This window comes from Schistocerca americana, chromosome 7, assembly GCF_021461395.2.
Source record: "Schistocerca americana isolate TAMUIC-IGC-003095 chromosome 7, iqSchAmer2.1, whole genome shotgun sequence".
In the NCBI taxonomy this organism is placed as follows: Eukaryota; Metazoa; Arthropoda; class Insecta; order Orthoptera; family Acrididae; genus Schistocerca; species Schistocerca americana.
In genome coordinates this window covers 209,468,465-209,540,553 of record NC_060125.1, presented here as the reverse complement: position 1 = coordinate 209,540,553, position 72,089 = coordinate 209,468,465, and the positions used below count along the sequence as shown (strand labels likewise).

At 41.5% G+C, this 72,089-nt stretch overlaps 1 protein-coding gene across 1 annotated transcript; it reads left to right on the top strand.

Annotated features, from left to right (window-relative positions):
• The first annotated feature begins 37,024 nt into the window (after nt 1–37,024).
• LOC124622842 (lipase 3-like) lies at nt 37,025–62,087 on the top strand. Its single transcript, XM_047148634.1, has 8 exons — nt 37,025–37,111; nt 45,067–45,271; nt 48,435–48,549; nt 50,173–50,419; nt 52,212–52,370; nt 59,147–59,231; nt 59,916–60,058; nt 61,923–62,087. Exons 1-8 carry the CDS (start codon nt 37,025–37,027, stop codon nt 62,085–62,087), a joined length of 1,206 nt encoding a protein of 401 aa, XP_047004590.1.
• Nucleotides 62,088–72,089: the final 10,002 nt, after the last annotated feature.

Here is a 72,089-nt window from a genome sequence, read left to right as displayed (position 1 = left end):
CACACGCTTCCAAGACTTGCAGCTGGGACCTACTAGTTTAAATTTGGAATAAACCTGGTAAAATCATTGTACATCACACATTCTCTTTTCCCACTACTGATGATTAAAGTCTTTTTCTAATAGTATAACAACGGGGGATGAGTTGTGCGTTACTAGCACATAATTTAGGTGGTAACAAATATAAATACCACTACAGTCACACAGGATTACTGTCCCTCTTCCATAATTAAACTTATATCTGCATCTATCTCTTACCTTCCAGACTTCACAGAAAGTTTGCCGGGAAGTATCACAGAAACGCACACTCCGCTGTACACTGGATGATTTATTCTGGGAACAAGTCACTCCCATAGCTAAGGCAATTTTCTGCAGTAACGTTACTTAGAGGAATACTAGTTCAGCAAGATACTCAAGACTGCTTTTGTAATTTTCGGAACGCTAGGGAAACTCGTCAGAAGATACGATCTGTTGAAACGTATCGCGCAACATGCCTTTATAACTTCTTCGAAAAGAGTATTGTCTGCAAAGACAACAATCAGAGTCTGATTCCTGATGCACGCCACAGAAACAAAATTTAAAAATGTCGAGTTTTGCGCTTCCGATTAAGGTTTTTGTTGCAAGACAAATGCCGAAACTGGATATATCCTCCGAACTCTTTGGAATTGTGTTGAAGATCACCTAGCCGTAGAATGGACTAAATATCAAACAGCCCTTCATACGCAACGTAAACGAATGATAAGGAAAATTATATTGGGTAGCTTTAATGTTTAAAAATGAACGTAAAAATGACCCTTACTTTCTTCTATAGCCACACAGAATCATTGACGGTCTGTATAACATGTCTATGCATGACATGTGTGAGGACAGACGAGAGTAAAGAATGGATATAGGTTGAAAGACACAGCCTCCATAAAGAGTGGAAATCTGTTACTTTCTGTTAACGATTATTTTCTTAAATTTTCGCCAAAACGTAATACACTTCGAGATAGTTCCTCTGGGATTAATCATTCTTTATTTCAAGTACGTTTTTAATTACACTTGTCAAATATAGATCAGCCAGATAGTAACGATTAAATTAATCTCGTGATTTTATCTCGAGCATGAAATCTTTCAACAAATGTGTTATATTAACATTAGAATTCACAGTCTGTTTGTTACTGAACTGGCGTAGTTTAGGTGCCACGTGGAAAATATTTTCTCTGTTTCACAGTTGCAGCGCATTACTGTTATAGTTTAAGTAAGCACTCGTACAGAAAGTGTATACGGCTCTCAAACGAAGTTACCATTATGGTACAGGCTGAAGTTCCTACATTGTTTCGGTACGAAGTGTAATACGGGAAGATATTCAATATATGAAACAGCAAAGACTTCAAATTTGTTAGTAATTACTTACGTAATGGTCTTGCAATGAATAAACAATTTTGATTTAGATACTGCACCAATATGGCGTTTTTTTCTCTTTTACATCACCTGTATAGAGCTTTACACGTGATCGACATACCGCATTATGAGTACGAATGGCACAGGTGATTGACAAGGAAAAAATTCGGAGTATTACTTAAGTGACACCAGTACCGTGTACGAAGAAATTTGTAATTTCGACTGTATATTGAATAAAATACTTTGACAATTGCTTTCAAAGCTCACCACTGATTTCCTAGTCTGAAAACGGAGAAGAGACGTAACGAGATGCATTCGGAGTACATCATTTCAAAAATCGGTTCAAATGGCTCTAAGCACTATGGAACTTAACATCTGAGGTCATCAGTCCCCTAGACTTAGAACTGCTTAAACCTAACTAATCTAAGGGTATCACACACATCCATGTCCGAGGCAGGATTCGAACCTGCGACCGAACCAGCAGCGCGGTTCCAGACTGAAGCGCCAGGAAGCACTCGGCCACTGCGGCCGGCGTGCATCATTTCCTCCAACAGTCAAATAATGGACAAATGTAGGCTCACACAAACTTGAAAGATATGAGGCAACAGATCTGTAGAGTAAGGTGAATCAGAAAGAACCCCAGACATCGTTGACGAATGACCAACTGACCGATGGTACGGCGAAGGTGCAAGTAGCCTTACGAATCGTCCCTACGCGGTCGCAACTTTGTGCAACTGCATGAGAGAAAGTACGTCTATTAGACCCTTATTCATGTACATGTACACACACACACACACACACACACAGACAGAGAGAGAGAGAGAGAGATCTCAGACAAAAAGGGAAGCATTTATGCAAATAATTCACAAGGGGGATATATATTCTAATTACATGTCCTCACATACCCTTAATAGGGTGTTGGTCACAATGGAGGCTCAGTTAGTGAATAATACTCGGTTTAGAAAGGGGATTATTAAACTGTCGATAAATAGTGGAGTTGAAATCGTCTTAATATTTACTCATATTAACAAGGTGCCATTACTCTTACAATAGAGAAGCTCGGCGGAAACTGGACGTTACGTGTCAAGGCAAACGACTGGAGCATTGTTCAGCACCAGTATATCTGGGTGCTATACTTGACCGAACTCTGTCCTTCAAGAAACATTGCCATAACACCAGGATGAAAGTTAGTTCACGGAATAACATCTTGAGAAAGCTCACATCCACCGCCTGGAGAGCAAGTCCTCCCATCCTGGGAATTTCGTCTCTTGCTTTGTGTGTGTCCGCTGCAGAGCATACTTCACCTTTGTGGAGTGCATCCACTCACACCAAACGGGTTGATATTGCAATCAATGAGACCCTCTGAATCTTGTCGGGATGTATGAAGCCAACTCCAGTCGATAAAATCTACCCGATTGTTAATAGCTCCCCCCGCCATTAGAAGGGCTGTTGCTGCTGATGTAGAGAGGGCTAAGCAAACTTATGACCCTCCGACATCCACTGCATGATCATCAGGCTCTAGTCCGGCGACTGAAGTCGAGAAAGGGCTTCATCGCCAGAAGTCAACCACTAGAGATGTGAGTAGGCTGTTTATGTGTTTGTATTTTGGTGGCGCTATGTAACGCTCTGAATTAAATCTCTGACTGCGCTGTGCGCACTCTGTAAGATACTCTCTGTGGCTCGTCGTACTAGCAGTTGGAAGTTAACAGTCAGCGGTGAAGGAAGTTGGAGGTGAACAGTCAGCAGTGATGGAAGTTTAGAGTGAGTAGTCGGCAGTGATGGAGGTTAGAGGTTAATAATTAGTAGTGTTGGAGGTTTGCAGTATTAGCACGAGCGGACGATCTGGACGTGTCCGACTTGGAGATTGAATATTATTCATGATTATATAATTTTTGGAAGTGGATGTCATGCACGATTATATAGTTTTTGAACTGGTTATCACATTATTAAGGTAAAAAATACATTGTTTGCTTTGCAAGAAAATCTTTCCTTTGCTAACCATATGCCGATTAGTAGTTAGAACCTACAGTAGTTAGAATCTTTTATTTAGCTGGCTGTATTGACGCTTGCTGTATTGCAGTAGTTCCGGTAATGAAGATTTTTGTGAGGTAAGTGACTCACGTAATGTACAGGTTATTGTTAGGATTTCTTCTTTTTCAGGGCCATTCTTTCGTATTAATTATTTGAAGTCATGCTATAATTTTTGAGCACTCGGATAGCGTTGTGCTAGAATTCTGTAGGTCAGTGTTGAAATGATAAGAAGAAGTAAAGAGAGAGTGGGCTCAGTACGTTGAGTTTCACTCAGCAGTTTCAGAGTTAAATAACATAGAAGTTTCACCTTACCAGTTATTCCAGTCCAAGTAAAAAATTAAGTAAAGAAGTTTCAACCCAACTTCCTACACTGATGACTGTTAACTTCCAACTGCTAGTCCGACCAGCCACAGAGCGTTTCTTACAGAGTGCGCACAGCGTAATCTGAGATTTAATACACAGCGCTACAAAGCGCCACCAACATTCAAACACATAAACAGCCTACTCACAGAGGGAACACCAGAGTCTAACCGCTACCACCTGATATCCTTGTAAAGGAAGAGCTAGCTCCAGGAAATGACTTGCCCTACCCTATTTGGAGATCGCTCAATCTTCTTAGGGCGGGCGTTCCTCTTTGCAAGACCAACATGCGAAAATGGGGCATTCTTCCAGCTGATGGAGATACATCCTGACGCGCGGATCCCCCCGTCAAAGGTTCGAGTCCTCCCTGGGACATGGGTGTGTGTGTTGTCGCTAGTGTAAGTTAGTTTAAGTTAGATTAAGTAGTGTATAACCCTAGGGACCGATGACCTTAGCAGTTTGGTCCCATAGGGAAAAAAATTATACACCCTGCGAGTGCGGAGCACCTGCTAATTTGTCCTCAACTTGAACAACCCTGCACAACACAGGACCTGATCGAAGGAAACAACAAGGCCATCGGAGTTGTTGCCTTCTGGAAATGCTGACCGCACACGGAAATGAATGACTCTTACTCAAGGATTTATAGTTCAAAAATGGTTCAAATGGCTCTGAGCACTATGGGACTTAACTTCTGAGGTCATCAGTCGCCTAGAACTTAGAACTACTTAAACATAACTAATCTAAGGACATCACACACATCCATGCCCGAGGCAGGATTCGAACCTGCGACCGTAGCGGTCGCGCGGTTCCAGTCTGTAGCGCCTTGAACCGCTCGGCCACATCGGCCGGCAGTTGTAGTTCTCAGTCGACATACTCATAGAGAACAACGAACATTATACTCTTACAATAAAGCAAAATAATCATCCCTATGTTGGGCGATAGGAAACGGATAATGAATGGACCATTGCTTACACAACTATCAGTTGTAGTTTAATTTGCCGAAAACTCGATTTCAGCAAATTGAACTAAGAAAAGGCAACGTACTAACAGACCTTGACCTAACTGGCCACTCGTCGTACAGCAGAAACACACTTCACTGGTCTTGTACCGATCAGTCCCACAACAGAATGCATGTTTTTCTCCCCTGGCGCCTCACTGTCACACAAGTCCAGACAAAAGACAATGGTTTTCGCAAATACTTGATCTACTGCCAACCTCTGTAAAAAAGCTGCTTTAACTCTCTGGTCAGCGATCATGGTGTTTATTCACGTAGCCAAAGACATCGAGCTTAAGTCCTCCGCTAACTGGTGGGATTATAAAGATTGCTAGCCGAGTGCAATAACTATTGTTACAGTTAACAGAGGAGAGAGAGATGGAAAACAGGCTTGTAACCCTTAATGTCAGTGATTTCTCTGCTGATCTCTCATATTTTACCGTTTTAAGCCAAAGGAGGTTTGTATCTCTCGACTGATGTAACAGGTTGGCCTGGTATTCGGTCGACACATTTCAAAGAGTAAAACCATTGAATGCTGAAAGTGCAAAGGTTTGAAATAGTAGACGCAGAAGAATCGTACTGTTTTGATAGTGTAGTAAATGCTGTTTTATTTTACCAAATTCGTATAGCACATTATTATGTGACACATGAAGTTTCTTTTATTGTTTTGTATTGTACTCATATTTTGCAAAATTACAAACAGAATGTTGTGAAGTGACCCGGCTGTGCAATAATTAACTAATATGGTTTCGCATGTAAGTAACAGTAATAGTACTCTTCACTCCCTAATTTAATGCGTTTCCCAGGTCCTGTTACTCTCCACGTCTGATATATGAATTTCCTCTAATCTCAGAGTCCTCCAGAAAGGTACCAACAGAAATAAACACATAGTAGCTGGGATTCTGTGGAAACATAGGAGACCACGAGACAATAATTACCCTTCAACATAGTTTAGACAAAAGGCTGCCTTCTTACGTTATAACATTTATAGATTGAGGTAAAGCTTTTGACAATATTTCTTGGAATACACTTTGTAAAATTCGGAAAGCAGCAGACAAAAAAAAGCGCCTAGCAAAACCTTATTTAAAACTTGCAGAGAAACCATACTGCAATCAAATGTGTCGGACGACATGTAACGAAATAATTAGTTGAAAAGGGAGTGAGACACGGCTGTAGCCTATCCGCGATGCTAGTAAACTGGCACATTGAGCAAGCACTATAGGCAACCAAGGTGAAGTTTGGATAGATAATAAAAAATTTCAGGGTGATGACGTAGAAACTGTCAGGTTTGCCGATGATTCCCAGCGACAACGGCGATGCATCAGGTGGTTATAAATAACTGCAGCTGCTCACGGAGGTTCACTGTGGGCTGTAATTAATTATTGTATGGCGGCGGAACTTGGTAGACGTTCTAATGCGTTAAACGGAACTGATTTACTCTGGAAGGACATTAGTTCCAATTTTGTCCACCAGATGCAAATCTGGCGCTATACAACATCTCGTCGGTGTTTCCGATGTTCGTATTGAACAAATTGGGTAAGCGTCGGTAAATAATAGGATCAAGATTACACACTATATGATCAATAGTATCCGGACACCGCCTAAAAACATATGTTTTTCATATTAGGTGCGTTGTGCTGCAACCTACTACCAGGTACTCCATATCAGCGACCTCAGTAGTCATTAGACATCGTGAGAGACCAGAATGTGGCTCTCGGTGGAACTTACGGCCTTAGAACGTGGTCAGGTCATTGGTTGTAACTTGGATCATACGTCTGTGCGTGAGGTTTCCACACTCCTAAACATCCATAGGTCCACTGTCCCGGACGTGATGCTGAAGTGGAAACATGAAGGGACACGTAGAGCACAAAAGCGTACAGGCCGTCCGCGTCTCTTGCCTGACAGAGGCAGCCGAGAGTTGAAGAGGGTCGTAATGTGTAATAGGCGGACATTTGTCCAGACCTTCACATAGGAATTCCAAACTGGACCAGAATCCACTGCAAGTATTATGACAGTTAGGCGGGAGGACAGAAAACTTGGATTTCATGGTCGAGCGGCTGCCCATAAGCCACACATCACGCCGGTAAATGCCAAACGACGCTTCGCTTGGTGTAAGGAGCGTAAACATTGGACGATTGAACAGTGGAAAAACGTTGTGTGGAGTGACGAATCATAATGCGTAATGTGGCGATCCGATGGCAGGGTGTGGGTATGGCGAATTGGCAGTGAACGTCGTCTGTCAGCGTGTGTAGTGCCAACGGTAAACTTCGGAGGCGGTGGTGTTATAGTGTGGTCGTGTTTTTCACGGAGGGGGCTTACACCACTTGTTGTTTTGCGTGGCACTATCACAGCACAGGCCTACATTGATGTTTTAAGCACCTTCTTGATTCCAACTGTTGAAGAACAATACGCAGATTGCAATATCTTTCAACATGATCGAGCACCTGTTCATAATGCACGGCCTTTGGTGGAGTGGTTACGACAATTATACGACAATAGACTGGCCTGCACAGAGTCCTGACCTGAATCCTACAGGAACCTTTGGGATGTTTTGGAACGTCGACTTCGCGCCAGGCCTCACCGACCGACATTGATACCTCTCCCCAGTGCAGCACTCTGTGAAGAATGGGCAGCCATTCCCCAAGAAACCTTCCACCACCTGAATGAACGTGTGCTTGCGAGAATTGAAACTGTCATCAAGGCTAAGGGTGGGCCAACATCATACAGAATTCCAGTATTACCGATGGAGGGTGCCACGAAGTTGTAAGTCATTTTCAGCCAGGTATTCGAAAACTTTTGATCACATAGTGTAGCTTTCTACCTTGTTTGACCTTTTCTGCTTAGGCTCCGTTCCTAACCCATTACAGATGGTAACATTTCTATACGTCTTCCTTGCATCCACAACGCCACATATGAACCGGATAATCAAAATCGGAGCTAACTTTTTTCAAGCGTAAGTCGTTCCACATTGACTTATTACAATATCTACAAAGTTTCTCTGCCAAACGATAATTACAGCCGACACTGGAACTCTGTGACTAGCTGCACTTGAATTGTAGGCACACAGTACTTGGAAGAGCAGGCGAACAGGATGGATGGCGTCTTAAAAAGAAGTTATAAAATGTTCAGCAGAAGTGAAATAATGGTACAGGACTGGAGATGAATTAGCCGTTGCGAAGAGTATCGTAGTGTAAAACGAGACATTAGAAGTAGAAATGTAGTGGATGAATGTTGCTGTTGTGACAGAAAACTGACTGATGTTCAAAGTAGGGAAGAAACAAAGTACAATAGTAAGAAAAGCATTTCTAAAACTGAGGAATTTGTTAACTTCGAGTGTTAGGAAACACTCTTCTGAAGGTATTTGCTTTGAGTGCAGCCTTGTACAAAAGTAAAAGGTTTGATGATAAACATTTCAGGTAAGAGAACGACTTTTGATAAGTGTTCCTACCAAAGAATGCTGTACATTATATGGGTAGATCGAATAAGTAATGAGTATATATTGAACGTAGTTGGTGAAAAGAAATTGGTGTCACCACTTGACTAACAGAAAGTATCGATTGATAGAAAACATCGTGAGGCATCAAGAAACCATCAGTGTGGTTAGATTTTTGTCCCGTGTGCCACGACGACAGATGTACAATGGAAGTGCTATTCAGCCGGCCGAGGGGGCCTAGCGGTTGTAGGCGCTACAATCTGGAGCCGCGCGGCCGCTACGGTCGCAGGTTCTAATCCTGCCTCCGTCATGGATGTGTGTGATGTCCTTAGGTTAGTTAGGTTTAAGTAGTTCTATGTTATAGGGGACTGATGACCTCAGAAGTTAAGTCCCATATCGCTCAGAGCCATTGAACCATTTTTTTGAAGTGTTATTTAGTCAATGTGGTAGTCGAGAGGAATGAGTGGGTAAAAATGTACTGGAATACCAAGCCGAAAATGGAGGTATGTTGCAACAGTTACGCAGAGATTAGAGGCTTGTGAACTTCATCAAACCGGACTGAAGACAAAAGTAAAATGAACAACAACTACTATGAGTACATCAAGTAGAACCTGAAATCTGCTGTTATTGTTTCTTCACTGTCGTCATCGATCTTGAGATCCAGCCACTTGGCTTTGAGAAAAGATAGAGTGATGAGGTGATGTTCGGAAGGTTGTAGTCAGGAGGTGTAGCCTTACCATAACGTTTGATATTTTCTAAAATGCGATAATCATACTGCCTAAAATGACCTGTAAGACAGAACGTTATGTATGCAAGTATTTGCTTATAGTTCGACTAATTAGTATAGTGACAGACGATTATAAAGACAGAAATCACGTTTTCTGTACGGTATGAAAACATTCCACTAAAGGCAGAATTCTGAGTTTACAACATCCGTGATTCAGTTAACCACAGTACATGAAATTGATTGTGCTCCATTACGAGCAACAGTATTATACAAATGTTTCTACAACTATAAGTAGCCGAAGACTGACAAAGAATAACATCAAAGCGAGCATTAACTCTTCAACATTTCCGAACAAGTTTTACATCATCACTGAGACCAAGCCGTTGTTTGAGATATTACAACGCACAGCAGCCGACACTGGCGGTAGCAATAGTTCTTTATTTTCGTTTTAAATATGAAGACGACAGTTACACAAAACGTGCTCTACACTGCTTTTTTTTAAAAAATTAAAGTTGGTATGGGTGTTCTAGCACTGATAATGGTATTCCTGTCACGCAGTTGGGTAGGAATCAATATCTATAGAAGTTTGGCTTGCTGTGTCTTCAGCCGCTAATAGAAAACGAGTATCTGTATCAAATAATGAAGGTATGACAACAGATTTGTTGTATAAAATGTTTTCTGTGTGCCTCTCGTGTTAATTAACTGTTAAAATCCAAGCTTTCGACATCAACCAGTATTTCCTTTGTCAAGAAAGCAACTGACTCTTGAAGAAGTAAGTGGTCACGATAATGCATCAGACGTGGTAGTGGTCATTGCTGCTAGGGATCACACTACTTCAAAGATGCTGCGACTGTCATTATGTCGTTGGCGTCAAAGTAATCTGTGGTGACAGCGGGTGCTATTCCATCCGTTACATCTGTGTGTCTCCATTACATCTTCGACATTCGTTTTCTCTGTTGATGAAAACAATGAAAGTTAATATCTAAACCTCGAATTTTCATAGCGAATTAACGCAAAAATTGCACCAAGAACAGTTTATACAAATAGTAAAGATATTCACAGTGATTCTCTTTCTAAGCCGAATTTTGTAAATTTAATATTTTTCTGGCAAAATGGAAGAATAGCGGAGACCAGGCAAGCACGAGACTGGAAGATGTAAAAGACATTTATCTGACGAGTAAGCATTAACCTCCTAAATCGGTCGTTAAAGACATTACATTGAAAAATGGCAAGTTTATTTTCTAATGTATTTGTACGAAGAGTTCTAACAAATTCATATTTATCGCCGATTTACCTCTGTCTACTCCTTGTGGATACCATATGAACTCCTTCATAGAAATCCAGCAGAATATGTGCTGAAATTTCCTGTAGAAGGATAAAAAAGCAAGTTAGAGAATTTTGTTAAATGTTACTTATGCGATTACTGATATTTCTACAAGAGTTATAAAATTAAATAAAACTTCATCTTTGGTTGGCGCAGGTTATACTGGTGGAAAAGATTCTAGTAAAAGTACTACAGAGTAAGATTCCTCTAACACTTACAGGGACAAAGGACTAGAACATGGAGGATGAATAATATGCAGAATTTTCACAAAGGTAATAGGTTTTTCTGGTGAATGTCTACAGTATCAAGCTGTACTGTCTGTAAATTTTTGGTTGATCACCAAGTAACCAATTCTGAATTGATAGGAGTCGGACGACTTCAGACAGCAAATGTTTTAACTCTGGCCACTTTAAACTTTGGGTTGCATAGTCGTAGCCGCTGGTGAATGTTTCTGAGAGCCAACAGATATTTTGTAAAACGAAAACAATCTTTGTTATGATCTATTCCTAACAAGTGCAACACTAAAAACTGTGAAGTGAGAGTGTATGTGTGGAAATACGTATGTGAAAAACAGTGTATTGGTCAAAGAGATTTATGAGAATGTACATTTGTGGCCAAGTATTGTTTGGTGGTGAATCATGAACTATGGGAGAACCGCAGAAAAAGGGAGTCGAAGGGCTTATGATGTGGTTCTGTAGAAGGATGTTGAAAAATTTTGTAGACTGGTTCAGTGAGGAATGAGGATGTTCTCTACAGAATTGGCGAGGAAAGGAATGTGTGGAAAACACTGATAAGAAGACGGGACAGGATGTTAGAACATGATGTGTTAAGTGATCAGGTAATAGCGTCATTGTATTAGACGAAGCTGAAAAGGGTAAAAGCCATAGGATAAGACACGAACTGGAACACTTTCGACTCATAATTCTGAACGTTGGATGCAAGCGCTACTCTGTGACGAAGAGTTTGGCACAGCTGGGATAATTGTGGTCTATCGCATCGAACCATTCAGGAGACTGACGACGACAACTTTCCGATCCTCCACTCCAAAGCAAAATGCTGTAAAAATAGTGGTAACTGTAAATTACGTGAGGTGACTATGTGTTTGTTAAATAAATGCCAGACGCATACGTATTACAAAAATAGATATACGGATGTACGTGTGTATGTTCCAATTCTCCTCCTAAACCAACGGATCAATTTCAGCCAAGTTTCCTACACATACCACTTACAGTAAGGGAATAACGTTATAAATATTAGTTATACATGCTAGTGAGAACGTTCTACATATACTCGAAAAGTAGTGTAACTAGTATTTGAGAATGAGAGCACTTATCGAGTTCCAAAAAACCTCACACATAATTTCATGCCCATACGAAGCTTTTTATCGCTGACAGCCCGCATTAAATGACGAAAGGCCAAAAGTTTATTGCTTACTACATTTTCGCTGTTGATAGAGTAGAACTGCCACATCAAGCGTGACGTTTAAATTTATTACTTCTGCGCTACTAACTCCATACGCAACAAATCTCGCAGTCAGTATCCAAATATGTTGCTGAATATTATATCTTTGTACAATTATATCATTGTACGACACGTAGTTCAGAAAATATGATGTCATACACACTGAGATGCGTGAAAAACTGTCGCATTATGCCCGTCGTTTTAATTTATTACTTCTTTCCTTCTCACTCTATTTGCAACGTATTTCACAGGCAGTATCCACACACACACCATTGGATATACCTGCAAAATTATATCATTGTACACCCATAATTCAGGAGATATGACGTCATAGAGATTGAGCTGCGCTAAAATGAAACTCCAGATCCAGATTAGTTACAGATACAGATGAGATATGTGTATAAATATGTGTGACGCTTGTTAGAATTATTTGAAATATATGTGACATTAGAGTACGCTGGCAAAGACCGGCGAAAAAGCTCCTCCAAAATTCCTGGACAGATTTCAACCAGACTTGGTACACATGTTACTTACTATCTGGAAAGAAGTACTGCGGTGACAAGAACTAGTATGCTCATATTGGGGTGGGAGTGATAAAGTGGAGAGAGAAGTAGGAGGAAGAGATGGACAGACAGAGAAGGGAATGAAAGACATGTACACAGATAGGGAGCGGAGGAGATGAACAGAGTGATGGACAGAAATGGGAAGATAATGGGAGGGACAGAGAGAAGGGACAAGAGGAGATGAACAGAGGAAGGGAAGAGAAGGAGATTACAGAGAGAGGGGGAATGAGAGGATAAAGGGACTGGGGAGGAGATAGAGGGGCAGGAGGGATGGACACAGAGGGTGTAGGAGCAGATGGCCAGAGATGGGGGCTAGAGGAGTAGGCAGAATGAGGGGGGAGAAGGAGATGGGCAGAGAGGAGTGCGGAAGAGATGAAAAAAGAAAGGGAGAAGGGGGAGATGGGCTAATAGAACTGGGATAAATACATACCAAGGCAATGCCTCGTGTTCAGCTAGTAAAGAAATAAAATAGCACTAAGTACCATAGAAGTGATGAATACGACGACTGAACGTATTTGTTTACTTGGTGTGACATTTCTAATTTCGTATATGGATGGGGAGGGGGGGGGGGGCGAGGGAGCACAAAGTACGGGTTAAATCGCGTGGTGATGGTAGCAGGGCGGCCACGCCAGTCTTTGTACTGAGAGGAGTAAATTGTCTCCACAATTCTTAATCGCCTCCAGCAGAGCTACGGGGAAAGTGGACACGGCCACATCAAAGTGCTTCGTGGTGCCCTCAAGAATACTATTCAAATCATCTGGCTGGTCCGACGTGATCTGAGCGTATACCATAGAGTGGCATTTCGTTGCTGATTTCTACACGTGGTGCGTAGGGTACGTGCTGAACGCAGCGGATCAAAGGCCGCACAGTGGCTGCAGCAGACTCGTGCTGACAATAGCGAAGCCGGACGGCCGGGCTGCTTACCTTGCCGCCACCGGCCGCCGGCCAGTGCGTGCGTAAAGCACACACTCTGTCTGCTAAAGAAAATAACAATAACGAGTATACCAACCACAATAATCTATACTGAGTATCTCAGGAACATGGTCGATAATTCAGAGTGGGCTTCGTCAAGGGCATCAAACTACGAGTAGTGAAATAATGGCAGGCTTCGAGCGGAAAGAGTATATCAATACGGCACTAAAACGTGTTCGTTACGAGGGTCAAGTGATGAGCTACCAGCCTGGCTGTCAAACACCGTAAATATTTTTGTCAAAAAGCATTCACTTCTATACGTAATTCTCTTTCACAACAGAGTACTTTGTCCAGTTTTTTTCTCCGGTGAGTGGATTCTTCCCTTGAAATGCATTCTGAAGAATGGCAAAATATCGATTTACTGATACGATTAGTGCTTATTTCGACACTAATTTAGGATCACAACTTCCCTTTGACGTCTGAATATTTGGAAACCACAGGTTTCAGTCGTTGGTAAATACGGTGTACAGTTGCCTTCTTGTTGTGTAGCTATCGACAGTTATTGTTTTTCACTTAATTACGTTCATCATAACAGACGTATTTTCGAAAGCCAGAAGTTGTGTGCACAATGACTAAAACAATAAAATTATGTTACTAGTTACGTTTTTCCATGTGTAATTTATTCCCCTTGGTTTCGCCACGTGCTGAATACACTCACCACAGAACTCTTCGAACATCGGACAAATCGTGCAGTTTCCGAAATGCTCGTGCTTCGGGCCATCACTATCTGCCCTCTGTCAAACTCAGATACATCACGCGTCTTACCAAACCTACACAGGGACATCTTGTTCATTGGTACTGCATGCACCGTGCGTGTGTCTGACTGGCAATCATTCCTCGCCAGGTGATGCTGCTGTTGCCTGGACAAGTTTATATCGACAGCAGGTGGTCATAATGTTCTGGTTGATCAGTGTAAGCAAATACACAAAAATATACGTAAACACGTCACATCCAAACATTATGTAAAATTCTATAGTACTGAAACACGTAATAAATTATCTAAATGCGTTATGCTACGCATGTAAGAACGTAACTGGTGCAGTAACTTCATTATTTTAAATCATTATTCGTCCACGTTTTCCAAGGCACTCACTAAACATGAGTAAAGGTAAAACGAGAGTAACGGAGCGTTGTGAATTACATCAGATGATGCAGAGGGCATTTAGTTAGGAAAGAGTCGCTAAAATTAGTAAATGAAGTTTTCTATTCAGGATGTAAAATAACTGACAATGGCAGAAGTGAAGAGAGTATAAAATACAGTCTTGCAATAACAAAGAAACCTTTTATGAAAAACAAAAATGTTTTCACATCTAACGTACATTTGTGTGTGAGGAGTTATTTCCAGAAAATATTTGTCTGAGAGAAGCAAAAATTGTATACAAAGAGAAAAGTGTTGCTATTGTAAACTGTTTCAAAACGAAGTAAGTTGCAATACCTACGCGACTTGAACAGTTTAGAGTACTGAGCTAAACTGCGGCAACTTTCGGATTGCAGACCACAACTACAACATCAATATGAAGTATTCGTTCTGCATTCAAGATAACAATGCCCACAAACTTTCTTGAAGATGAAATCTAGTTCGCCAACTGTGATACTGGATTACAGGTTTCCACTATCTACTTTACTTGTTATACACTATGTGATCAAAAGTATCCGGACACCAGGCTGGAAATGACTTACAAGTTCGTGGCACCCTCCATGGGTAATGCTGGGATTCAATATGGTGTTGACCCGCCCTTCGCCTTGATGACAGCTTCCACTCTCGCAGACATACGTTCATTCAGGAGCTGGAAGGTTTCTTGGGGAATGGCAGCCCATTCTGCACGGAGTGCTGCACTGAGTAGAGGTATCGATGTCGGTCGGTAAGGCGTGGCACGAAGTCGGCGTTCCAACACATCCAAAACGTGTTCTATAGGATTCAGGTGAGGACTCCGTGCAGGCCAGTCCATTGAAGGAATTCCGTTACAGCCCCTGCATTATGAATAGGTGCTCGACCGTGTTGAAAGACGCAATCACATCCCTGAATTGCTCTTCAAAAGTGGGAAGTAAGAAGGTGCTTAAAACATCTGTGCTGTGATAGGGCCACGCAAAACAACAAGGGGTGCAAGCCCCCTCCTTGAAAAACACGACCACACCATAGCACCACCGCCTCCGAAGTTTACCGTTGGCACTACACACGCTGGCAGATGACGTTCACTGCCAATTCGCCATACCCACACCCTGTCATCGGATCACCACATTGTGTATCATGATTCGTCACTCCACACAACGTTTTTCCACTGTTCAATCGTCCAATGTTACGCTCCTTACACCAAGAGAAGCGTCGTTTGGCATTTAACGATATGATATGTGACTTATGAGCAGCCGCTCGACCACCAAACCCAAGTTTTCTGACCTCCCGCCTATCTGTCATAGTACTTGAAGTGGATCCTGATGCAGTTTAGAATTCCTGTGTGATAGTCTGGATAGATGTCTGCCTATTACACGTTACGACCCTCTACAACTGTCGGCGGTCTCTGTCAGTCAACAGACGAGGTCGGCCTGTACGCTTATGTGCGGTACGTGTCCCTTTACGTTTCCATGTCACTATCACATCGGAAACAGTGGACCTAGGGATGTTTAGGAGTGTGGAAATCTCACGTACAGACGTGTGGCACAAGTGACATCTAATTACCTGGGCACGTTCTAAGTCCGTGAGATCCACCAAGCTCCCCATTATGGTATCTCACGAGGTCTAATGAATACTGAGGTCGCTGATATGGAGTACGTGGCAGTAGGTGGCAGCATAATGCATCTAATACGGAAAATGTATTTGGGGGTGTCTGGATTCTTTTGATCACATAGTGTATGTATCTAGCGTGAGTCACAGGCCCACGCTTCAGTTGCAATAACCAATCGAGACAAAAAATATTTTATTTGCTAAACAATGAATATATTGCTAAGAAATTAGCACATTACTGTTGTCAGTATGAAGTTACACTGCCCAGGGCCTGTAATGATAAAGGGCCCGTTTAGGTCAGGCACATTGTATACAGAAGTGGAAGAGAGAGCACCACTAAATTCTAATCCGTATGCATTGCATACACACGGAAATTACTGTTACAGTGTACTTATGGAGCCCAATGAGTGAATTGCGTATTTTCCGATGAGAAAGAGCACTGGCAAACAGTCTTCGCTACATTAGGTTACTTAATCTGGTGTCACTCTGAGCCAGAATTTATGGTCAGCGGCTAAGTGTAAGGTCAATGTGTCGGATGCGAGTTTTGCAACTGTGGAATACTTTCCTACATTATAGAAGCGAATATTAAATTTGAACTAATATTGCGAAAATTTTGTACTTGGATAGCTTAGAATGATAATATTTCTGTTTATGGCAAAGGAAAACAATTGATTTTCTAATACATAGTTTGTCATACACAACTTGAACAGATCATGTCGACCAAATCATATGGAAGAACTGACAGCGACGTATATTGGAAGGCAGCAAGATCTGTTGCCTTTTGGTTTGGCAGTACACGATAGCCATTTCTAGGCGCAAATAAATGAAGAAAGGCAGCGCGTTTTTGTTATCTAGTAACAGGGACGAAAAGGTCTTGATGGAAGTCCCGGTTTATTACAAAAACTGTCGTCTTATATTTTCAAGTTCAGATTTGGTTACTGGTATTACCAAAAATTTCGGTAATTCATGGCTCATCATGGCTAGTCATCAATATGATATGATTAGATTAGATTACATTAGATTAATTCTTGTTAAATACGATATTTCGTTACGATGTGGAATGTGTCATTTTAATGAATGATTTCTTTACATACCATGATTCAATTTCTTTAAAGTTTTTACTCCCTCTCTCTCTCTCTCTGTCACACACACACACACACACACACACACACACACACACACACACACACACATTCTTTTTTTTTTTTATTTGTTTGTTGTGCTCGACTATCGGCGAGGCACGAAAACGTCTGTGAATGAGTTTCTTAGTTTTGAATACACATACGAAAGAAATATAAAAACAACTGTGAGAGTTACTGATTTATGATGCTTAGTTTGCAGTCAGTTCTGAGTATTATTAGTAATTACGCTCCAGTCCCTAAACCTAGTTACAGAAATGCGAATCAGACGCATTACGTATTCCAGGCCGTAGCAGCCCCGACTTGGAGACACCAGCTATGGTCACTTCTCAGCCCGCTATAAGATCACATCGGTTCGTCTTCTACCTGCTGGTACTGTAACTGCGATTTGGCAACAAGTCGATGTATGTTTGGCAACTGTGTGATCGGCGAGTTACTTCCTGGTGTGCACGGAATTAAGCCTCAAAGTTCACTTGATTTTACCTGTCATTTCCATTGAATAATCTGAGTTATTATCGCTTGAGGTTAACAAAAGATTGTAAATTTACGGTTTTCAGGCCAGGAAAGTCGTCGTTGCACGTGGAAATCGCAACTAATCTCGTCCTTCAAATAGCGGTTTACGAGTTCTAGCTTCTATTGGTCTTGTAAGAGGAAGCTAAGACACATACTTCTCCGCCAGCTCTGTCAGTCGGCTTTTGGCGGCCGTGGTGTGCGGACCTCCGGCGTGTGCTGTGCGCTGCGGTCTGCTGCGCTCCGCTCGTTAAGTCAAGAGCCTGTTGCAGTAGTTAGCTGCGTTATTTGAGACTCTTGATGGATTCATATTAGAAGGAGGGATGGATCAGCCTAATTTGTCAGTAAGCTTTTTGCCTTACAACTAGTGAAATGCGGCAGAGTACGGTGGGTAAATGATTCACAAAGCATGATTTAGTGCCGTTAAGACGATTTATTTAAACGTCACAAGACTGCACATAGGTGCAATCGATTTCGAGGTGCAAAGTGTTTGTTATTTTACTTTTGTGACAGGTGGGCATAACTGATTTCCAAAGACTTTTTATTATACTGAAATAACCTTTTGTCACAAAATAACAAGGTAAGTGTTTCATTCGTATATATTTTGTAGGAAACTGTAATCATGATGGAAGATTATACACCTGAATGGTTGACACATCTGGTAGGAGAAAACGCTCCATATTAACCAAACCCTGCGCCTCCTCTCCATATCCTCCTATGACACGAGCACGGGATTCTCCTCGCATACAGGTACAGAGTTTTTCCTAGCACAGCTGCGAATTGGCAACATCGTCAGAAACATTAGGCAACACTGTCACAGTGCAATCACTTCCGCGTATGGTACTGAATTGACGCGCTAAATTCACTTGATATTCCCTTTCCATTTGAATGACTCGTGCTATATAATCCTCATGTAAACTGAGACACTGAGACAGAAAATTCAATTTTTTGCCTAAAGAATGCTATTCTTCACATAAGTGACAACTTCTATTACCTTTCACGATGCGTTATGAGGCTGAGCGATAATTACCATGATGAGAGTGGCATACAGGCAGCAGTGTGTCCGTAGCCCGGTGGTACAGCCCGTGTCTCGGGTCAGAACGGCTCAATCAGTCGTCGGTTCTAACCGTGGGAGGGGCCAGCGTATGCGAGCTTTCTTTTCTGGTATATTTTATGGAGCTGCGAATTTCCAGGAAAAATTCTATATCGAAATTGGAAGAAAACCTTTACACATCAAATCCTCTCGGTAGCTCGACTCAGTAAGTTGTGTTCATGGTCATAGATCTTGGCTTTCTGATTGCAAAGCTGCTTCGCAATACCAACGTCTCTGAAGAAATTCGCATCGACCATGAGCGATACCAATTTCAATATTGTTCTTCACTTAAGACTCACATGCCAGGGTGATAAGTATGAAGGAAATGGGCCTCTTCATTACTATAGGGCCTATGCTAAATTTCCACAGTATCAATTAGGAACTCCCTGCAAACATTTGCTAACAGCGGCTGGGTAGCTTCAAATATGGGTAATTTTGTCTCCTTAAATCCAATTGAATATTTTAAATATCACTTGTGAACAGCGTTCACTTCTCCATTAATTAAGGTATAGACCTCAAAACAAGCAATTTGCCTGAGTAGCTATAGAGCAGGTTCTGATAGGTATTGACACAATCTTTTGCATCCATTTACCATAGAGAATCAAAGAAAGAAATCATACACATTACATTGCATTTACTCTCTGTGCCTTGACTAACACATACGAATCCATGACAATAATAAATTATTTGAGGAACCTCCCGTGAAAGGAAAAAGAACGGAATGTGACGCTTTAGTTGTAGTGCACTGGATCAGAAACAATGAAATTAATTCTGGGCCACATTGATGTATTGCATTCTTGTGTTAAAATAATCATCAAATAAAAACGGTTTTGTGCCTCATTTGCTATCAAGAATGAAACACAAATCGTAGACAGATTTTATGGGTCACCACTCAACAACATTACAGCATTTTACATTGTCGAAAGTGCGGAGTGGAGCAGACGATGTCGGCAGAATGCGAGATAATGTAGTGCCTCAGCCCCCGCTAGTAGGCAGTAAACGGGTCCCAGAGAACTCAGACGCATGCGGTGATCAGAGGCAGATGGTCGGCAAAGAAATCTTTCGCTAAAACATTGTTGGACCAAACTGCTATTACCAGTGTGACAGAACGCGAAATCTATTGTAGATTAGCTTGAATTACACTCATAGCTTCAGCACCGAGAGGAAAGGGGTGATAAAAACTATGTCGACGTGTGCTTTTAGTTACCTGACGTCGTATTAGCTAGTCTACATCTACATCTACATCCATACTCCGCAAGCCACCTGACGGTGTGTGGCGGAGGGTACTCTGACTACCTCTATCGATTCTCCCTTCTATTCCAGTCTCGTATTGTTCATGGAAAGAAGGATTGTCGGTATGCTTCTGTGTGGGCTCTAATCTCTCTGATTTTATCCTCATGGACTCTTCGCGAGATATACGTAGGAGGGAGCAATATACTGCTTGACTCTTCGGTGAAGGTATGTTCTCGAAACTTTAACAAAAGCCCGTAGCGAGCTACTGAGCGTCTCTCCTGCAGAGTCTTCCACTGGAGTTTATCTATCATCTCCGTAACGCTTTCGCGATTACTATATGATCCTGTAACGAAGCGCGCTGCTCTCCGTTGGATCTTCTCTATCTCTTCTATCAATCCTATCTGGTACAGATCCCACACTGCTGAACAGTATTCAAGCAGTGGACGAACAAGCGTACTGTAACCTACTTCCTTTGTTTTCGGATTGCATTTCTTTAGGATTCTTCCAATGAATCTCAGTCTGGCATCTGCTTTATCGACGATCAACTTTATATGAGCATTCCATTTTAAATCAATCCTAATGCGTACTCCCAGGTAATTTATCGGATTAAGTGCTTCCAGTTGCTGTACTGCTATTTCGTAGCTAAATGATAAGGGAACTATCTTTCTATGTATTCGGATCACATTACACTTGTCTACATTGAGATTCAATTGCCATTCCCTGCACCATGCGTCAATTCGCTGCAGATCCTCCTGCATTTCAGTACAATTTTCCATTGTTACAATCACTCGATAGACCACAGCATCATCTGCAAAAAGCCTCAGTGAACTTCCGATCTCATCCACAAGGTCATTTATGTATATTGTAAATATCAACAGTCCTATGACACTTCCCTGCGGCACACCTGAAATCACTCTTACTTCGGAAGACTTCTCTCCATTGAGAATGACATGCTGCGTTCTGTTATCTAGGAACTCTTCAATCCAATCGCACAATTGGTCTGATAGTCCATATGCTCTTACTTTGTTCATTAAACGACTGTGGGGAACTGCATCGAACGCCTTGCGGAAGTCAAGAAACACGGCGTCTACCTGTGAACCCGTGTCTATGGCTCTCTGAGTCTCGTGGACGAATAGCACGAGCTGGGTTTCACACAAGCGTCTTTTTCGAAACCCATCCTGATTCCTACAGAGTAGATTTCTAGTCTCCAGAAAAGTCATTATGCACAAACATAATACGTGTTCCAAAATTCTACAACTGATAGACGTTAGAGATATAGGTCTATAGTCTCGCGTTTTACCTAAAGACTACGGTCGCAGTCAAGAATGAAGTACTAAGACTGAAGTCAGGACTTCCTCTGGGAAGTCTACAATGTTACCAGATCGAGCATACTGCCGGACATAGGATTCTGAGAGGAGTACGACTGTATTGCCCACCTTACGTGAACGACTAAGCGGTCAATTTTTTGCTCTAAGACTGTATCTACAACACATCTTGCACGCTGAAGATCAAGAAGAATTAAAAAACAAAAGTAGTTTATGAGAGCAACGTTAACTATAGCGATCGAAGTATTCATAGTATTGTATACGTGTGAGTCAACGCCTTCCAATGCCCAAACAAGAAAGACAAAGATACACAATCTAGCTACAATATTATAAATTCTCCTCAGTTTGAGGATGAACTCAGGTTGATAATCATTTTGAATATTTAGCAGTACTGTACCCATTGGTGTTAAACTCGTTTTCAACCAATGATTCCCACAGCTATAGGAACACTACTTGTGATACCTCATAGACAAAATACTTACGCAGTGCTATCAGACGAAAAGATCAACCTGACACAAACTGTGGGAAGTTTGTTTTACAACCTTCGTACCTGGATAATGAGCTTTTCTCTATTTGAGATGTCTGTGAACATTGCTGCTTGAGACGGTTTAAGACGAAACTAAATTCCTTCAGCTACGACAATGTTTAAAGAAATCGTCTTAACAGTACTAAATCGTGGTTTGTGAATCGTTTACCGGCCGTACTCTGCCGCATTTCGCTGGCAGGAAGGCAAAACGCTTACTGACGAATTGCACAGAAGGAAAAGAGGGACAAAATGTCTCACACTGGAAGGTCATGTTGTTTTATTTAAATGATTACAAAATCAGGTAATACGAAAAGTCAGGTTGACAGTATAAGCACATTACTGTTGTCAGTATGAAGTTACACTGCCCAGGGCCTGTAATGATAAAGGGCCCGTTTAGGTCAGGCACATTGTATACAGAAGTGGAAGAGAGAGCACCACTAAATTCTAATCCGTATGCATTGCATACACACAGAAATTACTGTTACAGTGTACTTATAGAGCCCAATGAGTGAATTGCGTATTTTCCGATGAGAAAGAGCACTGGCAAACAGTTTTCGCTACGTTAGGTTACTTAATCTGGTGTCACTCAATTACTTTAGTTTTAACGTAATCTACGAGTAATTACTAAAGTTTGATATTAACATGACAAGGATTCCGTAGACAGGGAAAGAACCGTGTTGGGTTCGTAACTCTGCAACAGAACTTCACACCATGCACTTCATCTTTAAATGCATGCACACTTTGTTACTTCAGAATAGAGGTATATCATACATCTTTCGTGGTTAATTAACAGGGACGAAAGGGTCTTCATAGAAGTCCCAGTTTATTACAAAAACTGTCGTCTTTTATTTTCAAGTTTAGATTTGGTTACTGGTATTGGCAAAAACTTTGGTAATTCATGACTCATCATAGCTAGTCATCAACATGATATGATTAGATTAGATTACATTAGATAAATTCTTGTTTCATAGATCATAAATACGATATTTCCTTATGATGTTGAACGTGTCATTTTAATGAAAGATTTCTTTACATAACATGATTCAATTTCAATTATAATGCTTAGTTTACAGTCAGTTCTGAGTATTATTAGTAATTACGCTCCAGTCCCTAAACCTAGTTACAGAAATGCGAATCAGACGCGTAACGTATTCCAGGCCGTAGCAGCCGCGACTTGGAGACACCAGCTATGGTCACTTCCCAGCCCTCTGCAAGATCACGCCGGTTCGCCGTCTTCCTGCTGGTATTGTAACTGAGATTTGGCAACTATGCAATGTATGTTTGGCAACTCTGTGATCGACGAGTTACTTCCTGGTGTGCACGGAATTAAGCCTCAAAGTTCACTTGATTTTTCCTGTCATTTCCATTGAATAATCTCAGTTATTATCGCTTGACATTAACAAAAGATTGTAAATTTGCGGTTTTCTGGCCAGGAAAGTCGTTGCACGTGGAAATCGCAACTAATCTCGTCCTTCAAATAGCGGTTTACGATTTCTAACTTTTGTTGGTCTTGTAAGAGGAAGCTAAGACACATACTACTCTGCCACCTCTGTGGTAACGTGCTGACCTGTGAAAAAGCGGCTGTTATGGTTCGCACTTCCAGTCTCACTGAGTGTAGCGTTTTTATCCCTTCTGTGAAAGAGCTACAAGCAGTCAGATCAAACATCGCTAAGGGAAACTCAAGAAAATACTTTCGACTCATGGTGAAAAATTTACAATGCTACACAACAGCTAACGCCTCTTTCCGCTGCTGACAAGCAAATTTTGGGTTTCTAGGAATACATAACTTTATTTATGAAATGCCACATTTGCATACCTCTTGAGTATGACACAGCATACCAATTAAACACAGACCCAATCAAAATCTAAGTGAGTAGTATTTTACCAATTCGTGTCGATAGAGGCACGCTTGTGTACAGATACTCAGTTTTATTAAAACAGACTTTCGTCGTTAGGTTATTGGGGTAATTTTATTACATTACTTATAATACAGCTCACAATATTCGTAAGGTTTCCTTTAGTGTTGTTAAAACAATAGTAAACATGAGAGAGAAATTATTCATCAACGATATATGCGAATTCTATGATGTTATCTATAACAGTCTGAAAATGCACATGCGGTTTATTGATTACATGCATGTACAAAACTTGTTCTGAGTTAAAGCTCTCAAACAAGGTATGAGGAAGAATAAAATGCCACTACCAGACGACAGCTATTGTAGAAAATACTTTTCCGACGTTTTCCGACGTTGAGAAGTGAAGGGAATTATGTTACAAGTTCCATTAGATTGATAACTTTAGCAGACAGCAGAATTGCGTTGTAAAAAATATATCAGTGAATGTACTCGAACTCGAGACATCTCATCTACCGCGCGCGATACTTAGAATTACGCTACCAGCTGACACGTAGCTATAACAGCTCCAGAAGTCAACAACAATTCCTCCTGAACTGCTGCATTCCACAGTGCTGTGGGGTAATGCATATGGCCAGGTCAATACTTATGAGAGACAAACAGTTATACCTTTTTTTTGCACTGCACGACGTTTTCAACAAACAGATAGCGCAATAGAGTAGCTCAAGTGGAAAGGAACACTTCCTATTTAAATATCTGCATCCTACACTGTTGGCAGTTCTGTGTATGTGGCAGTTACGTGATTTTATTTCGGTGATTAAAAAATAAAGTTGAATGTATGCACTGGGTAGCCGAGGCAGCTGGATTGGTGGTCTGTGGGGCTGAAGATAGGTTCATATATCTATGGTCTGGGTTCGATTCCAACTTCGGTCAGTGATTTTAGTTAGGGAGAGGCAGATTCCATTCACTTCTGACTACACCAACTGAAGAAGATATAATGGCATTCTGGTCTGAAATTCACTTTAACAATGATATTTCTTCTCTACCAAGTAGACGTTAGGTTGAGCCACAATAAAGTCTGGAGTGGCGACATGTAGAAACTCTGTCACCAGTAACCTTTCTTATACTAGTTATTTATTTCTAGTGATGAAACAAACGCTATGTAGGATCACAGGTCACTTATTCCATCTTTTATCTGAGCTTCTGTATGTCGATAAAATTGGTTCTGAACTGGGAATGGAACTCACACCGCCCTTAACGCGGAATTTGATCCCTTCGTGACAATACAGCTCGGCTACAATTTGTTGTTTGTTCATAACTGCAGATACCTCACTTCTCCACATATTACGCGTGAATGATTTTGAATCCTGCCCGGCACTAAAGATTTCATTATGTATTATCAAGCTCTACTACGACAACACCTATCTGCTGGTGGATTATAATTTCGATGTTTAATGTATTTTCATTCGTTGTCAACGCTAACGATATTTGACGTTTTTGACTCCCAATGAGACACAGAACTATTTGCGAGAGCACTGTAAGTTCAAGATGTTATTCCGAGCTGCTGGTGGAGAAAAATTCGGTAGCTGACGTCTCTTTGTGTGTAGTCAACAACGATATGTGTGGAGCTCTATTCCCAGTCAGCACTGAACTCTTCGTCATATTATTTCTAGTTGAAACACGCTCACATGTCGCTGCTGGTGCAACAAACCCACATTTAACGTTCGTTTTCTCTAGAATATAACAGCGATTGGTGCCGGGTTGGAGTCCTGGAAAGGAAAAAATTAGTGTTTCGTCTCGTCACATTCAGTTAAAACATCTAGCTACTGCCGAGAAGATGCGATATGTCACGGTTAATTGTGCTTCGATATCTATCTTATTAGGTTCTGGGTTCGAATCCCTGTCCAAAACAAAGGTTTACCTCACGGCATTTCAAATAAGTTACGTGTTAAGAAACAATATTTAACATCTCTCGTAGTTCGTTAACTGGGACAATAGGTGCTGGGTAGGAAATCGCGTCCGTTAATAATGTTTGCGTTATGTAATGTAAAGTTGGTATTTGCTAACTGATCCTGTCTAAAATCGAGGTATATCATTCTCTGTACGCCTAATCAGGAATGACTGTTAGTTTCCGTCAGTCACGAAATCTTTGCTTAGACTGCTTCACCTGGGTTTCAATCCATATGCAGAACGAGTCGGTTAGTCGTGTCATTTGAAGTTCATACGTACTCTCAACTAGCTACTCGTGAATAACTTAAAATTTTAATGTCATTTTGTGTTAAATAATAAGTACTGTATATTGCTTTGAAGAGGAAATCATGAATACGACGAACTTACTACGTTCATTACCTATCAGATGTAATAATGAGAGTGGTAACATTTCAGGTATGTCATTTATAGTAATAAACGTGAGCTTACAAGCCTTAAGGACAGTCTTACCTGTGATAAGGTGTTCCCTGATATTTGCAATATCGTAGTATTACTTTACATCTTCAGTTATTGCGATACAGAGCAGTGCTTTCTAGTGGTGACTTGTTGGAACCATTTTCAATAGTCAAACGACTGTACCAAGGAGCGATTAGAGGACCTGCTAGACAGCTGCGTTATGTGGGTTGCATGCGAATCAGGCGAAATGCAATTCAGGTCGTTCGGATACTTTTGAGCATGACTGTACATACCATCTACTGATTCGGGTAATTCTTCCGTGGTGCGTCACTTTTTAAGTGTTTTGCCCATTGTAACTTCGAAATGTGAGTAAATTTTAAACAGCACTATTTAATGTTAGGTGACTGTATCTAAAGTTGTGAGTAGTTCTGCTCGCTTTATTCGCGCTCAATAATGTACTTATTTAATCAAAAGTTAATCCTTTGGCAGGAAGATAAAAGGTTAATTTAAACACTAGTCATCCTGCTTATAGATGCGTGCCACAATATTCGCCCCTTAAACGCAGTCGCATTTTGTTGCAAAAACGTCTTCCTAACTTTCCAGCGTGTGCAGCGTACAGGGTGAAGCATACCCTCCCGCTTACCTCCTCGGTATAACGCAGCGGTGGGAGAAGCTGGAGTTCTGAGCAGACTCTGCTGCGAACGCAGACCGCTAGAGCGCTTCGTCAGCGCAAATCTTGGGCAGGCCTGTTCTGCCGGAGTACAAGCAACGTCTTTAGAACTGAGGTCGTCAGACTGCTGCCCGCGGGCTGCATGCAGCTCGAATCAAATATGCGCACGCCCCGCTGTTCTCAGTCGTGTTTTATGAAAACGTGCATCTGCAACTAACAGCCGAATCCAAAAACATCACCTAATGTCAAGAGCTTCTTAAGAGCGTAGATGTAAAGTAACAAGCAAAAATACCTGCGGAGACAATAATATTTTAAGAGCGCTTACTTTAAATGAAGACGGTGAATTTGGCTGTGAGCTAAGTAAATGTGGCCGCTTTCTTCAGGCGCAGAGGGGTAAACAGGGCGACTACTGCCGGCGGTAGAGGAAGTGAGAGGTGGAACAGTGGGCGGTACCAATATGTTCCAAAAAGCCGTGCTAGAAAACAGGATTTTCCAAGGGGTCATGATTCGGGTCTATTGATCACAGCGATAAGGGGTGAAGTATTTGTCATAGCCCTTGGCCGAACGATCATTTGTATGCCTATGGGAAGAAAGGGCATACTGTAGTTATCCTACGGTATAAGATCAAAGTTTAAACACTACGGACTTCCTCCAGGCCGGTCAAATTGAGCAAATCGGCTGGTTCTTTTGCATTAGATGTGGTCTACGGTGGTCCTTAGGCAGCTTATAAAAATGCCGTTTACTCATGGTGATTCCCGCGAAAACACAGAAAAAAACACGGTTATGGGGTACGAAGTGCCAATTGTGGGGATGGTGGCATCTACAGTATCTATTCATAGCAGATAGTCGAAGTTTCTACCATATGTTCTTGAGGTCATATTCTGCGGGAACTTCGAAACTTCTTTCGACATCATTAACCGTAATCGAAAACCGGAGATTCAAAGTTACCGTAATTGCGCATGTAAAATATGCATGTAATATCCTGTCTGGGGCGTAAACGTGGTTGTAACTCACATTTTGAAAAAGTGACAAGGGTTCTAGGCACATCGCAAGGATTCTGAGTTCATCAAACTATGTCTTAGTATTTTTTTCACCAATAATAGTTTATGACGCGCTGTCTCAGTACAATGAGCATTACACTCCTATACAAATACCCCCAAAGTGATACATCAGTGACAAGAAATGGCTTAAAAAGCGATGTAACACGTCTGAATAAGTTGCGAAACTGCTAAGACTGAAAACTCAGTAAAATAATTCTAATAACTTTTCTACGCTTTTAAGACACAACGAACAGCGATCGACAAGCAAAGTATCCAGAACAATAAATGAAAAGCACCAGTTTGCTTTTGTTCTACAATATTACTTTTATTATTAATCGGTTTTCGGCTTACAGGGCCATCATCAGACATTTACTGAGTATTATCAGCAAAGAAGTTACAATGTTTGCAAACAACATTGGAAGAGAAGTAACACGTCTAGACCGGAGTAGAAACATACAGTAAGTAACATCTTTGACAGTGTGGTGGTAATGCAAAGAAAAAGTAAAAATTGAACAATACATAAGTAGCGATGGAATAGACAGGAAAACCTTTAACACAAAGTAGGAATAGCATGCCTACATTACAGTTACTGTTAATAAACAAAAGTAATAAAGTAAAATAAAATTAGTACTACACAAGGCTACATCAGGAGGTCTGAAACATGGGAGTGATAACACAACAAACTAAAAGAAGAGACAATTATTAATTTAATTACAGAATACACAAGGAACTTAAGCAATATCACTAAGATAAACATAAATAAATAAATGCAGGAAAATGGAGGCGTTTGGGGGAACCTACAGTAAATGCAGTCTTTGAAAGTGTGGGGTACTCCATTTTGACACTAACATTATAATCAGAACAGTGGCTGTGTAACAGTTTGCATTAAATAAATGCAGGCTGGGGTGGCCGAGTGGTTCTAGGCGCAACAGTCTGGGTCCGCGCGACCGCTACGGTGGCAGGTTCGAATCCCGCCTCGGGCATGGATGTGTGTGATGTCCTTAGGTTAGTTATGTTTAAGTAGTTCTAAGTTATAGGGGACTGATGACCTTAGAAGTTAAGTCCCATAGTGCTCAGTGCCATTTGAACCATTAAATAAATGAACAAAGTAAAATATGAACAATATTTCATGAGGCAACTACAAGGGGTGTTGAACATGGAAAGTAATACAAGCACCAGTTAAAAGAAAGCCTTAACTATTGAAACTACAGTCTATATGGAACACAAAGACATCTTCAACAAAACAAAAGAACTTAATGAATACAGGAAAATGGGAATATGTAGAAAGAGACAGAACAAATGTACAGCAGATTGTTTTGTGTTCAGCCTATACTATGCGTTCTTATTTGTTGTTTATATTTGTCAAAGCATCTAAATTTCTCGAAGTATAGAAATAATTTATCAAAACTTTCCCAACCTGTAGAATTCGTTTTATACGAGGAGCGCACCCTGCTGTAGCTCCTGTTGGAGCACAAGGGAGGTTAATATGTTGCTCTGTAATAGACTCTGGCTGAAAAATTGAAGTCCTCAGTCCATCTTCCTCACCAAATTTTTGGCTTGTGAACATATTCGCGTGCTTTTTTGTGCTGAGAGAGGATAGCAGAGAGACAGTGACGGTGAAATAGAGAGGAGACAGTGTCAGTTGAGGTGAAAGAGACAGAACTGATGGTAAAGTGGGAGCGAAAGAGAAAGAGAGATGGGTGAGGACAACAGCAGTGGGAGCCAAAGAGTTTGGAGATATTGATGGTCAGTGACAGACATAGGCATTAAAAAAGAAAGAGAGATGGATGGATACAGAAGCAGCGAAAGCAAATGAGAGCCTGTGGAAAAGAAAAAGAGAGATGAGTAGAACCATACATAGCCATAGAGGAGAGAGTCTGGACCCTCTCACACCGGCGAGCTGTAAGATATAGGTATAGGGAAGGATGTATTTTGGGCCAAAATTTTAAACACGTGGGGTAAAAATATGTTGGACTTCCCTGAATTTTTGTGCTGTCCAGTGCAGACAGTGACAGTAGGAAAGAAAGACAGAAGAAGACAGCGTAAGCGAGAAAGGAGAAAGCTGCAGTGAGATTATTATAAATCAACGGAAGAAAAAGAAAACAGAGGGAGAACGCCATGTACAAACATTGGCAGTGAGACGAAAATGCTGGGTATGAAGGTTTAACTACAAAGAGAGACTGCAGAAATATTTCCAATATTTTGTGTTAAAAGAGGGCGAATATGTTCTCACGCCAAAATTGTCCGCCCCCGGTAGCTGAGTGGTCAGCGTGACACAATGTCAATCCTGAGGGCCCCCGTTCGATTCCCGGCTGGGTCGGAGATTTTCTCCGCTGAGGGACTGGGTGTTGTGTTGTCCTAATCATCATCATTTCATCCCTATCGACACGCAAGTGGTGTCAAATCAAAAGACTTGCATCCGGCGAACGATCTACCCGACGGGAGGCCCTAGTCACGCGACATTTACAATTACGCCAAAATTTTTAGTGAGGAAGGCGGAATGAGGATTAAGGCAACTGGTTGCCCACTTTTCCGTTAGAGTCTTTCTCTTTCTGTCAATCTTTTAAAGAGGACCATATTTGCCTTTTTATGTTCCGATGTTCCGCTAGTGTTGTATTGTTTGTCTTCCAGTACTGACAACTCAAACTGTGAGCGACTCCTACCGATTAGCCGCTGCAGCATAAATTTTGACTGAGAAGTAACATAGATTCGTGATTGTGCCTTATAGGGATGGTAATCTTCAAATATGTTACTTATTTGTGGCAATGAAGATTATTGTAATACAAAATAATTAATAGTAGAAACGTGACATTCGACACATTTAGTAAAGATTTGCGATTGTGTTTGATGTTGCATAAAGCATTGAAATATAACTACAATTACTGTTATAAATTAATTAATCACTTACAGAGACAAGATAAAAACAATTCCTCAGGCTGTTGCAGTGTCACAACTTGGGGGTCGCTGACGGTGGCAGTCATCTGAAACACAGAACAGCCATCACACAGTGTTCCGAACGGTGTCGATACTTGGGGCAGAGGTCAACTTATTGCTCCGTTTCTATAGCTAATCTATCTGGGGCTCATACTTACTAATTTAATAGTAAGGTCAGTACGTATGCGGCCAGAGGTGCCGCCCATAAAGTCGGTATTGGCTCATGACTAAAAAAGTTTGATGGCCGCTGCTTTAGAAGAAAGGCGACGTAGTTACGGAGGAACATTTAGAGAACGTGTATTACAGTGTGGCTGTATGAAGATTCTGGTGCCACCACTGTGAATCACAAGCAGGACTTATGACAATAAGGTAAGAGAAATCAGGGCTGCGGCAGAGGTGTACAGGTATTCGTTTATTACTCGTTCAACCGGGAACAAAATAGGACAGAACGTTAACGATATGGGTTGAAAGTACCTCCTGCAGTGCACTGTACAGTGACTTACGGAGTATTTATGTACACGCAAATTTAGAATTTTCTACTTGTATGAAACTTGAGCTATGTGTTGCAATGGTAAGACGTAGGTAGGGTTCCAGTCCCAGTCAGGCCGTTAAGATTTAGTTTTACCGTGATTTCCCTTAATCGCTTAAGACAGATAACTGAAGAATTCTGTCATAATGAGACAGTCGAATTCCTTCCTCACGTTACCCAAATCCGAGTTAGTGTTCCATTCCCAACGGCCCCAATGCCAGTGAGCTGATACATGCAGGGTGTATCTTGAGAGTTGTCTTGGTTAGGACAAATGTTTTTGAGATGTAAACTATCCAAAAAGGCTAATGGACCATTTTTACAAGAAATGCAGTGCTGCTGCAGCACGTTACATGTTACGACTTGCTGCACACATGTATTGTGTTGTCCTCAAATTCGGATACAATCTTTCAGACGTCTTTGCAGGGAGTTAAAAGTTCTTTCGAACGCCCTAGCACCACCTCGAAAATCTTAACAAGACAGTATACTTCGCTGTTCGAATTCTTCAGCCGTAATTCAGAGGATAGAAGTCAGGAGCGTATCTGTCGTAATTCACATTCGTGGTCATCTTATGTCTGCAGCAAAATGTGCTGGTCCTCAATCATGAATTCATCAGAATCCGTAACCTCTGACCATGGGTGAAATTTAAGTCGAACTGAAAAGTTTACGATCAAAGTACAGTTGTACGCATTCGCAACTAACTCGCAAATGGATTTTTTCTGAGCCATGTTTCGTGGAACGTTTTTGCTTCTCTTACCGTTAACTTTCACCTGTAGTAAGCTTTAGTTAAAGACAGGTGTCTGTTACGGGATTCATCAGAGATGGCTCGCAGTTGAGTACGACCCTTAATGCACCAATTACATTCCGCGCCTTATTAGCCTTAAGTTGTTCCGACCAAGAGTTCACAGAACGGCCAGTGGAAACTTTTCTTTGTTATTCTTCACTACTTCCTGTATTAAGTTCGTGTAGAGTAAAAAAAAAGTTTCTTTTCACGTTTCCATTTGCTGATGTGCAGTTTTCAAATGTTCTGAATAAAGTCAGTCGATATCTTTGATGGACTATACTAACTCTAGGACAGAAACATGTAACACTTCAGTGGTCAGTACTTTTTTGGCAGTAACTTTACAACGGAGATAAGCCCCCAGTAAAATAAAAAAAAGAGATATCTGAAATGTACACCATCTAATATCTTCCAAGCAAAGCAGATGAACGAACTTGACATTTTCTGGATGTGTAACTGTTTGATATAGAACGTTCACGAATTCTTTCGTTTATTCAACGTCCCGTGTATTCCACCACGAAGAAGTTTCAGGGAAGTAGATTACGTCAACGTGTAAAACGAGCTATTAAACTAATATCGTACATTCCATTAACCATGAATTATCACTGAACGGTCTATTCTATTCATACTTTGATAAAAGTGTAAATTAACAGATTGAAATGTGCAGGGAAGGAGTGACTTCGGAAAACAGCTTACACTTTCATAATTATATTAATGAACTACTATTACATTCTACTTCCTTTCTAGTATTCACAAGACTACACTAGTCATTAAAAAATAATTGCTGGAAAGGTAGCGACGTATTTAAATCCAGCACTATGATTCTGTTATGCTCGTAATCGTAAATACCATCCGAAGCTAGGTAATAGCACAATTTTTGGAGATAGTCGGAAAGTAAAAGGTAAAAGCGGTAAATCTCATCGAAGGCAGAAGAAACATTATCTATCAGTCACTAATTCTCTCAACTTATTTCTTACAGCCAAATGTGTTATTCACAGCAACACGTTCAACTTTGCTAGTTCTAGGCTCACGAACTTCGCCTACACTGATGAATATTTGCTCCTGCACAATTATATAGTAAACTAGTTGGATCTCTTTGCAGAATTTTAAGGTAAAGAACATTTTAGATTCCCTTACATACCGTCTAAAGGTATCCCAACGCATCAGAATTTTCACAAGACATCCTCCTTCCCGCCCACCGTTCATGAGTACAAACTAATGGCATGATATAACGATACGTTATGGAGTATACCCTACAGATCATATATTACTCGGGAATTGCTAGTGTGTTAACAACAAGCTTGTTACAAATTGATCACGTTCATAACACGCCGCTCTTATAAATTTCGAAGTCAAGTCACAAATTGTACTTTTTTCCTATTGGTGCAGCACAATGGAGGACACATATTTTAATTTAAGAGTGCCGCTGAACAAAGAAGTAATAGTTAAAGGGCACTGACCACGTGCGGTGCGCTACTAAAATTACTTATGCGGGTGCGTAATGAAAATGAAATTCACCACACGTGTCGGCAGTACGTGTTGGGGAACGCGCGGCCCAGCCGCTCTCTCCTGCGGTGCTGATGTCTGCGTCCTCAGCGTAGAGCACATCAGCTGTTTTCCGCCTCTGGTCTTTATAAGGCCAGGGGCCGCTACGGCCCCCATACTGATACAGACGCCAGCAACCGGGTGAGTCTCTGCTTGTCCTAATGTGGAAAGTCTCTTGATTTGGCTCTCATTTTCATTACCTTGTATATATTTCCGCTAGCACTATCTTGATTTTATTCTCTGTATCATAAATATTTTCCTCTATGTCAAGAATGGACCGTCTAGTTCTTAGACGTACTCCTGTACGTCGTCATTCTAGCGCAATGTCTGCCTTTTGGTTCTTGCGCCGAATGCGTTCCCACTCCAGTCAGTAACTGATGAGATTCGGATGTTTTATTCCAAGTTGTGTACTTTCCTTTGATGCGAATCTCACTCGGATCATTGTTATGTGATCTCGAAACTTACGAATTAATGCAGGCCATTTATCATTAGTTGTCAACACTGTTCCCAGATGAAAACATGAAGTGCGAATAAAACATTAGTCAACCATTTTTCCATAACTGTTTTTTGCTCCATGTTTGGCGACACAGTGATTTATCGAGCATAAGCCTGCCCCTAAACATTTACTTACAAGTTCTCTCGGCATCTTTCTGTCTTTCAGTTCCAGATTCCCGGGTGCTGTAGGCCACGTTTCGGCAATGGACGTATACAGCACTGGTACTGAGTTACGGTAGTATTTACGTGAAAGGTTTTCACACTTGTCTGTGTTGCAATTTAGAGTATCTGCTGTTTAATATAATGTTGTTGTTGGAGTTATCCATTCTTCGACGTAGTTTAAAATTAGTTCGAACTGTAATGAGTGTTTTACTACAACCCTGATTACTTCGAAGTATGTAAACTGGCCCACGTAGTTTTTCTTAGTGGACTGTGATACTGAACCACTGTGATGTAGCAAGTTGCTACTTATTTCGATTCAAATTTTAAGGTAGCGTCAGTCCGCAGCTCGTGGTCGTGCGGTAGCGTTCTCGCTTCCCACGCCCGGGTTCCCGGGTTCGATTCCCGGCGGGGTCAGGGATTTTCTCTGCCTCGTGATGACTGGATGTTGTGTGATGTCCTTAGGTTAGTTAGGTTTAAGTAGTTCTAAGTTATAGGGGACTGATGACCATAGATGTTAAGTCCCATAGTGCTCAGAGCCATTTAAGGTAGCGTCAACAAAGTCGAAAACTGCCAGTCTCCTTTCTCACAATAGGAAAGTCACTATTCTTGCTATGCATTTCCCATTGATTCATATGTTACATCATAACAATGTCGAAATGCGCTATCGTGTACTTACACTATTTCTGGCACAGTCAAGTTTTACCTCTCCGCTCATAATCTGAAAGGTCGTTAATACCTAAATGAGTGACAGGAAGCTGCATTTTGCTTCCTGCTGCAAAATTATTAAAAACATTTGGTCTGTGGCCTTAGCATCACAGTGCCAAATTTTTGCCACGCGGTTACGATTGTAAACTTTCTCTGGCAAGCTATAAATTTATTTTTGCTTTTACTGCAAATTTGAAAGCATTTAAAACTACTAAGTTTCTTGAATACAATATCCCGAGACCGTATTTCAGATAGTCTTCAGCTATCTTACGTTCCTACAGATAGCTGTTACAATGCTTAAAGCACTTATGTTTGGACATCCTTATTTATTTACACCTTGGTTTCTTTAGATCGTTCAATCTGTCAGTACATTCGAAAAAGAATTGGATGATTTCCTTTCCACCCCTTGTCAAATTTGAACTAGTGTTCGATCCCTAACGACTAATAGGGACGTTAAATCCTAAACTTCTTTCATTTCTTCTTGCCATTGGCCCAGAAGCGAAATATTTCCCTTAAACTTCACCGTGTTTCCTGACATAGCAATGATTTCCAACAGATCAAATTACTCTGACAGTTTATTATGTAAAGGATAGTTTCTACCCACCACATAGCGGAGATGCTGAGTCACAGACAGGCACAACAAAAAGACTGTCAGGAAATGAGCTTTCGGTCAACCTTAGTCGGAGACAGCACATACTCACACACACAAACTCACGCAAATACGCTGTTAGTCTTTCTGTTGTGTCTATCTGCGACTCAGCATCTCCGCTATACACTGTCAGTTTCGTTTTTAAGATTTAGAACAAACAAAATCGCCCAAACGTCATCACACTTCAAGGTTTACATTACAGCTACTTATTGTAATTTATAGGCCGAGCTAAAACCGAAGTACTTTTCTGGATGTCAAAATTCACTACAGAACGCGTGGAGGCTATATAACATCGGAAGAAAACCGAAGCTAGTTATCGAGCGAACGATCTACCGCCTCCGTCAATCATCTTACCAAAACTAATTTTACTCTGGTATATTCACCAACACTATTAGCAACTGTCACTTTGAGATGACAGCATTTCCGGTTATGTAATGTGCCATTCCACCACCGTGAAAAAATCTGACGTCAATTCTTCTGCGAAAAATACATTGGAGAGCTACGAAAGTGAAATGCACATTCCTTAATCCAGAGCGAAACCACAAAATGAAAATATCCATTTTCTGATTTAAAAGTCAATGATGCTGACACTAGCGTCAGCGAAATGAAGATGCAATAGGAGCTACTTTGTTGTTGCTTTTTCTGTACGTTGTCACTAGTGTACTAGAACTGAAACAGAAATGTCATGATCTATATTTGATGCTAATGGCAATTAATATTAATGGCCGCGTGAGGAGTTAAGCGCAAAAGTAAGAGCTGTTGACCCCTTGAGGAACAATAGTGGAAAGCCGTCTCAATGAAATCCATAAGTCGATTGCTGTGTTATTTGCTGTCCCAGGCGCCACATATTTTGGGCGAAAATTTGATAAATACCGACTAATTAAACTGATGCAAAATATTATGTCACAGCGCGAGCGAGTAGTCTCAGTGGTGAGACACTCGACTGGTATCCGTGACGGCGGAGGTTCAAATCCCCTTTTAGTCATATAGATTTAGACTGACCGTGATTTCTCTGAGTCGTTCAAGGCGAATACCGGGAATTCCTTGACAAGACACAGCTGATTTCCTCCGTGGATTCTACTTACTATATGACCATAATTCAATTTTACGATTACATCAGAACTGCGTGATTCGGTAAAAATTCTCTGTTGTCATATGTAGCTCTCTTTACTGTAATTCCGTATGGTACCTTAGGTTGCCCGCAATGAAAATTTTTTTGCACACGTGTTGTGGGTGCACGCTACACATTCAGAAGCATAGTTACGTTAGAAGTATGTACTTTCTAGCAAGAGATACTATCGCTGGCCCAGATCATTTGGAATTTGTCGAAAGAGACGTCTAACAGTGTATTCCTGCCTCTTCAGATACGCAAGTTTCAGATTTCATCTGTTGTTCACTCCTTTACCTTTTACTCTAAATAGCTGTTACGTAACTTTAGTTATGGTATCGCTACAGCAATTTCTCAACCTGTTCTTCCGTTTTTGCAGAAATGCGTGTCGCAGCGCACGTGGTTCTCGTCCTGTTCGCCGTGGCTCTGCAAGCCAGCGCTCAGGATGATGACATCGACTTGGACACGGTAAGACGAACCGTGTCTTCTTTAAGAAGAGGCTAGCAGTGCTGCAGAGTGGCGAGTAAAGAAATATTGACATTCCATTAAGATGAGCATGGTTCTACACTCCTGGAAATTGAAATAAAAACACCGTGAATTCATTGTCCCAGGAAGGGGAAACTTTATTGACACATTCCTGGGGTCAGATACATCACATGATCACACTGACAGAACCACAGGCACATAGACACAGGCAACAGAGCATGCACAATGTCGGCACTAGTACAGTGTATATCCACCTTTCGCAGCAATGCAGGCTGCTATTCTCCCATGGAGACGATCGTAGAGATGCTGGATGTAGTCCTGTGGAACGGCTTGCCATGCCATTTCCACCTGGCGCCTCAGTTGGACCAGCGTTCGTGCTGGACGTGCAGACCGCGTGAGACGACGCTTCATCCAGTCCCAAACATGCTCAATGGGGGACAGATCCGGAGATCTTGCTGGCCAGGGTAGTTGACTTACACCTTCTAGAGCACGTTGGGTGGCACGGGATACATGCGGACGTGCATTGTCCTGTTGGAACAGCAAGTTCCCTTGCCGGTCTAGGAATGGTAGAACGATGGGTTCGATGACGGTTTGGATGTACCGTGCACTATTCAGTGTCCCCTCGACGATCACCAGTGGTGTACGGCCAGTGTAGGAGATCGCTCCCCACACCATGATGCCGGGTGTTGGCCCTGTGTGCCTCGGTCGTATGCAGTCCTGATTGTGGCGCTCACCTGCACGGCGCCAAACACGCATACGACCATCATTGGCACCAAGGCAGAAGCGACTCTCATCGCTGAAGACGACACGTCTCCATTCGTCCCTCTATTCACGCCTGTCGCGACACCACTGGAGGCGGGCTGCACGATGTTGGGGCGTGAGCGGAAGACGGCCTAACGGTGTGCGGGACCGTAGCCCAGCTTCATGGAGACGGTTGCGAATGGTCCTCGCCGATACCCCAGGAGCAACAGAGTCCCTAATTTGCTGGGAAGTGGCGGTGCGGTCCCCTACGGCACTGCGTAGGATCCTACGGTCTTGGCGTGCATCCGTGCGTCGCTGCGGTCCGGTCCCAGGTCGACGGGCACGTGCACCTTCCGCCGACCACTGGCGACAACATCGATGTACTGTGGAGACCTCACGCCCCACATGTTGAGCAATTCGACGGTACGTCCACCCGGCCTCCCGCATGCCCACTATACGCCCTCGCTCAAAGTCCGTCAACTGCACATACGGTTCACGTCCACGCTGTCGCGGCATGCTACCAGTGTTAAAGACTGCGATGGAGCTCCGTATGCCACGGCAAACTGGCTGACACTGACGGCGGCGGTGCACAAATGCTGCGCAGCTAGCGCCATTCGACGGCCAACACCGCGGTTCCTGGTGTGTCCGCTGTGCCGTGCGTGTGATCATTGCGTGTACAGCCCTCTCGCAGTTTCCGGAGCAAGTATGGTGGGTCTGACACACCGGTGTCAATGTGTTCTTTTTTCCATTTCCAGGAGTGTATATCTTAAGCTGAGATACGACATATCTTAGAAATTAGTGTTCTTGAGTAGAACGCCCCGTTCCTGCTGATGTTTCGAGACGGTGTAAATCTTGCGTTTGGACAAGGGGGAATAATTTCGCAGACTGTGACATCTGTCGGCAAGGCGGACTCTTTTGACCCTCAGCGGCGAAGCAGCAGTGAACGAGAGATCCGGCGCAACAGTTAAGACAATGCATTGGTATCGGCAGCAATTAGTCGTTTATGCTGTCTTACATTATCCTTAAATCGCTTCAGTATCCTTGATAAATCGTAGGTTGTACTCCACCTAGAAGTCTACGAGGCGCTGCAACATTCCTTCCATTTCATATTTAGTTACGTCAATAGTTTCTGTAACTTCTTACATCTACATCTACATGGTTTCCCTGCTGAGAACATTAGAAAGAATGTTCAAATATGTGTGAAATCTTATGAAACTTAACTGCTAAGGTCATCAGTCCCTAAGCTTACTCACTACTTAACCTAAATTATCCTAAGGACAAACACACACACCCATGCCCGAGGGAGGACTCGCACCTCCGCCGGGACCAGCCGCACAGACCGTGACTGCAGCGCCCTTGACCGCTTGGCTAATCCCGCGCGGCTGGAAACATTATTACTGGACTGTTTGAAGAAATTCTCGCGGTAAGCGCAGCGCATTTCTATGACACACCAGCAGTTAAGACTTTCCACCATTCCTGCAGCATTCTCTCGCCAGTCAAACAAGTGACTGACTATTCGCGTCTCTCTTGTTTGTATACGCTGTATTAGGTTCAAATGGCTCTGAGCACTACGGGACTTAAATTCTGAGGTCATCAGTCCCCTACAACTTAGAACTATTTAAACCTAACTAATCTAAGGACGTCACACACAACCATGCTCGAGGCAGGATTCGAACCTGCGACCGTAGAGGTCGCGCGGTTCTAGACTGTAGCGCCTAGAACCGCTCGGTCACTCCGGCCAGCGCTGTATTAGGGATGGCGGTTGTCGCTAAAACTAATGGTCTTCGGTTATGTTGTTTTCTTTTTCAACTCCAGTTTAACCGAACTATTTGAAAACGCTCAAAATAACCGATTTCTGAAATAGCAAGTTTTTTGTTTTTTGTTCCTGTTACTTCCTGTAAAAAAAGTAGAAATCGAAAAAAGATTGAAAATTTTTTACTCTCTCGATTTCACCATACATAAACAAAAATTGTAATTAAATACTCAGATACATCTACATCCACATCTACATCTTCATCCATATTCCGCAAGCCACCTGACGGTGTGTGGCGGAGGATACCTCGAGTACCTCTATCGGTTCTCCCTTCCATTCCAGTCTCGTATTCCTCGTGGAAAGAAAGAGTGCCTCTGTGTGGGCTCTACTCTCTCTGATTTGACCCTCATGGTCTTATCGCGAGATATACGTAGAGGGGAGCAATATACTGCTTGACTCCTCGGTGAACGTTTGTTCTCGAAACTTCAACAAAAGCCCGTACCGAGCTACTGGAGTTTATCTATCATCTCCGTAACGCTTTCGCGATTACTAAATGATCCTGTAACGAAGCGCGCTGCTCTCCGTTGGATCCTCTCTATTTCTTCTATCAACCCTATCTGGTACAGATCCCACACCGATGAGCAGTATTCAAGCAGTGGGTGAACAAGTATACTGTAACCTACTTCCTTTGTTTTCGGACTGCATTTCTTTAGGATTCTTCCAATGAATCTCAGTCTGGCATCTGCTTTACCAACGATTAATTTTATATGGTCATTCCAGTTTAAATCACCCTAATGCCTGCTCCCAGATAACTTAAGGAATTAACTGCTTCCAGTTGCTGACCTGCTATATTGTAGCTAAACAATAAATGATTTTTCTTTCTATGTATTCGCATCACATTACCCTTGTGTACATTGAGATTCATTAACCATTCCCTGCACCATGCGTCAATTCGTTGCAGATCCTCCTGCATTTCAGTACAATTTTCCATTGTTACAGCCTCTCGATATACTACAGCATCATCCGCCAAAAGTCTCAGTGAACTTCCGATGTTATCCACAAGGTCATTTATACGAGTATATATTGTGAATAGCAACGGTCTTACTACACTCCACTGCGGCACACCTGATATCACTCTTACTTCGGAAGACTTAGATCCATTGAGAATGACATGCTGCATTATGCTATCTAGGAACTCTTCAATCCAACCACACAATTGGTCTGATAGTCCATATGCTCTTACTTTGTTCGTTAAGCGACTGTGGTGAACTGTATTAAACGCCTTGCAGAAGTCAAGAAAACCTAGTCCGTCCTCCGTTCGCTGTTTTCTCGTGGTAAGTGGTTCCTCCACAGATGTGAAAATTACCGAACAATCAGTTTAATAAGCCACAGCTGCAAAATACTAACACGAATTCTTTACAGACGAATGGAAAAACTAGAAGAAGCCGACCTCGGGGAAGATCAGTTCGGATTCCGTAGAAACACTGGAACACGTGAGGCAATACTGACCTTACGACTTATCTTAGAAGAAAGATTAAGGAAAGGCAAACCTACGTTTGTAGCATTTGTAGACTTAGAGAAAGCTTTTGACAATGTTGACTGGAATACTCTCTTTCAAACTCTAAAGGTGGCAGGGGTAAAATACAGGGAGCGGCAGGCTATTTACAATTTGTACAGAAACCAGATGGCAGTTATAAGAGTCGAGGGACATGAAAGGGAAGCAGTGGTTGGGAAGGGAGTGAGACAGGGTTGTAGCCTCTCCCCGATGTTATTCAATCTGTATATTGAGCAAGCAGTAAAGGAAACAAAAGAAAAATTCGGAGTAGGTATTAAAATCCATGGAGAAGAAGTAAAAACTTTGAGGTTCGCCGATGGCATTGTAATTCTGTCAGAGACAGCAAAGGACTTGGAAGAGCAGTTGAATGGAATGGACAGTGTTTTGAAAGGAGGATATAAGATGAACATCAACAAAAGCAAAACGAGGATAATGGAATGTAGTCGAATTAAGTCGGGTGATGCTGAGGGAATTAGATTAGGAAATGAGACACTTAAAGTAGTAAAGGAGTTTTGCTATTTGGGGAGCAAAATAACTGATGATGGTCGAAGTAGAGAGGATATAAAATGTAGACTGGTAATGGCAAGGAAAGCGTTTCTGAAGAAGAGAAATTTGTTAACATCGAGTATAGATTTAAGTGTCAGGAAGTCATTTCTGAAAGTATTTGTATGGAGTGTAGCCATGTATGGAAGTGAAACATGGACGATAAATAGTTTGGACAAGAAAAGAATAGAAGCTTTCGAAATGTGGTGCTACAGAAGAATGCTGAAGATTAGATGGGTATACCACATAACTAATGAGGAAGTACTGAATAGGATTGGGGAGAAGAGAAGTTTGTGGCACAACTTGACCAGAAGAAGGGATCGGTTGGTAGGACATGTTCTGAGGCATCAAGGGATCACCAATTTAGTATTGGAGGGCAGCGTGGAGGGTAAAAATCGTAGAGGGAGACCAAGAGATGAATACACTAAGCAGATTCAGAAGGATGTGGGTTGCAGTAGGTACTGGGAGATGAAGAGGCTTGCACAGGATAGAGTAGCATGGAGAGATGCATCAAACCAGTCTCAGGACTGAAGACCACAACAACAACAACAACAAGTGGTTAATTACTCCAAAAATAACCAGTATTCTCCTACTGAGTCTAATTTTTTAAACTTTGCTCAAAAATCGTGTTGAACCGAGGATCATATCACTATTTGGACATTTCGAATAGTCAGTACTAAAGAGTGGTTGGTTGGTTGTTTGGGGAAGGAGACCAGACAGCGTGGTCATCGGTCTCATCGGATTAGGGAAGGAAGTCGGCCGTGCCCTTTCAGAGGAACCATCCCGGCATTTGCCTGGAATGATTTAGGGAAATCACGGAAAACCTAAATCAGGATGGCCAGACGCAGGATTGAACCGTCGTCCTCCCGAATGCGTGTCCAGTGTGCTAAAGAGTGAAAACTGACGTTGAATAACTCTATTTTTCGTGCTGATTTATCCGTTTTCAATGCTAGAAGCAAATAAAGGCAAGTTATGTAGACACCAAGCAGGAGATCATCTGCTTTCTATTTCTATTGGAAACTATGAATGAACTGTTAAGTTTTAGAATTTCTGCTTACGCTGTGTCAAGTTAGTTGTAGCTACTCTAATTTCTAATATTTAAAAGCAAATGAAGCATTGTACTTCACTGGTACCGCACTACATAAAATTACTTCCAGACTATGGAGGGTGCCGTTCTGTAATATAGCTGATGTCCAATGACAGTCAGAAGCTACCATACAGACCACATGGGGCAAGCGTTGTTCAGTGCAAGTACACGCATAATAGGGCACGCCACATGGTAAATAGAGCACGCGACTGGTAACATGTAAATTATTGTCTCGGCAATGCTGTACCAATCCATATGTCACGCGTTTGTTGCTCGTTTCTGTCGGAATTGGTTATTAAAATAACAATGTTCGCTTTCCCCATTGCTATAATGATGCAATATTTCAAAGCAATACAAATTTTACGAACGGAAATGTTCATTAAAAAAGGTTTATTTGAATACCAATATTATTGCTGCTATGGATAATCGATATTTCGTTTTTTCTTTACCCGGTTATTAGTAAAAATAAAAAAACCTGTTAGAACCGAGACCAATCAAATACGGAAAATACCGGATTTCTTAAACTAAAATACCGGTATCAGTTCTAACGAGTCTGTTTTACCCATCCTTACGCTGTAGGCTATGTATCCTGTTAGCCTGACCTGATATGGATCCAATTTGTTTGAACAGTATTTCAGTAAGCGACGATCGCCCGCCCACCTAGCCATGCGATCTAACGCGCTGCTTCCCGAGCGCGAAGCGTGCCGGACCCGGCACGAATACGCCTGGCTTTATTGTCGAGGTCCGGTGCGCCGGCCAGCCTGTGGATGTTTTTTAAGGCGGTTTTCCATCTGGCTCGGCGAATGCTGGGCTGGCTCCCCTCATTCCGCCTCAGTTACACCATATTGGCAATTGCTGCTCGCAAACACTGTCTCCACATACGTGTACACCAGCGTTATTCTACCGCAAAATCATATTTTGGGGTTACACTCGAGCTAGCCGGTGTGGCAGAGCGGTTCTAGGCGCTTCAGTATGGAACCCCGCGACCGCTACGGTCGCAGGTTCGAATCCTGCCTCGGGCATGGATGTGTGTGATGTCTTTAGCATAGTTAGGTTTAAGAAGTTCTACGTTCTTGGGGACTGATGACTTCAGATGTTAAGTCCCATAGTGCTCAGAGCCATTTGAGCCATTTTTGGTTACACTCGTCTGGAATGAGACATTCACAGGGGCTCCCACCGGGGGCCGAACCGCACAATAACCCTGGGTTCGGTGTGGAGCGGTGGTGGGGTGGGTGGACCGCTGTGGCCTGCTGTTGGGTTGTGAACCACAGAGGGCTACTGCGGGACGAAGCCTCTCTGTCGTTTCTAGGTGCCCGATTCAATACACGCAACACACAAGCGACGATCATGTTGTTTTAGTGCAACCTCATTCGTAGATAAATTGCTATTTTCCTATTTTATTTGTCTATAACTGAATTTATGTTGGCATTCCAAGTCACATCCATACGCAAGGATACTTGGCAGGTGTGTGTAGGACGTGACTGACCTTATTTATGACTAAATAGTAGTGAAAGGTAACTATGCATTACTTGACGTCAACTCATCTTATGTTCTGGTTCCATACAACTGACTGTCACATACACACCGCTTCACTGATATGAATTACGTCAGCGCGGAGGATCACGTGAGCACCTGATACCATTTCCATACCATCCGTAGCGCTCTAAATCTACCAGCTTTCTCTTTCAAGGGAGTGTACATACACTACTTGGTTACAGAGTATAACCGTCGTATTCATATGAAACTGTACTAATAAAATGAATTTATCATTAACTGCAAGATTTGAGCAACACGGTGCTCCATGTTTGTTTTTATGTGTTTTAATTATTTCGGTAAACAAGGATTCGCAATAAAGTATACCAAGGAAGCTTTCATAATTTTCGATTACAAACAGAGAAACTTGTACGATGAATTTTGAAACTTTCGATCGACAAAATACTTGCAAAATCTACTTCGTCATGGAGGTTTCATTATAGCCAGACAATCATTTTACTGTGCCTACTGATATCAGATGTTAACAAACATATGTGACCAAGAGCGGTCTAAGGCGCTTCAGTACTAGACTGTGAGGTTCGAGTCTTCCATCGGGCATGGGTGTGTGTGTTTGTCCTTAGAATAATTTAGGTTAAGTAGTGTGTAAGCTTAGGGACTGATGACCTTAGCAGTTAAGTCCCATAAGATTTCACACATATTTGAACAAACATATGTATCACTATCTGTCCTACATAAAACCAAGATGGCATTTCTCTTCATTACAGCCGGAGTTGCTTGAGAAGTACGGGTACCCGTGTGAAGAACACGTCGTGGAGACTGAGGATGGCTACATTCTGCGGATGTTCAGGATCCCCTTCGGTAAGGCCTCGCCTCTCGTCCCGGGACAACGCAAGCCCGCAGTGTTGGTGCAGCACGGCCTCATGAACAGCGCAGACGACTGGGTCATCATGGGGCCCAACGGCTCCCTGGGTGAGTGACCTTACTGGTTCTACTTGAGGTTCATTTCACGCCACATTCATTTTCGCCGTAGTAGTACCAGCAATTTCGATCATTTTACATTATTTTAGCCGGATTAATTCAGTGACGAACGTATTGTATATACTTGATGTGTACATAGACATTTTGTTGAACTGTTGACTGATTCATCTGATTCAGGGTGTGCAGCCGCAAATACTCAATTTCTTCTACAGATATTACGGATGTATACCTCTAGAATCAGCTGCAGACAGAGGTAGCAGCACTCACACCACTCCTACTTTAAAAGCGAGAACCACGTAGCCATGTTTGTGGCCACAGAATGCAGCGCTGCAAGTGTCCTGTCAGTGAACTTCGAAATCGGGAAAATATTGCACCATAATCTGTATTCCTCCTTTGGCGAAATACGAATACTATAGTATAGTCTTGGTCATTTATATTTTATGAGCTGGTCTGGTAATTACGGGTATTTATTTGCATAATCCAATACAGCAATTTTGACCGTATGATTATTATCAAGCGGCAACTGTGTTCCCGATTACGACCTTCTTGTGTTTATTGCACTCTTTGAATTACATTGTAAATAGAGAGTCCCCCAGAAAAATGTATGCACTCTTTGTCAGGCTCTATCGAGATATCGATATTGTCGTTTGATTTGAGTTAGGTGTGTGTTGTAGTATGATCTTTGGTTCAACAGATGTTAGTACTTTCATCTCGGTATTGAGAAAACAAGATGGGTGGAGCACGCTTGACACTCGAGCAACGGGAATGTACTGTAAAGTCGTTTTTCAAGTTTGATAATGCCGTTGAAGTGCAACGTCAGTGGAGGCGCGTGTTTGAAACAGAACCGCCAACCCGACTAACAATTAAACGCATCATTGACAAGTTTGAATTGCATGGAACGATTTGTGATATTCACAGAGGAAGAAGATCAGGAAGACAGTGTACAGCTACAGGTCCTGCTTCGTCGGCTCTCGTGTTTGAAATGTTTGTTTTCTTCACAGAAGTCTGTTACGCAATGTGCACGTGAAGAGGGGGTTAGCAGTACATGTGTATGAAGAATTCTGAAAGCTGGAAAGTGGCAAGTTAACATTCCACGATTACTGCACGCGATTAATGATGACGATCGTGTTCAGCGAATACAATTTTGCGAATAGTATCAGCAAACGGCAACTGATGCCGAGCAATTTGTGATGAAGTAAGTGGGGAGTGACGAGGCACAATTTAAACTTATTGGAACCGTGAATCGGCATAGCCGGCCGCTGTGGCCGAGCGGTTCTAGGCGCTTCCGTCCAGAACCATGCTGCTGCTACGGTCGCAGCTTCGAATCCTGCCTCGGGCATGGATGTGCATGATGTCCTTAGGTTAGTTAGGTTTAAGTAGTTCTAAGTCTATGGGACTGATGACCTCAGATGTTAAGTCTCATAGTGTTTAAAGCCATTTGAACCTTTTTTTTTTTTTAATCGGCATAACAGTGTGTACTGGGCACCGGAAAATTTTCATGTTTATGTGGATAAAGCGGTCAATGTACCAGGGGCTCATGTGTGGTGTGGACTATCATCTGAGAGTTTAGTAGGACCCTTTTTCTTTGATGCTAAAGTCACTGGAGAAGTGTACCTGGAAATGTTACCAACATCAATTTTGCCAGATATACGTGCGCTTTATAGAGCTGATGTAGAGGTCTTCTACCAACAGGCCTGGGTGCCACCACACTACCACGTAGCCAAACGAGCCTCCCTGGATGACAGTTTCCGGGACACTGTATTGGACGAACAGGGCCGATTAAGTTCCCTCCGCGTTCGCCAGATCTAACACCTATGGGCTTCTACTTGTAAGGAATTGTGAAAGATAACGTCTATCGACATAAACTACGCACGCTGGAGGAACTTCGCCAGGAGATTATAGCGACATGTGCAGCGGTCTCCACTGGAACAATGACTGACGTAGTTGCGGCGACCGCTCGTCGTTCTGTGCATAGCCGCCAATGGTGAACATTTTGAACATTTAAAGTAACCATGTGCTAAACTGAAGGTTGTGCAACATGTGTGGTCAAGTATTAAATGTAAAATAAACACATAAGTAATACTTTTCGTTCCTTAACGTGTGTATACATTTCTGGAGGACTCTGCCTATTGCTCGTATTCTGCTTAATTTTTGCTCTCATCCTTCAAACTGGGTGGGGTCATAAATGGTGATCGGCGGCAAAGAGCTTTGCATTAAGTAAATCTACCGTCACGAAGACGTTGCGCCCCCTTGTGCAATATTTACGCAACAATAGAGCTACAGCTCCACTGGCAGTCTTGAATCTTACTTTCAGTACTTTCCTCAGCAATTTCTGAGTAAATATCTACAGTAAATAGTTTCGCGAAAGGCGGTATCGTTAACTCCTTGTTTCCATAGTCATGGAATTCCATAAAACGAATAACTTTACTGTTTAAAACAAAACGTATCGTGAAGGAACTTATGAGTATAGACCAAAGAGAAAAGTATATGTTCGTAAGCTTCCACGGCCAGTATGAATTTGAATAAAATGTTTTTAGGCATTAGACCACGTGATTTTGAGACTGAAAAAAAAAGTTAGAACCGACGTTTAGATCGCCTTTACAGTGATGTTCTTCAGGGCAACTGAAGAGAATTGTTGGAAGGGTTTCAATAGTTGTTTTAGTTTCAGGATGACACGGCCTAATATCCAAATGATTTTAATCACTTAGAGGTCAATACCTGTGCCTCTTTCTTCTCCAGACTCCTTTTATAGGACGACTGTATATATGATGCTACTGAATCAGACAAAACAGAAGCTCAGCAACTGAGACAGCCGCGTACGCAATAAAACAGTGTTGACCCTTTAAACGTGCAATTACGTTCCAAATATGTGGCTACATAACAAAAGGAAGCTGTAATCGTTCTGTAATTCTTCCTAAAAGTTCGGAGACACCAATACGTTTCAAGAAAGACGAAAGATAATCAACCTCTGTAACAGGCGCCACAAAGATTTCTTTAAAGTTTTCTGAGTTTATAATACTCGAAAATCGACCAGTGACTTATAGACTGTAAAGTTCGCTTTCCGCTTCACAGATATAACAATTGAAATCTAGCCTTCATATACAGCGGTGTACATCGAGTTCATATTGCAACAATTACGGTTTTCTCGTTTCAGCATACATTCTGGCTGACGAAGGGTACGACGTTTGGCTCGGCAACATCCGTGGAAACTGGTACTCACAGAGACATCGTACCCTATCTCCAGAACAGAACAAATTCTGGAATTTCAGGTACGGTTACACATAAAATTAGCTGTGAATCAAAGTAATTAACATCATTCTGCACTGAAGATAGTATGACGATCTACAAGTTGAAAAATCGGTCCACCAATAAGATCTGGGAAGTTTTTAGCTTAGCACCATTTGATGGAGAAAATGTTTTGTCCTAGCCGAAAGCACGATCCTATCTTTCTGTTTACTGGAAAATACAGTGATAGTAATTATAATGTATGTAGTTAAAGAGGATATTTTATTTTCACTCTTTTAAAAATTGTTATTTGATACACCAACTAGGACTTCTACATCAATAAGTTCTTAACTTGCTCGATATATTCTTATTAACTAAAATTTTGTTCGGAGCTTTTCAAGAGTGAAAAACTAAACTCAAACGTATTTCCTCATTTATTCCCTCATTGATATCTTCGCGTAATTAAACCATAGTTTTAAACCAGAAAGCAGTGTGACAGGCAACGAGCATACTACGCATTATATAAAACTGCGAACGTATATAATCTCGATTTTTAAAAAAGCCCCAACCATTCTGCTCAGTTTTCGACAGCTACCAGTCGGTATTACCTCAAAGGCCACGACACTGTCGCCTCAAATTTTTCTGATGGTAGTCTATTGACCGTAAGTGCTCACAACAGAAAATAAACGTGACTCAGACTTTCCTTTACAATTAATATATTACAATCGCTGCAGTTCCGCGTCATTCTTCTAAATGTATTGCGTATATAATCTCGTAATGTCTATACTTCAGACGACACTAATGATTTTATGGGCAACGCTAGTCGTCGATTAGATAACAATCGAAAAAACTGGCCATGTCAAGTTCTTAATAAGCAGCTGATTGTCGGATGGGTGAGAAGTGAATAGCGAGTGTTAGCAGGAAAATTTGAAGTGTGTAAATGCAACACAGAAGAATACTTGCCAAAAGATTAGGAGTGACAGAATAACAAGCTTCTACTTAACAATGGACTCCCCATACAACAGTGACCAACCACATATCAATCCAACAGACGAAGAAGTCGCAATTTAGCCTATAGTAACGTCTACTGCTCTAACGAAAAAGAATAAGTATGTAAAGAATACGAATATGTTTACATTATTTTAACTTATCCAGACAGAAACACGGTAATCGAGAGACATATTTGTCCTACAGGTTTTTGATTTATTTACGTTTTCAGGTACTTCCACAGGCGTTTCAGTTAAGCTTAAAAGTGTCCTTCAATCGCTTTTATTTTACTGAATCAAGATTCGAAAGGACTACCGCACTCCTGAGATAGTTGAAAGATCCTTACTGAAGTGAGTTATGCAATTCCGCAGTCATATATCCGTTAATTCTCGGTGCATTTTATGACTATACTTAATTTATCGTTTGGCATGTTCAGCTTTTGATAGTCGTCTCATGACCATCACAGCAGCACAAGCTTACGCAATGCCTGTTACCTACATTTCGGCAACTCATTGATGTGCACTTAACGCTGCCTGTATTACAAACTGTTTCGGACTGTGTCCTGAATTTTGTGGCTGATTATTATTCACTTGCTCGTTGATTTTCCTTTGAATATTTTCCGAGGAGCGAAAGGAATGTTATTTGTTCATCGCCGTCATTGCCCATTTTTCTGTTTTTAGCTGGCACGAACATGGTATTTATGACATGCCGGCACAAATAGACCATGTCTTAAACACGACTGGGCACCAGCAGATCTATTATGTGGGACATTCCATGGGGACGACAATGTTCTACGTCGGAATGTCAATGAAGCCTGAGTATAACGAAAAGATTCGTGCCATGTTCAGCTTGGCGCCAATTGCTTACATGAACCATATGATCAGCCCATTGTTCCAACTCTTGGCACCTTTTACAACGTCCGCTCAGGTAAGAGCTTATTTAAACCCTCATTTACATTTCATGTGCATACACACTTGTAACATGAAATATAAAATCTTCACTTGCCACTTCTTGTAGAAAAGGGCATTTGTTTATATACTATATTTATTGTTTATCTCTTTTATTACGTTTGGTCTTTAATAAAATTAAGTGCCTGCTGTCTGATAAGAATGCGGAACAATGTAGGAAACGAAACCTTTTTTGCATTAGTTAAATTGCTTAAAAGATGAGTTCCTGTTCATACCTGCCTGTGTAAACACTTAAATGGCTTCGTTAATGTGAGAACAGTGTTCTTATTTTATTATCCAGTCGCCTTGAAATGTTCATACATTCACCCTTCGAAGTTTTTTGGATTTAGTGCATCATTTGTGAGCCGTTTTGGCTGTTACTACGATTATTTGGAGAACAAATTGTAATGACTCTAAGCAGCTTATCAATATAACGACGGGTCAACACCTTGGCGAAGTAAAATCCACTCCTAATTTCGAAAAGAAGATGATTATAATCTCTGCCAAAACAATTTTTTTTATTAACTTCTCATGGTTGGGATTCACAGTCATATAATATTTCTTAAAAGACGTCATAGTCGCCGTTGACTGTATGAAACTTTTGTTATCACGATTGCAATTTCGCCCTTAGGGCCATTTTCAACTAACACTGCAGAAGTTACCCACACACAAAAAATACAGAAATGAAGCACAGGGTGTTTATACGCAATTAAATTATATTTTTATAGTTTTTTATAACTACGTTACTATCTTAATGAAATGTTTGTTTAATTATGTATACACACCCTGTGCTTCATTTTTGTATTTTTTGTGTGTAGGTGACTTTTGCAGTGTTACTTTAAAATAGCCCTAAGGCCGAAATTGCAATCGTAATAATAAATATTTCATACAGTCAACGGCGACTATGATGTCTTTTAAGAAACATTATTTTTGTCATAGAAACACTAACTGCGAAACGGCAACTTGAGAACTTAGAACTGACAACAGAGCTGCTATTTTGCAATATTTTTATTGTATTCATCTCGTTATCTATAAAGACGATGGCCAAATCTATTTTTTTAATATTCACAGTAGTAGCTCGTGCAAGTTTTAGAAGTATTACTAACAACAATTGTAATCAAACTAACTAGCTGTGTAGAGGCGAAACAGGCCAGTAAGTCCAATTCTTGATGTCTATGATGATGACGATGATCATGATGATGATGATTATGTGGTGATGATCTCTATATGGACTTCATTTTCATATGCAAATACATTAAACTGAAAAAATAGCAATCATTCGAGATATAGTCGATTAATATTCTGCGTCACAGAGACGTGTAACCCGTTATTTACACATAATTTCATGACTGAACAATACTAATTACGGAGCTGTGGGGCGCTACAGTAAGATAATCAATAATTTTTCAAAAATGGACTTCAGTTATATCTGTACATCAGGTAACTATTTGTGAGTGGTGGAGTTGCAGTAATAGTATAACCAGTCTGGTCAGTAAAGTTCAGCGACCGCATTAACATTAAGCAAACAATATTTCATGAAAACCTGATCAACAGACTTGCGTAACATTATATTGCCAAATTATAAGCGGGCGGATTTTATTAGTTAACAGTATGACCGTAATTTTTGACAGTTAAAATTTAAATAACCCATAAATATAAATATTCTTGAAATTATCTTAGATGCATAAAAACGAACGATAACCGACAATTGCTCATTTTTCTGGCTGCAGATAACTAAAATATTCGTCTGTATTTGTGTACCTTGGTTACAGGTGCTTATGGATCTAATTGGAGCTAGCAAATTTACTCCTAGCCAAGAGATGATCAGGCTTATTCAGCCAAAGATCTGCAAAGAAAAAGCAATTACAGAACCAATGTGTACCAATGTAGTATTTCTCATCTGTGGCTTTGATAAGGAACAGATCGTTAAGGTAAGTTGTTGGTATTCGTCTCTCGGAAAATGACTGAACTAGGTGCAATATGAAGCTCCGATGTCTATAGCTGCTATTTAACTTTTCTGAAATTTACTGTCTCGAGCGTCTCTTTGAACTCTTCTTCTTCCCGTGTATCGCTGTACTCTTGACACTCATTTCCTAAACTGTAAATTTGAAATTATTTTAATTCCGCTGTAATACTCCTTGTGTATCGCAGGCCATCTTTCAAGCTTGTTCCTATATGATATAGCGCTTCCGGCAAAGATACGCTACACGTTACCCTCGCGTTCGCTGATTTGGCTTCACGAAGATTTTTTCCACTTGCGCAAACGTTTTGTGAGTCTTATATAGTCTAAACATTCCATAGTACATCCACTGGTCCCTCGTTGCTTCATGCATGCATTGCTTTTAAATTTACGTGCCGACGTAATTTTCCTGTGTGTTCATATGCGCGTTTTTTGTTTCATCACCGACAGGCAACATGACCTTAGTAACTGATGTACGCTAAATATTGCACCGTGGTAAAAATTAATTAATACACCAAGTAAATGACAAACGATAAGTTTTTTAATTCGTTCTTATGAAACACACTTTTATATGCTTCCACCGCAGTATGATTGGCGTCAGATGTCCGGAATTATGCTCCAGCCTGTTCAGATTTCATCAGTCATTATACCGCGTGGTCAGCCTGCATCTCTTCTCTCATTAGTTCATGTATTACATTACACAGTTTCCCCTCATCCATCTTTTACACACGTTGTTGCCAGCATAACTTATTTCTAGAAACCTGATTTGACAATGGTTTCTGATTTAGCTCTTCTCTTAGGCACCCATCTGTGATGTGACCGGAAAGACCACCTACTTTACGCGGTCAGGCCCAGAGAACCGCATACAGCTACAAGACTCCTCTTCCATTGATTTTTGTGTTATGCCTTCTCTAGTCGGTCACCCTCTATGTCGATCTGCATCAATTCCTCATGGATGCCATCTCTCCATCTTTCCTTTTCTCTTCCTAGAAGCCTTCTCCGGCAGGAGTAAAATCCCCTACGGGTTTTGTATAGCTGAAGCTTGAAATTCCTTGACAGAGTGAGCGATTTAAAAAGCTGACACAGACTGAAGTATGGCCGGTTTGCGGCTTGTATTCACGCTTTCATTTCTGCCTCAGACGGTGTGTCCTCTGTATAGATCACCCCAGATATTTAAAATTCTGAACGCCTTTGTACGATCGAGTTGCGACTACCAGAGGCTGGAGTAGATGTCTTGTATAGGCATGGGTCCTGCTCATCACCAGATACTCTTCTTCGACTGATCCACAAGGAGGCTGATTCTGTTCCCTGCTGCCTCCATGCTGTCGCTTATAAGCTTCAGTTCTTCCTTAGATCTGGACAACAGGGACATATCGTCGACAAATGTGAGGTGTGTGATTTTCTCACCCTTTACGTCGATCCCCTCGAAGTTCTTATGGAAAGCTTCTCTCATTACCTTTTCGAGCGCCAGACTGAACAATATCGGGGACACACCATCCTGGCGTCTACACTCTGTGTTTATGTAAAAGCTCTCCGTGGCTTGGTTCCCGAGCTCCACTTTGCCTCTCGAACCAGTGAGACGAGCTCGAACTAGGCTGACGAGTTTCTTTGGTATTTCAAATTCGGTCAGGCAATACACAAGGTTCTGTCGGTGGATGCAGTCATATGCCTTCTTAAAATTTATGAAGAGTACTTTTAGGTCTTCATCATATTCCAATACCTTTTCAGTGAGATGTCGCAGTACACAGATGTTGTCGACAGTCGAGCGGCCCTTTCTGATATCCCCTCGATTTTCACCGATAATCTCTTCTGGATTCTACCCCTATACAGTTCGACAAGGTATTATGACAGACGTTCAGGAGTGCGATTCGTCTATAGTTGGTTCGGTCCATTTTCTCACCTTTATTGCATATAGAGCAGATGACCACTGTCTTCGAATCTTCTGAGATTTCCTCCAAAATCCAGATCCTCTTGATTAGTTGGTGAATTTTCTTGCGGAGTCTCTCTCCTCCAGATTGAATGACTTCTGCCTGGATTTCATCTTCTCCTGGACTTTTGTTCTTCTTCCGCTTCATTATCTCGATCTTTACTTCCTCACATGTATGTGGTGGATAATCTAGTTACCGCAGTTGAGGAGCTGCGTGAAGTGTTGTTTCCATCTCTCCAGCATTGTTGAACTCATTGATGTGTTGTCGTTGTTATAGTTGTTATTATGATATTCAGTCCGAAGAATGGTTTGATGCAGCTCTCCATGTTACTCTATCCTGTGGGAGCCTCTTCATCTCCGAATAACCACTGCAACCTACTTCCTTCTGAATCTGCTTACTGTATTCACCTCTTGGTCTCCCTCTACGATTTTTAGCCTCCACACTAAATTAGTACTAAATTAGTGATCCCTTGATGTCTCAGAATGTGTCCTGTCAACCGACTCCTTCTTTTAGTCAAGATGTGCCACAAATTTCCCTTCTCCCCAATTCTACTCAGTTCCTTCTCATTAGTTACATGATTGACTCATCTAATCTTCAACGTCTTTCTGGAGCACCGCATTTTGAAAGCTTCTATTCTCTTTTTGTCTAAGCTGTTCATCATCCATGTTTCACTTCCATAAATGGCTACACTCCAGACAAATAGTTTCAGAAAAGAATCCCTAACACTTAAATTTATAATCTATGTTAACAGATATCTCTTCTTCAGAAATTCTTTCCTCGCCATTGCCAGTCTACATTTTATATCCTCTCTGCTTCGGCCATCATAAGTTATTTAGCAAAATTACATTAAGTGTCTCGCTTCCCAATCTAATTCCCTCAGAATCGCCTGATTTAATCCGACTACGTTCCATTACCTTTGTTTTACTTTTATTGATGTTCATCTTATATCTTCCTTTCAAGACACGGTCAATTCTGTTCATCTGCTCTTCAAAATCCTTTGCTGCCCCTTAAAATATTACAATGTCATCGGGAAACCTTAAAGTTTTTATCTCTTTTCCCTTAACTTAAAACTTTACTGCTTGCTCAGTGTATAGATCGAATAACATTTAGCCTGTCCCGGTGGCCGAGCGGTTCTAGGCGCTTCAGTCCGGAACCGCGAGACTGCTACGGTCGCAGGTTCGAATCCTGCCTCGGGCATGGATGTGTGTGATGTCCTAGGTTAGTTAGGTTTAAGTAGTTCTAAGTTCTAGGGGACTGATGACCTCAGATTTAAAGTCCTATAGTGCTCAGAGCCATTTGAACCATTTGAATAACATTGAGAACAGGTTAAAACCCTGTCTCACTCTCTTCTCAATCACTGTTTCTTTATAATGCCCTTCGACTCTTCTAACTGCCGTCTGGTTTCTGTACAAGTTGAAAATAGACTTTCACCCCCTGTATTTTACCCCTGATACCTTCAGAATTGGAAAGAGCGTATTCCAGTTGACATTGTCGAAAGCTTTCTCTATGTCTACAAATGCTACAAACGTAAGTTTGCCTTTCCTTAACCTATCTTCTAAGGGAAGTCGAAGGTCAGTATTGCCTCGCGTGTTCCTACATTTCTCCAGAATCTAAACAGGTCTTCCGTGAGGTCGGCTTCTGCCAGACTTTCCATTCTTATGTAAATAATTCGAGTTAGTATTTTGGAGCCATTACTTAAGAAACTGATTGTTCGGTAATTTTCACACCTGTCAGCAACTGCTTTCTTTCGTACTGGTATTGTTGCAATCTTCTTGATATCTGAGGGTATTTCACTCTCTCATACATCTCCCACGCCAGATGGAAGAGTTCGGTCATGGCTGGCACTCTCAAGGCTATCAGTAATGCTGAAGGAATACTCCTTCCATCTGTCAGCTTTCCCTTCTTTGCTTAGACTGATTTTCGATCTGAGGTGCTTGATTTTCACACAGGTGGTTCTCTTTTCCCAGAAGGCCGCCTTAATTTTCCTGTAGGCGTTGTCTATCTTCTAAATCCTCATATTTGTCCTGCTGCCATTCCTGCTTAGACATTTTGCACTTCCTGTCATTCTGATTTTTTAAACGTTTGTACTCCCATTCGCCTGCTTCATTTGCCACATTTTTATTTGTATTTCCTTTCGCCTGCCTCATTTGCTACATTTTTAAATTTTCTCCTTTCATCAGTTTAATTCAATATCTCTTGTGTTATCCAAGAATTTCTACTAGGCCTTGTCTTTTTACTTATTTGGTCCTTTGATTTCTTATTTTATCTGTAATCTACCCATCCGTTTCTACTGTTTTCCTTTCCCCTCTTCTAGTCAACTGTTGCCTAATGCACCGTCTGAAGCTCTCAACAATTTCTGGTTCTTTGATCTTATGTAGGTCTCATCTTTTTAATTTCCTACCTTTTTCCTGTTTCTTCAGTGTAAATCTATAGTCCGTAACCAAAACATTATGGTCAGAGTCCACATCTGCACCTGTACACGTCTTAAAATTTAAAATCTGGTTACTAAACCTCTGTCTAACCATTATATAATCAATATGAAATATTCCAGTGTCTCCAGAACTCATCTTTTATGAATCTTAGATCAAGTGAATGTGGTGAGCATGGTCTTATTATTATTGTCTTGGAGGTTCTGGTATCCCCTCTTAAAGAAGTTAGCTTTACGGTATATTTTTACCCCCTATTTCCTCAAGAAATCTTGTTGAGCGTCCCCTAACATTCCTTCGATGTATATTCTCTTTGCTCTCCTCAGGGTTGCTTGTTTAGGCCTCATAATATCTTGGAATTGTACTTTGCCTAGACCAAATTCTGCGCCTCTTAGCTAGCTCTCCTTGTCTTCTCATCTCTAGGATAATGCCTTCGTCCCCAAATCAAACATTTTTGCCGCTGATCCGCTTGTTGATGTCTGCACTTGCCATCTCAGCTACTGCATCCTGGACTTCTTTCCACACTTTTTTTTTTTTTTTTTTGCGAGGCCTCTTCAAATTGGTTGCTGGGTTGGAGCTGAAATTCATCTTTCAGCATCTTTAAGCGCATCTACATGGTAGCACACTACTTTCTTAGGACTGTCCGACTCCGGCCACAGTTATTTTTTCCAAGAGGTGATGTGTCTTCTCTATAGCTTAAACCTTGTCTCACTTATTTCAGATATGACAAGTCTTCACTGTACTTGTTATATAGGGCAAACCATTCAGATATACTGCAGTTCAATAATGCAGTGCAGTATACTCTTTGCTATTTATTCTGGTCATCATGGCCCAAGATGTGCCCTCAAAATTCTTACACCTATGTTTCGTATGCCTAGTAAAACATGACTGTTGTGCGCTATGTCTATGCTTCATTGTTTTCCAAGTTATCATGCTCTTCATTATCTTCATTCACACATCACGTACCCACGATCACAAACTGACACGTAAGTTATGACTTACACACCACCTTGGTGCTACCCAGACGTAAGAAATATTCAAAAACTCTTGCTCCGTTGGTGCCCTCCACTTCTTGCAAAAAGGCACACGGCAGTCCACGCTAAACTCAGCACAATGTTGCGTTTGAGGAAAAAGATTAATCACTTTGGTGTGTCATCCTCATAACTTATACAACAAAAAATTGCATAATTTCTCCTTGTGTAATTAAGATGTAAATGTCCGTTTCGCAAACCTAAGCTATATTCGTTTTGAAATTTCCTGGCAGATTAAAATTGTTTGCCGAACCGCAACTCGAAGCTGGGGCCTTTCTGTTTCACGTGCAAATGCACTACCAGCTGAACCATGCAAGAACTACTCACAACCCACCATCGCACTTTAATTTTCTCCGATTCTATATAGATGGCGTGTAATTCCAGCAGCTCAAATTTCTTTCTTTACAGCAGCCACTTTTAGAACAATTTTCTTGGAGTACGACTGTGTTCGAACTATTTAGTTTTTATTTTTATTTCGCAGTGCTCTTTACGGAATGTGTACTTAATCCAAAATATTATGACCAGCACTCAATCATACAGCAGCTTCATTGGTACCCCAGCTGGAAAACATATCGCATCCATCTCGACGACTTTCAATAACATTTTCACAAAAATACCCAGCCTATAAACAAATGTTACCAATACAAAGGCTGCAAACCACTTCTACACACGTTATCGCATGTGTGTACCGCTCGAGCAGCAATACGAAACTATTTTTCCTCTTATTTTTCATTTACTGTCCCTATTTCTCGTCCTGTCTTCTTCCCCTGCCGCATCCTGACGCTCCAATGTGTCCACTTCTTCCTTTATTATTTCTTCCGTCATGCCTATAACTGCCACGGCCACCAGTCTACACATTTACCAACTTTAAATCACCTATAAGACTGCACTCTCCTCAAATAAAAGTAAACGTTTTCTGGTGTAGGTACTATTGTTTTTATTCTGTCTGTCGTTGGAAATGCTATAGTACATACTGCAGTATCATCTACTGAAACTCAAGTGTCACAATAAATTTCCTAATAAAATACGGACAAGGTCTGGTTAGATTTAAGAGTAGGCCTTATGACCCAAATTTCCTGTGATAAAAAAGGTCCATAAATTTACTTTACACATGGGAAAAGGATCAACGGTTACTGCTTTAGTACCATGTTTGGTCACCACAAATGTCAACATTCTTCTCACATGTGGAGCATTAACTGACGGCATTAATATCACTTGCATTTTTTCGTCTCTAATTACCTTGTCATCGGCAGGACTTGAAATAATAATCTTACTTCTTGCTTCCACTTTGAAAGCAGAGACGTAACATGCCGCTCGAGTTCTTCCAATCTTATTGAAACACTTCTATTTTTCTTCCCTTAGGAAAAGCTTGCGGCAATTTCTGCACACATCCCTGCTGGATCCTCCACCAGGCAGTTCATACATTACGCGCAAGGCATAGACAAAGGTAAGTTGTTCACAAACATCACCTTTGCCGGAATGATCATGTGAGAAATAAGCTACTTTCAGAAATATATAACAATTTTGTGTTTGTCACATGCATTCGCAAACTGCAAAACGATTGTACAATGGCTATACGATTTACTAGTAACGTATGAAAATTTGTGTCGGAGATTGGCTCGAAATCGGATTCCCCGCTTTACTCGGGCTGTCGCCATAACGGGTTGGCCTATCTGTGAACGAATCACTGCCAGACCCAAACTTCCATATGTCCTAGAGTCTACGTCCCATAATACTGGCATGCAAGCCATATGATAACCGCACAGGAAGAGACATTTTGCTGTTCAGACTGTCTTGCTTTGACATTAAATACCTTAGGGCACTGTCTGCATTTTGACTTGTCTGTATAGTTCGATGCAATGTTCCTTCGGAAAATACAGACACTCTAAGATATACACACTGCCCTACTGAATTTTGTGTTTGTATGTATGTATCGTTCAAGCAGCAATTCGAAACTAATTTTTTTTCTTTTTCATTTACCTTGTCAGTTTCTGTCTGCTATCATAGTACATCCCGTTTCACGATAATATACCGAAATTTTAGTTCACTTTCGGACTGACAATACGTACATTTATAAGAGTTACTCAGTACGCCTGCTGATACGCTACTCACACAATGTTTTGCATTTCAGGCCACTTTAGGCAGTACGACTATGGCATCGTGGAGAATATGAGGCGCTACCGCCAACGTGCGCCACCTGATTACAAGCTTATCAACGTCAAGGCTCCGGTTTATCTTTTCTACAGCCTTAACGACTGGCTGGCAGGACCTAAGGTATGCAGAACGCTTAACTACTTTTACTACGTGTATCTACGTTTATACACTCCTGACTCAATTAGTCTATTTCTTAAGCCATATTTCGCGAACTAAATTTAAATACAGTTAAAATTTTCATACGTAATTTCTTCTGGATGAACTGACAGTACATTCATATTTACCGCAGCCATTTTTTGTCATTTATGACTGAGATAGAAATTAGTTATACATCTGAAGTTAAGATCAACATTAACTGAAAGTTTAATTTATATCACACACAAGTTTAATTTAAATGATACTTAAATTTCATAAAGTCGAAATATTTTTCTTCTAAGAACAGCTTCCGGTAATAGCGAATACTTCTCAGTTTACTGAAAATAAACTCCTGGAAATTGAAATAAGAACACCGTGAATTCATTGTCCCAGGAAGGGGAAACTTTATTGACACATTCCTGGGGTCAGATACATCACATGATCACACTGACAGAACCACAGGCACATAGACACAGGCAACAGAGCATGCACAATGTCGGCACTAGTACAGTGTATATCCACCTTTCGCAGCAACGCAGGCTGCTATTCTCCCATGGAGACGATCGTAGAGATGCTGGATGTAGTCCTGTGGAACGGCTTGCCATGCCATTTCCACCTGGCGCCTCAGTTGGACCAGCGTTCGTGCTGGACGTGCAGACCGCGTGAGACGACGCTTCATCCAGTCCCAAACATGCTCAATGGGGGACAGATCCGGAGATCTTGCTGGCCAGGGTAGTTGACTTACACCTTCTAGAGCACGTTGGGTGGCACGGGATACATGCGGACGTGCATTGTCCTGTTGGAACAGCAAGTTCCCTTGCCGGTCTAGGAATGGTAAACCGATGGGTTCGATGACGGTTTGGATGTACCGTGCACTATTCAGTATCCCCTCGACGATCACCAGTGGTGTACGGCCAGTGTAGGAGATCGCTCCCCACACCATGATGCCGGGTGTTGGCCCTGTGTGCCTCGGTCGTATGCAGTCCTGATTGTGGCGCTCACCTGCACAGCGCCAAACACGCATACGACCATCATTGGCACCAAGGCAGAAGCGACTCTCATCGCTGAAGACGACACGTCTCCATTCGTCCCTCCATTCACGCCTGTCGCGACACCACTGGAGGCGGGCTGCACGATGTTGGGGCGTGAGCGGAAGACGGCCTAACGGTGTGCGGGACCGTAGCCCAGCTTCATGGAGACTGTTGCGAATGGTCCTCGCCGATACCCCAGGAGCAACAGTGTCCCTAATTTGCTGGGAAGTGGCGGTGCGGTTCCCTACGGCACTGCGTAGGATCCTACGGTCTTGGCGTGCATCCGTGCGTCGCTGCGGTCCGGTCCCAGGTCGACGGGCACGTGCACCTTCCGCCGACCACTGGCGACAACATCGATGTACTGTGGAGACCTCACGCCCCACGTGTTGAGCAATTCGGCGGTACGTCCACCCGGCCTCCCGCATGCCCACTATACGCCCTCGCTCAAAGTCCGTCAACTGCACATACGGTTCACGTCCACGCTGTCGCGGCATGCTACCAGTGTTAAAGACTGCGATGGAGCTCCGTATGCCACGGCAATCTGGCTGACACTGACGGCGGCGGTGCACAAATGCTGCGCAGCTAGCGCCATTCGACGGCCAACACCGCGGTTCCTGGTGTGTCCGCTGTGCCGTGCGTGTGATCATTGCTTGTACAGCCCTCTCGCAGTGTCCGGAGCAAGTATGGTGGGTCTGACACACCGGTGTCAATGTGTTCTTTTTTCCATTTCCAGGAGTGTAGTTTAGTTGTTTCATAACATTTCAGTGCCTAACACAACACTGCAATGCTTTTCTAAAATGCTGTCCGTTACTTTTCAGGACATTGATCGTTTGTACACTCAACTAGGAAATCCAAAGAAGAAGTTCAAGATTGAATACAAGAAATTTAATCATCTCGATTTTACATACGGCAAAGATGCACCTAAGTTAGTTTATAAACATGTATTGGACCTGATGAAGAATTACGAGCAAGGGGATTTGTAAACAGTAGATTTTTGCCATCAAAGCACGACAAATAGCCATTTCATTGACACACGTACAAGCAATCGCTGAGACATACCATTACCACGACTTGTATGTTTTTAGTTCTTCAAATAAATCATTTTTCTAAAAAGTTTATTAATCTCCTTTTTTACATTACTCATTAAATTACGTATAACTATTTATCTGCAGTTAAGGCATTACAGTTGTGTATCAAACTTCACCATACGATTCCAAGGTCTATGAAATGTTATGTAACTATCAAGACCAACACGAACAGTTACCACATATGAGTATGCATCATCATTTACGGTTATTTATAGTTTTCCTCAAAACACCTTAGTGGATTACGTTTAAACAATGCTGAATCAATATCATCATCTTATCCATATACAAGCAATTCGACAGATAAGATACAGAAAATGATATTGATAAGGTAGCACATTGGAAACACACTCTAACTCCTGAGTAAATTTAAAATATTCACTGAGTGCACAATTACTGTGGTATTTGCTGCAAAAATAAATAAATAAATAAATGAGAACCAAGATAGTGACTGGTAACAGGTTGTTGTAGCAGCTACGCAGCTTTAATTTTCTAAATTTTGGCTGAATATAATTTAAATCACGATACTGATAATGAAATTAATAAACGTGAATACACACTGAAGAGCCAAATAAACTGGTACACCTGCTTAACATCGTGCAGGGCTCCCGTGAACACGCTGAAGTGCAGCAGCACGACGTGGCATGGACTCGACTAATGTCTGAAGTAGTGGTGAAGGGAACTGACACGACGAATAGTGCAGGGCTGTCCATAAATCCTAAGAGTATGACGGGGAGGGGATCTCTTCTGAACAGCACGTTGTAAGGCATCCCAGATATGGTGAATAATGTTCATGTCTGGGGAGTTTGGTGGCCAGCGGAAGTGTTCCTGGACCAATTCTGGACGAGTGGGGTGTCGAATTGTCCTGCTGGAATTGCCCAAGTCCGTCGAAATGCATAATCGACATGAATGAACGCAGGTGATCAAACAGGGTGCTTACGTCCGTGTCACTTGTCAGAGTCGTATCTAGACCTTTCACAGGTCCCATATAGCTCCAACTGCACACGCCCTACATTACAGAGCCTCCGCCAGCTTGAACAGTCCCCTGCTGGCATGCATGGTCCATGGATTCATGAGGTTGTCTCCGTACCCGTTACACGTCCATCCGCTTGATGCAATTGGAAACGAGACTCGCCGGACGAGGCAACATGTTTCCATTTATTAACAGTCTAGTGTCGATGTTCTACGGGCACAGGCGAGGCGTAAAGCTTTGTGTCGTGCGGTCATCAAGGATACACGAGTGGGCCTTCGGCTCCGAAAGCCCATACGGTGATGATTCGTTGAATGGTTCACACGCTGACACTTGATGGCGCAGCACTGAAATCCGTAGCAATTTGCTGAAGGGTTGCACTTCTGTCACGTTGAACGATTCTCTTCAGTCGCCATTGGTCCCGTTCTTGCGTGATCTTTTTCCGGCCGCAGCGATGTCGGAGATTTGATGTTTTATCGGATTCCTGATATTCACGGTACACTCGTAAAATGATCGTAAGGGAAAATCCGCACTTCATCGCTGCCTCGGAGATGCTATGTCCCATCGCTCGTGCGCCGACTATAACACCACTTTCAAACTCACTTAGATCTTGATAACCTGACATTGTAATAGCTGTAACCGAGAACTGCACCAGATACTTGTTGTCTTATACAGGCGTTGCCGACCTCAGTGGCATATTCTGTCTGTTTACATGTCTCTGTATTTGAGTACGCATGCCTACACCAGTTTCTTTGGCGCTTCACTGTATATCCAACCAATATGAACTCGATACTTGAAAAGTGTAGGAAAAACAAGTTGCCACTCAATAAAATATGAGAGGTCTAACCTAGGTTAAGCAAAAGTGGTTGGAAGGAAATTAAAAAGCAAAGTTTAAAGAAGTTGAAATGATGTTTTCTAGCTAAAGTAAGCAGTCTAAATGTCGGAATCACATTACAGATAAGAATATCCGAAGGGAACCGCACACACAATCATAGATGCAGAATACCAGAAGCCATTAGGAAGAATCAGCGAAGAGGCAGAGACGTCGGAGCTGGCAGTCTGGCGTATTCCACGATCAGAAGGCGATCGCGACGGCTTTATTTCAGCACTTAAACGAGCAGATGGTTCACAAATGTGAAGAATTATCTTCGTATTCCAGCCGACTTCCATCCTAGCTTCGTCGTTCGCTTGTTTCCTTTTTTACGTCCATTTAATTCCTAATCATACTTTACTTTACTTTACACGTGGCTAAGGCCTTATCGACCATACACCTGCTCTACGAGTCTCTTCCAATTATTTCTATCCAGGGAAATTGTTGTCCAATCAGAGTTGATGCCCATCCTAGCTGCATCTTCCCGGATATTCTCCATCCACCTAATTCGAGGTCTTCCTCTTCTTCTCTTTCCTTCTAATTTCTTAGTGGATGCTATTTTGGGTAGTCTGTTCTCCGGCATCCTTGCTACATGACCAGCCCCGTTCAGTCTTCTCATCTTTAACATTTCCACAATGGTACTATGTTTGTACAGCTCCCGTAGTTCTTCATTTTTCCTTATGCTCCACTCCATGACATTTTTATCGAAGATTGGTCCAAATATTTTTCTTAGTATTTTTCTTTCAAATATCAACAGTTTTTCTTCATATTTTTTCCTGAATGTAATAGCTTCACATCCATATAATGCTACTGGTACAATAGTTGACTGATAAAAACGGATTTTGAATTCAGTACTAAGTGATCTCATCCTTAAAATTTTGATACAGCTGTAAAAAGTTCTATTAGCTGCTGCTAGACGGGCGTCTATTTCTATTTCTGCTCTATTGTCTCTGCTAAAAAAACTCCCTAAGTACTTGAAGTGGTCAACTGCCTTGAAAGTGAGACCATTTACGGTCAGTGGTGTATTCTTTTGGAGTTTTTTACTTATGACTAGATATTCTGTCTTTTCTTCATTCACATGAAGTCCAGCTTTCTCAGCTATTTTGTAATAATTTTGCATCATCCTGATTAATTCAGCTTTTGAAGTGCTTATTAAGGCTACATCATCTGCATAAGCAAGTCTAGTAATGTTCTGTCCCTGCAGTTGGATCCCTTGTGGATTAGTTTTGGTGAATTCTCTATCAATCTTCTCTAAGATAATATTAAATAGAATAGGTGAGATGGCATCCCCTTGTCTCAGTCCAGTGTACACCTTAAAATTTTCAGTCTCTCCTGCAGGTGTCTTAACTTTGCATATGGTTTCTTCCAAACACATTTTAACTAATTTGATTAATTTTAATGGTATTTCAAATTCTTTCATGGTGTTTAAGAGTGTCTGTCGGTGTATGCTATCATAGGCCTTCTTGAAGTCTATAAATAGAATTTGGATATCTACATTAAATTCCCATGCCTTCTCATTTATTTGTCTCAATGTGAATAAGTGATCCAAAGTGGATCTGTTAGTGCGGAAACCTGATTGGTAGTCCCCAATCAGTTCTTCGGTTATGGGAATCAGTCTGTGTAGTATACACATCGACAAAATTTTATACGTGACATCGAGTAGGGCAATTCCTCTGTAGTTATCACAGACAAGGGGATCATTCTTCTTAAAGATGGGGCATATAATTGCAGTTTTCCAATCGGCCGGTATGTTTTCTGTCTCCCAAATTGTTTCAATTAAGGAATGTAGTTCTATTTCCAATTGTGGTCCTCCATTTTTTAAATGCTCAGCATATACCTGGTCTTCCCCACAGGCCTTGTTGTTCTTTAATTTCTTTATTGTTTGTCTTATTTCATTTACTGATGGTGTGGTGACTTGTATATCAACTGTATCTGGTTCTTCAAATGTAAAGTAATATTGTGGATCATTGCAGTTGAGCAGCTGTGTAAAGTATGTCTTCCATGTTTCTTGTATGTCATTCTTGTTTGTAAGTATTTTCCCCATTATGGTCCTTTATAAACTGTTCCCTTTTAGTGAATTTTCCCAAGAACTTTTTTATATTCTGGTACATCTGCCTTGCTCTGTGATGCTTGAAATCATCCTCCGCTTCTCTTACCATGTTGTTGTAGTGTTTTCTCTTCTCTTGTCTTAGAGTTCGTTGTGTTTCCTTGCGGATTTTATAGTATCTCTCCTTTAGTGTAATATTGTCCATGTCTTGTAACCATGCCTTCCTCGCATTTTGCCTCTCCAGTACTCTTTCTTGGCACTTTATATTAAACCAGATTTTGTTAGTTCGTTTTCTTTTACCTATAGTTTTGGAAGCTACATCTTGAATACTGTTTCTGAGGTGTCTCCATCTACTTTCCACGTCTTGCTGGTCACTATGTGTCAGTCTAGATTCCGATAGGTTAATTTCCATTTCTTTCCTAAAGTTTTCTTTTATTTTTTCTTCTGCCAGATTTTCTACATCGTACCTTTTAATTTCAACCCTATTTGTACTTTGTTTCTTTTTTAGCTTTATTTTCATTTGAGCTATGATTAACATATGATCTGTCTCACAATCTGCTTCCCTAAAAGTTCTAACGTCTTTAATACTGTTTTGAAATCGTCTAATCATAGGGGCTGTAATTTTAGCTGGCAATAACTAAAAGAGTTGATGAAATTACCAAGGCAATTATGAACATGTGTCACTGGCATTACGTTTAACTATTACAAATCTCATACTAATTTAGTCCCACAACATTCGTTGCCTACCCTCTGGAGACAAATATTTTCCTCGGGGATTTCCGATCTTTCTGTTCCAGTTTCCTAAGTTAACATTCTAGGGCCATGTTTAAGCATTCTGCACCAAAGAACATTCAGTGATTTACTACTGTTCTGTAGTTTCCCAGGAAGGTGAGTTATTTCCAGTTCCGTGAAATCACAGTTTATTGCACGATCCGACTTCAACATTCTGACTGGCTGCTTTTACAAGGTACCAGAAGAAAATGGTCTTTCGTATCGCTCTGTCCCGCAGAGAGATTGAGTGTGGGGCGTCTCTGCTATACATACTTCAGTCGTAACAAGGCTGCTAATCCGTTACAAAAGTCTTTTTGGCAGTTCTAGGTATTGCACACACTGCGAAAACCGTCAAAAAGCAGCTCAAGTAACAAAAAGCTTTCGGAAATGTCTTACTTCACCAAGTAAACGCCGTTAACAACCAACGTACTTATTAACAAATGAGAGTAACAAACCAGGTTGCGTGCACTTTGTTTCATCTGAGCGTCCGTGAAACTCTCTCGCTGGTTAATGACACTTACCTTACCATAGTGTACTGATCCATAGCGAGACATTTACGAACTTAGAACGCCTTTACAGAAGTGGATAGAACTGCCAGATCCAAACAGAAAAAAAGTATTTTTGGCAGTATCAAAACATTAATATCAAGCGTCGATTAATCACAACTCAAAGCACAGGAGGGGGATACAGATACAGGAAGTACAGAGTAGAGGTTCCGACCCTGAGCTGAAAATCATATAGATGTTGTTACAAGTCCCTTATCCTCAGCCTTTATGAGCCGTTTTGAAGTGTTTATACAGGACATTTAACTATTTTACGCACGGATTAGCGGGTTCGCTAGGAGCCTGGCGTATTTGAGGTGTAATGCGTACAGCACCATTGAGTAATCACTGTATCCAGAGTACCTCAACAATGACACTTCGGTAAAGTTATGAATCGGTGCCTTCCTAATTCATGGTTAGTTAAGCGTACATCCATCTACTATAGACTACATTGAATATATGACAAACGCAGGTAACTACACAATACATAACAAAAAATGGTTCCTAGTGACTAGCAACTATTATTCTGTCCTACTATGTTCTCACAACTACCTGATTTTAACATATGACCAAGCAGTCAATATTGCACAGAATAGTACAAGGCTCTGAAAAACATAAGGGCGGAATAGATAAAGTAACATAACATATTAATTACTCGGTAGAAGTGAATGTAAGTGCACAGATGTCTCCCAGTCGCGCACAGGAAGTAGGACGTCACATAGGGTGAGGTCAGTGCGACTATACTGCCAAATGATGCGGGATCCGCAACACGAGGCAGTCGAAAGAACGGGAAAAGACAGTATGTGCCAGTCAGCGAGCGGTCAGGTTCACTGTGGACGTGTTCTTCACTACGAAGTATTCTGGAGACAATATCTGGATGACTTTGCACATCGGGAAACTGGTAGAAGGTCGTAATGTGACGAGAGTAGCCCAGGAGTTTGGTATTCCTCACACCATTGCTTCACGTGCGTCGGAAGCGCTCCTAACCACAGGCACTGCCAGCTGAGAGAGAGGAGGGGATGGACGATGGGCAACTACAGCAGCACACTCAGCATTCTGCTACAGGCAAGAAGGGACCCACTTCAAACAGCGGGCGCAACTGCGACCACTTTTAACATGACTACAGAGGTGTCAAAATTATTAGACTCAAAACGAAAATATTGATATTTCCTAGTTTCTCTCAGCCTAGAATTATTCAGCCATGTGATATTGGCATTTCACTCACTTACATCCATATGCGGTTACTTTCGTCCATTACCTGCACCTACCTGTGAACTTGTTGCAGTAGATCGCCGGTAGGAAAGTCGAGCAGAAACCTACCGTACTGCAACTCGCACCAGGCTGCATACAACCTAACTATTCCAAGAATCGCGAAAAGGTCTTAATTTTGAGTGAAAGGTGGAAATACTGGCAGAATTTCGGTATATCCTGAAACTTGATAATGTACACGTTCACTGCCAAGCCCGTGCTAATCTTAAACAGCCATGCATAAACTCTGTCATTCACGTTAGCAAGTTTATGGTAGAGTATTTTCCGAAATCTGAACAGCTACTAAGCACGGATTGTTCTTAAATGAAAATGCTCGCCATGCTATGAAGTTTATCTGTGTCTAATGCACTCAGGTTTTTAGTCACCGATCTGCTCAATATGCTACGCGGAATTGATGTATTTTCTCATACACAAAATTACTTAAAAATTCGTAATTTCTAAAAAACACAACGGAATAAATATGTCTTCACTATAAAACACTTTTGAAACATGTAGCACAATTAAAACCGGCCAATTATAACTTCCTTCGGAGCTCATACTACACACGACTGTACCATTGAAAGGTTGGGCTAGATGCTGTAAGCATCCTCTGTCTCCAAGAGGAAAGACGCGCTAAGAATACTCCGTTCTGATTGGTCAGTTTTCTTTAAGGCTAATAGAAAAACGTTACTCTCCCGTGTTACTCCACGCTTTTCATGACTAACCAATCAACAAATAACACACTTTCAAACAGTACTTTTTCCCGAAATAAATATTTAACATTCTGATATTTTGTTTATTCTTTACGTTATTGACTATTTTCATTTGCACTCGAATTACCCTTCCTTTTACCTAAACTTACCTAAGGCCGGTATTACATTATTAAATTTCTTTGTCAAATATCTTTGTCCAATATCTTTGTCAAATATATTTGATGGTGTAATAGGGAACTTTGTCAAATGTCGTCCAATACTTGATCAAATATAGGGCCTCGCTGTAGATTTGATCAAAGAAGTCGCTTGTCTCCTGTTCACTGCAATTTGACATGCTACCACATGGAGCGCTAGCATCGCTGCAGCATTATGTCGTCTGTAGTGTTTTTATAAACAATGCCAGTAAATACAATTGGTGTGTGCTGACAACTACAAAATTAATAGAAGTGTATGAAGCTGATGAGGTGCTTTACAACGTGAGGCATGCTGAATACAAAAATAGATTAAGAAGATTGGAGACCTGACGTGACCTGACCTGACCTGACCTTACCTAACCTAACCTAACCTAACCCTCTCCTGTAGCAAGGAATCGGAGTGTTACTGTGAGCCTGTCTTCTGCAGATGTAGCAGTTCTTAAGTGAATATTGGGCTTTGTGATATGAGGATACACTTCATTGAGCACATTCAGAAATGTATGCTCATCCATCCTTAAGTAATTCATGTACAACCTGACATCCTCCACTATAAGCTCATGTAACAAGTTTTGTTGAATGCTTTTATCGTGTCGTCTTAAAACCCACGGCTTCACCCAGGTATGTTTCCTTCCTCCTACCCCCCCGCCCCCGCTTCTCTTCCGCATATGCACACAGTGCAATTGTGGTACATGCAACTGCTGCGGTTAATAGCAAGTTGTTGTTGTCAGCCATCTTGAACTTTGACGAAAAATAATATGATGACAGTGTAATACCCCTTCTAGCGCTACGTCAAAGATCTTTGTCAACTATATTTGACGGAATATTTGTTCACATCTTTGATCAAATCTTTGAGAAAGAAATTTGATAGTGTAATACCGGCCTAACATATTATGATACAAAATTCCCTGTCGTCTGCTTTCACACTGTCGTAAAAATTTCTCACGGTAGTTCGTACAACATTTATCAGAAGAACAATGATCTACGTATTTACTTTAGACCACATTCAAGCACCATCCACACTACTAAAAGCATATACAAAACTGTACAACTGTCAATAAACAAAAAAGCCTTCAAGAAATAAATATAACAATTCACGAAAACATTCTCTTGGCCTGTTTCTTGAATGTCTCTGTGCACTGCTGTCCTCTAGCAGATGAACATTAGAACTACTTACTCGACTGAACCCGCTTCAGACCATCTGTCACTGTGCATGCGTGAGTCATTCTCCCGATACACAGGCTCTGGACAGGACCGATATAAGGTGCCACCCCTCAACATGGAGAATTTTTCTTATGTACAGTACGATTCATATGAGCATATAACATCTGAAATCATTGACTTCTTACGATTAAAATGTTTTATTCCTTTCATGTCTGCTTTTCTGACTAGTCAGTATCCTCCATATGTAAAGAAAATAGCCAGTATGTACGAAGAACGGTTGACGAAGAGTTTTCTGAGCTTTGCATGAGACAAATTGTAAAACATCCCACATCTGTTATGTTGTAGAGTGTCACGTCAGCAAAGGGTACTGGCCGACTTTACATTGTGGAAGGCACTATGAATCAGAATCAGTATAGGACAGTTTTGGAAAAGAGGCTTTTACTTCAGGTGAAGGAATGGTTTCCTGACGCTGACTTTGTGTTCATGCACGATGGTACATCGAGTCATAAAGCTAAATCAATTCCGCAGTTCTTAGTTTTAAATAATGTAGAAACGTTGCCATGGCCTGGGAATAGTGCAGACATGAAACATATAGAGAATCTGTGAGCAATTGTTAAGCAGAAGTTGAGGAAGATCAACATTACAACGAAGTTTCAACTCATGAAGAAACTCATACAAATATGGCACCATGATGAAGATGTCGAAAATTCATGCATAGAAACAATGCCAAGACGTGTTTCTCATTAAGAACATAGGCATGCACACAAAGCACCAATGTGTTTTAATTTGGCGTTGAAGAACTTATAACGGTAAAATGTTTCCATTTTAAGAAAAAATAGCCTTGCGTCTAATAATTTTCACACCTCTGCACAAGGCACGCAGTCTGAAGCTACCCAGTGGCCCGGCGACTGCGTGAGGGTGGGGTCTTCGCCAGACGACCAGTGCATTGTGTTCCGTTGACATCCATACATGGTGCTAAGAGCATAGGGGCTGCAGTGCTCTTCTCGAATTAGAGAATGTTCAGTCTGATTAGTGATTTTGGACGTATCCTCACATGGCGAAGGATGGTAACACGTAATGCACCCATGAATCGCTTTGGTGGTCCTGCTGTTTTGGTGTGGGAAGACAAAATGTTACAAGGCTGTCCTGAATGTTCAAATGTGTGTGAAATCTTATGGGACTTGACTGCTAAGGTCATCGGTCCCTAAGCTTACACACTACTTAAGCTAAATTATCCTAAGGACAAACACACGCCCATGCCCGAGGGAGGACTCGAACCTCCGCCGGGACCAGCCGCACAGTCCATGACTGCAGCGCCCAAGACCGCTCGGCTAATCCCGTGCGGCGATGTCCTGACTTCCAAATCTTTGTACATGGTACACT

Excerpts from the sequence above, each read along its gene's own strand:
- LOC124622842 (XM_047148634.1), top strand. The coding sequence starts at position 37,025 with ATGCGTGTCGCAGCGCACGTGGTTCTCGTCCTGTTCGCCGTGGCTCTG. Across the intron at positions 45,272-48,434 it reads GGGGCCCAACGGCTCCCTGG|CATACATTCTGGCTGACGAA; the intron begins GTGAGTGACCTT and ends TTCTCGTTTCAG. Across the intron at positions 48,550-50,172 it reads AACAAATTCTGGAATTTCAG|CTGGCACGAACATGGTATTT; the intron begins GTACGGTTACAC and ends TTCTGTTTTTAG.